At 48.5% G+C, this 71039-nt stretch overlaps 2 protein-coding genes across 3 annotated transcripts; one reads left to right on the forward strand and one right to left on the reverse strand.

Moving 5' to 3' along the window:
* Nucleotides 1–12500: 12500 nt before the first annotated feature.
* Nucleotides 12501–41232, reverse strand: SPOCD1 (SPOC domain containing 1). Of its 2 annotated transcripts, XM_027582704.2 has the most exons (16): nt 41146–41232; nt 38726–40088; nt 23022–23063; nt 22068–22244; nt 21598–21639; nt 21415–21475; nt 20977–21067; nt 19876–20035; nt 19642–19758; nt 18010–18135; nt 16039–16123; nt 15615–15765; nt 15169–15304; nt 14512–14601; nt 14039–14225; nt 12501–13279 (listed from the first exon to the last, which is right to left on the reverse strand). In XM_027582704.2, the coding sequence occupies exons 1-16, from the start codon at nt 41196–41198 to the stop codon at nt 12615–12617; spliced, it is 3546 nt and encodes a 1181-aa protein (XP_027438505.2). In that variant the 5' UTR covers nt 41199–41232; the 3' UTR covers nt 12501–12614. The 2 variants fall into 2 exon arrangements, with proteins under 2 accessions (XP_027438505.2, XP_027438513.1); XM_027582712.2 differs by lacking the exons at nt 23022–23063; nt 38726–40088; nt 41146–41232 and adding an exon at nt 28667–28752.
* Nucleotides 25485–25964, forward strand: LOC113916428 (U1 small nuclear ribonucleoprotein C-like). The gene has a single exon (XM_035726983.1). It carries the CDS (start codon nt 25485–25487, stop codon nt 25962–25964), a length of 480 nt encoding a protein of 159 aa, XP_035582876.1.
* Nucleotides 41233–71039: the final 29807 nt, after the last annotated feature.

Consider the following 71039-nt stretch of genomic DNA (forward strand, 5'->3'; position numbering starts at 1 on the left):
AAGCAAATCAGATTCCTCATTTGCTTAAACCCTCAATGGCTCCCCAGGGCTCTCAGGGTAAGTTCAAGCACCCCACTTCACTATTCACTGCCTTTTACCATCTGGCCCCTGTGGACCTCCCAGCCTCCCTCCCTTTCTGCCCCCACAGCCGCCTGGTGTCCTGGGAACAAGACCCCCGTTTCCTGATTGTGCCAGCCTCTTTCCCACCTCCCAGCCTTTGACTCTGCTGTTCCCTCTGCCTGGATTACTGTCCCAACACCCCTTCTTTGTTACCAAATGCATCCTCCCAGGCCCCCCTCCTCTGCCTCCCAGATTCCTCCAGGAAGCACCAATTCTTCTCTCCTCCGGGCTCCCTTTGTCACCTTCTTCTGTGGCACTGTTCACTCTGCATTGAAGCTGTTGGTATCGGCATCTGCCTGTCGACCGGGCTCGGAGCTGCTCACAGGTAGGGCCTGGAGCTGATTTACTCTGTGTCTCCTTCATCCAGCACAGAAAACAAATGAACAGAGAAGACAAAGGGATGAGATAAAAAAAATTTTCCCCTGAGGATAGCGGGGAAACTGAGGCAGAGACCCACAGAAATATTCGTGAATCTGGTGGATGCTGCACTTAGAAAGGAAAGCTGAGGCAGCTTTCAGCCCCCTGTTCATTGGAACCAAGCCCTGATCACATCTCTCCAGGTTTTCTTCCTGAACACCCTCCCAAAGCTTGGAGTACCTCCCTTCAACCCACTCTTATCCAGCTGTTTTCACCTCTGCTTTCAACAAATCAGGTAAAGGAAACCCCTACTAAGCTAAGGATAACTCCCAAAATAAAGGCAGCTCTTATGAGCACAATGGCACAGTAAATTGAACTGCAACATGAAGGCCTAGGGGCAGACTCAAGGAGGAACCTACTGAGCATCAGCACTCAGCCCCTAAAGTGATCTCTAAAGGAATGAGCAGTGGGGAAGGGGCGGGGCAGGGGGGTGTCCTTTAAAGGAGACCCAGCAGAGGCCAGGGATGGAATGCAGACCTTCCTGGAGGCAGGGGGATGACCTAGCTGACTTTCCTGAGAAGCTTGGTTCTCACTTGGGGGGCTGCCACTCCATCTCAAGGCCCATCACTCACGTTAATTACCAAGAAAAAGCCGATTTCTCCTCATTTCCAGACTCTAAGTGACGGTATCATTAGGCTTGTAATGTGCAGAGAAATTGTGCGTGTCTGTCTTGGAACATGTCCTGAGCCAGAGTGGGTGAGGGCACCCCCAGCTAGGGTTTGTCTCAAGACGCTCCCTGTGGCAGAGGGCCAATCTCAGGAAGAGATGCTGTGCCACCAGGGCAAAGGTACTCTCCCTCTCTGTTTAGTGGACATCTGCCAGATGTAAACAAAGCCGGCAGTTCCCTTCTCAGAATTATATAAGGGCACAAACCCCCTTGTCTCAGTCCAACTTGAACTTAGGCCTGTCTGCTATCATGGCCCATCCCAGTCTTGCCCAGACCCTTCGCTCTGAGCTCCCTGCCCACCTCTGGACCACCAGGCATCTGGGTACCATCTCATCTCTGGGAGTGGGGAGTTGACTCTTCCTGAACATTCCTTCCTCCCTCAGCAAAGCCAACATCCATGAGCAGACCTCAAACAACAGCCACTGCTCACAACCCTTTACACACCTTTTCACACTCTTCGTTGTGCTTAATCCTCACTGAAACCCACTTCACGTATGAGGAAACTGAGACCCACCCACACAAGCAAAGTGATTCTCCTGAGTTCACATCTCAGAGCTAAGCTTGACCCCAGCTCTGCCCAATGTCAAAGCTCAGGCTGGAGACAGAGTCTTCGATTCAATCCATCTAGCATTCTGGCAATGCTTCCTCTGTCCCTGCTCCTGATACAGAGAATTGGACCCAAACAGGCTCTGCCCTCAAGAGCTGAAGTTGGTGAGAGAGAGGCAGGATGTAAAAATATAATTATAGCTCAGTGTGTTCTGTGCATGACACAAAAGAGAAAATACAAAAGATTTATCCTCACCAGTAATCAAAGACATGCAAATTAAAACAACAATACGATGCAGTTTTACCTCCTGAAATTAATACAGTTGTGTGTGCATGTGTGTGTTTTTAAAGACAGCACCAGTGTTGATGTGAATTGAAATCTGGGGCACTCTTACATTCTGCTGATGGAGGAGTAAATTAGAACAACTTTTCTTACATTTTTTTAAGTAGGCTCCATGCCCAATGTGGGGCTCAAACTCAAAACCCTGAGATCAAGAGTCACATGCTCTACCAAATGAACCAGCCAACCTCCCCCTAGAACAACTTTTCTGGAAGGCCATGCTGTCAAGAGTTTTAAAAACAGACCTCTTCGGGCACCTGGGTGGCTCAGTCGTTAAGCGTCTGTCTTCAGCTTGGGTCGTGATCCTACAGTCCTGGGATCGAGCCCCACATCAGGCTCTCTGTTCGGTGGGAAGCCTGCTTCTCCCTCTCCCACTCCCCCTGCTTGTATTCTCTCTCTAGCTGTCTCTCTCTCTGTCAAATAAATAAATAAAATCTTAAAAAAAAAAAAAGACATCTTGGTCCTGTTAATCAACTTTTAGGAACTCGATCCAAGAAATAACCAAATATTGAAAAAGAACCATGCATAGGGATACTTATTCCCATTATTTATAACTGTGAAAAATCACAACCAACATAAATGTCTAGCAGTAGAGGGTTGGTTAAATAAATTATGATATATCCACATATAAAAATATTATGCAACCATTAAAAGTCATGTTTTTGAAGAATTTTTAATAACACAGGAAAATGCTCACTATATAATGATAAGTTAAACAAAGATATACATATAGGATGCTCTTAATTTTATAAAAAATATTTAATTCATTTAAAGAAAGTCTGGAAGGAAATAAGTTAATCTGAGAGGATTGTGGGTAATTTTTTTGTTTCAATCAGTACTTTCTGTTTCTTCTAAATCTCCTCCAAATTTGTGGGGAGAAGTCAAAAATACATGCAACATGGGGGCAGGGGCGCAGGGGCGGGGAGGATATCATAGGAACATAGAGGCTCCTAACCCCAGGCAGGGAAGGCTTCCTGATGCCCAGGCTGACTCTCAGAATGACTTATCCAAAGGAAGGAGGACTGGTTCCAGTCTAGGAAACCACGAGCGAAGGCACAGAGCCAAGAGAGATCCTGATCTCCTCTGGAAACTCTTAGTCGCGTGTGTGGCTGGCTGAAGGGGCGCAGGTAAACCCAGGCAGTGAGCAGAGACCACTGGGGAAGGCCTAGAAGACCAGGCTGAGGAGCTGGTGCTTTGCCCTGAGAACAAAGCCAGTCGATGGTCCCAAGCAGGGGGATCATCGAATCCAAGTTGTGTTTTAGTGGCTGCCAAATGGAGGAGGGGAGACGGGCACCGGAGGGAGGGTGAGGCTCAACCTTGACCGGGAAGGTGGGGAGCGCTGAGAGGAGGCTGCTGAAGTGTCTGGGTGAGCGAGGGGGTTGGCCTGGGCTGTGTGTGGTGGCAGAGAGGAAGAGAGGAGGAGCAAGCTGGGGCAGTGATGATGAGGAGATCTAACAGGACTTGGTGATTAATTGGAGAGGGGAAGCCGGGAGGGGGAGGGCAGGCTTTGCCTCTGACAGTGACTAGGGCACACGCACACACATGCACACCCTCAGAAATTTAGATCACACAGTTTCAGGAGTGACTTTTCCCCCCAAAGCCCCCAAAGGGGCGGATTGGGGCCTTATTTGATCTTTAGCTGCTGACCCTGGAAGAGGCTGACCTTGGCCGGGTCACCACACCTGACCCCTGGCTCACCTGCGCGCCCCTGTGCTCCTGTACTCCCAGCCTGCACCCCTAGAGAGTGGGGGTGGGCAGGGTTAAGGGAAAGCCCACAGGGAGTCCGGGGGGGGGGGTGCGATGGGCAGGAGCAGACATAAAAGGCCACCGCTAGAATTTCCCTCAGGATCTAATCCATGCTGTCACACACATGGACCTGGATACACAGAGAGCACAGTCACCCCCGGGGACTCGGAGAGTCAAGTCACAGGCGGAGATGTACACAGAGACCGCCTGTCGCAGGCTGCTCTACACAGGCCTGTCACACACACAGTCACACGCCCACCATCAGACAGCCTCCGACACAGCCCCAGACAGGTCTCACCCTCAGGCCACTGGCGCCCCCAGGTCCTCCGGCTGCTCCTGCCCCCGCAGGAGGGTGGACAGAGGGCTGGCGGAGGGGCCAGCGGAGGGGACTGGCACAGGGACCAGCAGCCAAACGGGGCAGCCAGGAGGGAGGCCTCTGAGAAGGGGTTGCCAAGGCAACAGGCTCCTGCAGAACCAACCAGGAGCTTAGATTCTTGACTCTTATTTTTAGAAGTTGGGCCTGGGCTGGTTGGGCCAGCCAGCCAGCGGGCCCGGCTCCCTTGGGCGGTGCCTGAAGACGTAGACACCAGCCTCAGCCCCGCTGGGGGTTCCAGTGGGCACTACCCACGCCAGGTTTCTCCCACACGCCCCCAGCCTCCTTCCATAGGTCATGCATGCCCTGAGTAGGATCTTCTACTCCCTTCTGTCTTCACAGAGACCTGGGGTCCTACCGGCAGTACCCTCTAACTTCCAGGCCCCAGGAATGGGGGACACAGCCTACCCTCCCACTGCAGACTGTTGATGTCTGTGGTTTAATTTACAGTGTTGGGGGAAAAGGGGGAGGGTCGACCTTGGCCAGATTTGTGCGGTGATATGTGTGAGGCTTGTGTCTGAATGAGTGTATATGTGTGTGCATCTTAGGGGTGACTCTCACATCAACTCTCCGTGCATGGTGTGCGCGTGTGTGTGCGTGTGTGAGAATTCTCCCTTCCACAGGGGGAAGACAGAGTTCTCCCTCTCCCCCAGCCCCACTCACCACCCTTACCCCTAGCCTCCACCCCTGCCTGGATCTCTTAAAAATGGAGGGAGGGCAGAGATCTCAAGCTGGAAGGTTGGGAGAGAGCCTGGGCCTTGCTGTCCGCCCTTGCCCAGACCCTCCCTGTGTCGGAGCAGACAGCTCCTGAGTGGGGCTGAAGAGTGGTGGCAAGGACAGGGAGGCCCAGACAGACCCGGTGGACGAGACTGGAAAAGGAGGGGGTTGGGGAAGCGTGCTCCAGTGAGCTGACTTTATGGTGACTCCTCCAGCTGCTGGGGATTTCTCTGTTAATCTGGGACTGCTCTGTTTGCATCTCATTTGCCTATATTTGCATAACAAGGGTCTGGCTGGCACCAGAGATCGAAACTCCTAGCCTGAGTAATTGTGTGAAAAAGCCTCAGGAGATGGAGCGGTAATTTGGGGGCCAGGGAAACAGAGGCAGGGAGCTGGATGCACTGATATTGCTGGTCCCCATTCAATCCCAGGAGCCTCCATTTCTTCCCTAATGCCAGTGCAGGAGGGGTGGGGATGTCAGTGGGAATGAGGATGGAGGGGCAATAAGATTGAGAGCCCTGGGCTCCCACATGGAGCCGGGCACAGAGCACTCCCCTTGGTGGAAATGGCCTGAATTTGGTAAGAGCGGGAGCGGGGAAGTAAAACTCGGCTAGTTCTGTGCCGCGCACCACCCCGCCGTCAGCCCCCTGGCATCCTCAGCCCCCACCATCTAGTTAAGAGCTGATCTATCCAGAGCTCCTGGGATGGTCTCCTGGATCTGCCACTTACCAGCCCCAATACTCCCAGACCTGGGCAACGGACACCCCCTGCCCTGGGCCCTCTACTTCAGGCGGCCCTCTTCCGCATGGAATGACGAATTTCAAGGTCTGCAGGCCCACAGGTCTGCATAAGAAGCCCCTCACACTGCTGCCTGGAGGCCCCCGGATGAAGAGGAGAGGGATGGGTGGAGGTCTAGGGTTCTCCTGTTGAATTCTTGCCCTAGGCTTTTTAAACATTTGGGTGGCTCTGATAAGCTGTTTGATCTTGGGCGAGTTACTTAACCTCCCTGTGCCCCCAAGGGGGGTTAATAATAGTACCTGCCTCATGCAGTTGTTAGGAGGAAGAACTGACTTAATTCTCGTAAAGCACTTAGTGCGGCGCCTGGCACAGAGTAAGTAAGGGCTTGTAAGCATTCGCTATTATTGTCTATATTATCCTGGGATTTGGCTTTTTCCCCTCCACCTGCAGAAGCACCTTTTCTTTCACTTTGAGAGATGAGGAAGAAGTAGGGAATGGGACATCCCTTCCACTCCTCCCCATCATCCCTCCGAGCCCAGCCTCCCCCCTAATTTCGCTCCCCAGCTCCACCCCCCCAGGCCAGGCTGCCAGAGGCCGGGACAGCCAGGTCACTGGACCGGATAGAATGGTTTGTTTAATGTCCTTACTGGTTGAATGAATGAGTGAACAAATGAATGAATGAAAAACAAAAATTGAATGACTAAAAGTCAAACAGAAGGCCTGATTCACTGACAGAAGGGCAGGCCTACAGCGGATGTTTTGGCTTTGGGGGCCCACAGATCTGTTTCCTGTTCGCTTTCATTAGATGGGAAGAGGCAGAGGGGGGTTAGGGGCCAGGCCAGGCTTTCTGCAAAGTCAGCGCTGGCTTTGGTGAATGGCTCATGCCTCGGGAGGGGCTGGCTGTACCCCCGCAGGGACTAGAGGGGGAGGGGGTGTCTGCCTGCCTCTGGGTCCTTTCGTGTCCTGTGGAAGCCCGAGTGTGTGGGGGTGGCTCTGTATGGATCCATGCATCTCTGTGTCTGTGTGTCCCCGCTCAATAGCTCCTCCCTGCTCAACAGTGAAAGGCCCTGGGGCAGGCCTCGTCCGGGTGTGGGGTGTGGGGTGTGGGGTGTCGAGGGTGTTGATGAGCTTCACTACCTCCTTATTTCCACCACTGCCCCCCTCTGGCAGAGCCAGGCCTCAGTGTGCCCGCCTGTCAGCTAGTGGGTTAGCCGTGACAGAGAGCTCTCCTGGGGCCTGGCAGCCTCCACCATCTGGCCAGGCTGGTGTTGGGGGGATCTGTCGCAGGACACCCCTCTGGGCCCTCAGGCTTGGAGCTGGGCTCATCTCAGAGAGTAACGGGTGTAGGGGCACATGGGAGTGCAGGTGTGTGTGAGCATCACCGCAACTGTGCCCATGGGTGTGTGATTTCGTGTGTGGCAAGACTGCGCGTGGGCTGCTGGGTCTGGGTGTGACCGTGAGTAGAATTTTATGTTTGTATTTGTGACTCTCTGTGTTTGCGCGTCCTCATGGCCAGATCCTTGTGGTCTGGGGTTTCAGTGTGTGACGACCTATGTCATAGACTGTGGGCGAGGTGCTTGGGTCTTGGCTCTGCAGGTTTTCCACGAGAAGCTCCCAGGCACAGGTGGGAGAAGGAAAGGAGCCCATTCTCAGCTTTCAGTCAGGAGAGATTAACCTCCAGGCCCATTTCTTTAGAGATAGTCTCATTTCTCTTCCTCTGCCTGGGTGAGGCCCAGGGGTGCCTTGTCCCCCTAGAGGGGCTGGAAGTCCCTGTGAAGGAAACCACATCGCCCCAGGAGCCCTAGAGCCCTGTTCTCTAGAGCCGGGCCCTGGTACCCCCAGGCTCCTGGGGAGCTCCTACGGGGACTCCCCTCACCTGCCACAACACAGACAGGACACAGGCAAAGCCACTCTGAGTAGTCACACAATTATCATGAGCACTGGCAGAGGATCACACGTGAACCAGAAACCCACATAGTTGTCACAGCTCCGCTGAACACGAGCACGTGGACACACACCCGTGCATACATCTTGCCCTACCAACATTCATGTGGGCACACAGACGGAAGGCGCGTGCCTATTTCCACACAAGCACATGCCCATGAGTTGTGAGGACACACATGCTTTGAGTTACATGCGTGCAGACATGCTTGCATGTGTGTGTTCTCACACATTCTGTCCCTTCCCACCCTGGTTCCAGTTCTCAGTCTGATGCCCTACTGCAGCTCTTTAGGGGTGACCCTTTGCACGGCGGGCATCAAAGAATGGCAAGTGCCACGTGCATATGGGCCCCCCTGAGGAGACAGCTGTGTCTGTCCATGTCCAAATTTGTACACGTGCCATTGTATGTCTCGTGGGTCTGTGTGGTTCTAGCTCTGTGTTAAACAAGGAAGCGTCTCTATGTGACACTGGATATTTTTCTGGATCTATGTGTATTTCTGGTAGGACTTATGTGTGTCTCTATGCACACATTTTTGTGAGTGTGGATGACAGTGGAGGATTTGTATATTGTGTGGCTGGATCTTGTGGACTGTCTGTCCACAAATGTATGTCTGTATATGTTGTGTGTTTGCACATATGTGTATTTCTTGTGTGTATATGGTTCTGGGGTCTGGAGTCCTCAGGCTGGCTGGGCTGGCTCCCCTCCCTGCAGAAGCTGTGGCCTGGGGTGGGGCTGGGCGGGACTGGACTGAATCCCTCAGCCACTGACAGTCGTATTTACAGAGCTCCGAGTAGGACGTAATTGCTTCTATTAATCTTTCTCTGGTTGTTAATTGCTCACTTATCGGGTTGTGTATTATGCCGACTGTTGCTCTTAATTCGCCTCCGTAGCTGCAGGTGTTTGCTGCCTTATTAACTGTTAATCGGCACGGCTAGGGATGGAGACTTAATTGGCCCCCAGAGTGGGACACAAGCGGGCCAGCCGGGCACTGCCAGGCTCTCAGCCTGTCCCTGGAACCCTTACCTGTGGAGCACAGGTGGCTACGAGGGAAGGAGTTGGCCCACTGCCATCCGCAGGCGGACAACAGTTTTGCATCCAGCGGTCAGAGTGACAACTGTAGGGTATAGGCCCCATGAGCTCCTTCCTCCTCCAGGAAGCCAACCAACCAATCAGAATCCAGCTCCTACCCTCCCTCTCCATCACCAACAAACTTCATCTACCCAGGAGAGGAGCCAACCTCATTTATCTTAATTATCTGAACCTAATTGAGAACGAAGGGACCAACACAGAGTGGAACTGATTCTCCTCCTTTAACACCTCCTCTGCTTCTCCCCTGACCCTAGCAGTCAAGGCTAAGGTTACGGAGACTCTGCGAAAAAGGAAGGCAAGAGCAGGAAGGGCTGAAGTCAGACCCAAGAAGGACTTTCCAGCTTTTGAAGAGGCTATACAGAACAACTGGAGTCCAAACAAAAGCGAGAAATTCCAAGAGGAGATCTGTTGCTCCCTCCCAGCCGTGCTCCAGTCCTGCTCAGCCTCTGCTTCCATAGCCCCAACAACAGGGAACTCACTACCTCTGTAGCACTCAGTGCAGCACTCCTGCAGCAGTGACACAGTTCTTCATCCTGAGCTGACCTCTGCTTTTTTTTTTTTTTTCCCCATGTCTCAGCAGAGGAGCCCCAGTTGTCCACAGTGGGGAGACTGAAGCCCAGAAAGGGTAAGGGAGTGGCCCTAGGGTCCCCCCTCCACCCCCGTCCTCTCTGGTAAAGGCTCAGATGTTTGGTTCTCTGAGCAAAGTTTCTGCCCTCAGCCTCTGGCCAGACCCTGCTCCATCCCAGACACCTCAGTCCTGGGGGGACTTTCTTGGTCGCCACCTCCCTAGCTCTGGTTTTTAAGCCTTTTAAGCTCAGCTGCCACTGCTGCAGAGGTCTTGGCTCCAGAGCCTTTGAGACAGAAATGCAAGGTTTCTGAAAACTGTCGGTCCCTTAGAGGGAAAGGTGTAAGGACGTGCATGAGTGTGTGGTGGTGTGATGGATGGGGGATGGGGGTCCATGCTTCACCAACCTGGCCTCCAGCCTCTAAGGACAAACAGGCAAACCAATAGTCCTCATCCTGTGCCTTGAATCCCGACATCTGGAAGTCCTTCCTGGTGTTTAGTTGTCAAGTCTTGAGCTGCAAAGGAAGTTAATTTGCTTTGGTTGGGTCCTGAGAGGAGCTGGATTCTAAGAAGGGAGGGTAGAAGCCATTGCTAAGGGCCTGCTATGTGCCAGAAGCAGCATAAGTGTATGTAAAAGTGACATCTCATCGAATCCTCACATCATCTGATGAATTAGGGATTAGTATCCCTATTTACAAAGAAGGAAACTGAGCCATAGAGAGGGGAACTAAACTTGCCGAAGGCCACCCAGACAGGAAACGGCAGAATTGGGATTCCAACCAGGCCTGGCATTGTGTGGGGGTGCTGGTCAAGGTCTTCGGTCAAGAGTACTTGGACGGATTCATGCTAATGGTTCAATAAGGCGACCGGGGGCCAGAATGGTAGGTCGCTATTACAGGTCACCCACCCACCCCAATTCTGGGAACATTAACAAGCAAAACGCTCACGCATGCGCGGCCCACGTGCCCCTCAGACGGGATGAGAGAGAAGCAAAGGGAACCGTCCAGGGAGAGTTGCCCAAACAAGTTCCGGCCCCGCCTCTATGTTAATGACATGCAGATATATGCAAATTTCAGCACGCTACTGCTCAAACCTTCGGGAGAAATGGGATGACACAGGAGCGGTTGCTATGGAAACCCAAATGCGACCCCCCCTCCCCCTCTACCGCTCCAGCAAGCGCAGAGACACGTGCACAAAGACCCAGGGTTCCTCGCTCCAGAGCCCAGAGGATCACAGAGTCTCGGAGGGTGTGAACCGGAAGGGCCCTCGGAAACTGCGTCCAGCCCGGGGGAAGCTGAGGCCCGGGGAAAGCCGCGGGAGAGCAGCTTCGTGGGGCGCCTTCCACTGAAGCCGAGGGGAGCTAGGTGGCCTCTCCGGTCCCTGGGGACTCCTACTCAGGCCTAGCAACGTGAGCCCCGCCCAGCGTTGCTTAGCAACGTCCCTCGAGCCCAGCAACCGCCGGTCACGCCCCCTAGTAACAGCTCGCCTAATCCTTGCTCTTGGCCTCCTCTGCCGCAAGAAAGGCGAGGAGACAGGCTTGTGGACTAGGGCCAAAACGTGGGTGGAGGTTGTATTGATCAGCCCCCAGCCTCAAAACACGCTGCAGGATTTCGCAGTCCACCTCTAGCCGTCTTTGCGGGGCGAGGTGCTAGAAGGCCGAGTCATCACCCCCATTTGCAAGGTCGGGGGGTGAACTGAACTCCGAAAGGAAGTCCCGGCCGAGAGTACAGAGCTTGTTCTTCCCCGAGTGCCCTGAGAAGGCAGCAAACGCTCTCCTGTCTCCCTAGGAGGAAGCCCGGGCCTGGCGAGAAGGGGTGCGCAACCGTCTTCCCCTTGACCTGCCCCAACAGCATTAGGAAAATGACCCAAGTTGCCGACTCAGATCAAGCGGCAGGTTGCATAGTAATTTGCGTCATTTACATACAGCACCGAGGCTGGGGCGCTCACCAGCCGGTCGGAGTCGGTCAAGTTACCGAAGGAGCCCCGCCCCCGCCCCTGCTTCACTCGTCCAGTCCCCTCAGTCCCTTCGCCGTGTCCCACTTCTGCCCCCGCACCACACCCCCGGCCCCGCTTCCGGTCCCTCCGGCTACAATTCCGTACCTCTCCCCGCCCCCTGCTCGTCCTCCGGTCGGCTAGCCCCGACCTCCATCCCTAGGCCGAGAGCCCCCTCTGCTGTCGGCCGCGGGTAGGGCAGCAGCAGAGCTCATGGGGCGGAGAAGAGGGGCTCCCCTAAACAACCAAGGCCCCATCCTTCCCAGTACAGCACTGTCCAGAGCGAGGCTAGTGCATGGGTAGACTTCCAGAAGGATGGACGGGGTGCCCCCCTTTAGGACCGGGGAGGGGGGTGAGGAGGAGGGAGGGGTCCCGCCAGAAGTTCTTTCCTCTAAGCCAGGCCCTGCCTCTTCCCACTGGGTTAGGCAGCCAGGGGGCAGCTAGTTTCCAGGTGGGTCCCCGGACTAAGTTCTCCCAAGGTCCATCCCACGCTGAAATATTTTACAATTGTAGACGCTGTTAGGAGCTCACTCCTGGCCCCAGGCAAAGCAGCACCATCCAGCCCTAACACCAGCTTCCAACCCTACCCTGAATGCCCACTCCCTCCCAGGCCAAGACCCTTGGCTTTCTCCTGTACCAGTCTCGGGGAGCTCACAAGAGGCGCAGAGAAGAGTCATCCTATACGGCTCTCCCAACTTACTCAACAGAGACCCACACACAGACATGCAATCAGACATCCATACATACAGATGCACACAGACACAGGGAATATGGTGGTACCCAACTAGCCAGATGAAAAAAAATCTTGGTAACTGAAAAAATTCTTTTTGGTAACTGAAAAATTTAAAAACCACTGCAACTTGCTCTCCTCTTTCTCCCTAACAATCTCTAGATGTCTGTGCCCCTGCAAAAGCCTCATTTCTGTCCCCCCCAACCTAGTTCTGCCCTCTCTACCATCGCTTCTTCCTCCTAGTTCCGAATACTTGCAGAATGCCTCCAGAACCCACCATGGCAACAGCCGTGCCCTGGGGCGCAGTGATGGTTCAGGAGCTCAAGACAAGCAACTGGCAAGGCTGCCCCCTCCATCCTCAGCACTTCAGCTCTGCCACATCTGTGCATAGAAACACACACCTACCCTGACCCACACCTGGCCCGCCCCAGCGTCTCTCCTGATCAGCCAGCAGATGCAATCTCATCTTTGCCAAACTCTTTATTGAACCAAAAATCAACACCAAGCAGACTGCAGAACAAGAATCTCAAAACAGCTGGCCCTCCCCTCTTCCTCTGCCCCTCCCTCTGGAACAGCTCAGGATTCCATCCCGGGGACGGAATCAATGTCTCTCTTCTGGTGGGTAATGAGAGTCAGGTCTCTCCAGGGAAGGTACACTCAGAGCCAGCTCCACCTGTAGGACCCAAAGAGTCAGAAGCCTGGCCAGGGGGCTCTGGAGCTATAGGGGGCTGGCAAAGTAGGCCAAGAATTCCAGGGGCCGCAGGGGGTGGGGCAGGGGTTGGGGGGAAGAGCCCCTGGCCTGGGGATCTCAGTGAGGCTTGGAGCTGGTGGCTCATGGACACCAGAGATTCCAGATGCTGGAGCAGGGCCTGGTGGGGACAGGAGGCCCTGTGGAGGTGCTGGCCGGGGCCAGATGATGCTGCTGAATAGGGTTGCCAGGACTGGCATTGGCGTGGTTTGGGGGGCCGCTGCCCTCGCCCAGGACTCTGCCAGGTCTCTGGCTCTCCCCACAGTCTCCCCCTGCCTCTGGGGGGCCTCTGCCAAGCACAGATTCCCCTTGGAGCCAAGCTGCTATCGCCCTGGCTCGGCTGCAGAGTGCCCCTTGGGGGAGGGGAGCCCTTTGGGGCCACGCTGGGACTCCTGTCCTCTGGCTGATAGCATCTTCTCTCTACTTTTCTGTTGAAGGAGACCATCTTTCGAACCTTCCCCCACAAAGGGCCGGACTCCGCTGTGTCTGGAAGCCCTGCCTTGGGGAGCAGCACGGCTAGGACCAGGCTTGAGTGGGCGGCTTCCAGGCCTGGGGAAAGAGAAAGTGGAGAGACCAAAGGCCGGGTAGGAGAGAACACACTGTCCCTAGAAGCTGCACTGTGGCTGCAGCAGGTCTATCGAGGCCCCAGGGAGAGCTCTCCAGCAGTGAGAGGGGGGCCCACGAGATGCTGGGAACAGTAAGGAGGAGGGTGAGCCTGTCTCGGGCACGGGATTGGACTCACCTGACAGAGGGTAGAGCAATGGATGGTCTGACCTCAAGACTATGGATTCAGAGTCTACCACATTGTCCCCAGGACAGGCAGCCCAGAAAGGCCAAGTGCTCTACTTGGAAATGGGCACAGTCCACCCCTTTACCCCCGCCCCCACTCCCACCCCAGGTGCTTTGCTGGAGCCACGCCCTGTGCACCAAGGCCAGCCTTGGCCTAGGACCGCTGTGGTGAAACATCCTCCTTCCTGTCGCTTGTTCGTGGGTCCTGCCTCTGTCCCGCTGTGTCTGCCTCCAGTGTGGCCGCCCCCTGAGTCTGCAGCCGTGCCGCCCAGCTGTGAGGCCTGGCCTGGCTCCTGACTGGCCGTGTGACTCCGGACAAGCCACCTGCTTTCCCCCTACCTCAGTTTCCTCATCTGGGAGAAACCGACAGCAGCATTCCAATGGGGTTATTCTGAGGACTCGAATTAATAGAAGTGAAGCTTTTGGAACACGGCCCCGCACCCAGTGAGCAATATAGAGCTACTCCTGTCAGCCCACATGCCCGCTCCGGCTGGCCCGGCCCGGCATTGGGGCACTCACCAGGGCCTCCCAGAGGGCGCAGTCTGGGGGGCAGGGGCTGGAAGGCCGGCAGGGGCAGCAGGACCACGCCCACGTGCTCCACGGCTGCCAGGCCATGGCGCTGCTTGTTGTTGAGATAGGAGTAGAGCAGCCGGCAGTTCTGGGTGTCCCGAGGCCCGTGTGGGCACAGTCTGGCCACGCAGATGTCCTGCAGTTGTAGGAAGGAGGGTGGCTTTTGGAGCAGCCATCCTTTCCTCCTGCGAACACCCCTGCCCTCATCTAAACCTCTGATGACCCTGTGAGGATGTGTGGCCTCACTTTCCAGAGGAGGAAAGAGAGGGCCTTGCCCAGGGTCACACAGTATCTACGGTTACAGTGGGAACTAGACCCAGACACCCTAAACCAGGCCTCTGCTCCAGAGGTGGAGGGGGGGGCACAGGGCTGGGGGGGTCCCCAGCTAGGAGGAGAGGGGGTGCCCAAGGATGGCAGTTTACCTTGGCCTCGGCCGGGCAGATGCTGGCCAAAAGTTCCCAGACAGTATTGGAGGGGATGCAGCCTGCTGAACGGATCACCTCAGGCAGGGTCTGGGGGCAGGCAGGATGCCCAGTCAGCTCCCTAGCTTCCCACCCACTTAGGGCACACTCAACACTGGCCGCCTCGAAGCCACAGCCTTTGGCGACGAGGATGGACGGGCGGTATACCAGAACCCCGGGAAGGTCAGTGGCTGCCCAGGAAGCCCTGACTGCCCCTGGAGGCCTACAGCCTATCTGGGCGAGTCTCCTGCAGCTCCTCAGAAGCCCCTTCCTCGTTCCTTGAACTTTCCACCCCCATCCCAGAGTTCAGCTGATCATTCAATCACTCGACAATCCCTCCTAACACCCTCCCCTGGACCAGGGAGGCACCACACTGCTCTCCTGGGGCCCTCTTGCATTATGCCTTGGGTCACAGGCAGTCCTTGACCCCTGTGCATCTCCGCAGGAGTAGGGCTGCTGTCTCATTTGCCCCATGCCCAGCGCAGGGCCAGGCACAGAGAGGGTACCAATGCCTTGTTCTAGAATGAGGGAGTAAAAGAATGAATGAATGAAAGCCGCGTGAGCAGCTGACCAGCCAGCATGTGAGGGACACAACCCTGGCGAGCAGGGCTGGAGTACCATGAGGAGCCGACAACTGTTTCCAGACACCAGCTGGGCCTTGGCCCTGAACCGCTTGATGGAGAACATGTCCAGAGCTCCCTCCCAGGGTGGCTGGCTGGGCAGGGCCTTTGTGGGCCCAGCATGCATCTGGAGCCTAGAAAGAGGGACAGAGAGACAGGGCCAGACAGAGCAGGTTATCAGGACATCCCTCAGCATCTCCCTACTTTTCAGAGAAAGTCCTGTGTTCCCAGTGTGGGTGCTGGAACACTAGTCTGAGCATGGCCTTGTGAGGCGGGGAACCAGCAGGCAGCGATGACTGGTTCCATTGCACAGATGAGGAAACTGAGACCCACAAAAGAGGCAGGATTTGCCCAAGGCCACAAAGAAAGAAGAGCCCATACTGCATCTGCTGCCCCCCCCAGGTGGCTGCCCCCACCGACCCTCTCCCAGCCCCAGCCCCACACCTGTCCTGGAGCTGTGTGGGACACTTCTCCCTAGTTTGGGGCACCTCTGGAGAGGACGCGAGGGTTGGCCTTGGGGTTCTCTGAAAGACACTGTCCCCTATCCTCCCAGTAGCTTTGAAGGAGCCTGGCAGCTCACCCGAGGGCTTCCAATCTACAAAGAACAGAAGCAGAGAATGGTGGACAGGCAGCTACATGAAGCCAGCCTAGGGCTTTAGAAGCCAGGCTTTAAACCAGGTTCTTTTCGAGGTGACCTGGGACACAGGTATGCCCACCCTGCCACCTTCTCCCCAGGCCATGAATCCCTGTTGCTGCTGAGCCCCCTGCTCAGCCCCAGCCTGCCCACCACCCCTGCACCCAGCCTGTGTCTCCCCCCAACCCGTGCAGATGCGGCAGCTGGGGTCCAGGAAGTGGTGCTTGTGCTGACCCGTGGTGGTCTCGTTCTGCTCCGGGGTGGCCTTCAGTGTGGCAGGCAGGGCCAGTGGGCTGCAGTCTATGGACACCATGGGTCCCTAGGAAGCACAGGAGAGAGCAGTGGGCTGGTAAGGTGCTAGGGAAGTCAGCAGCTCTCCATCACTAGGGAGCCTCAGGGATATGGTTCTATTTTTCCAAATAATACATTCTTTTACTATAGAGCTACCGTGAACATGTTAGAGAAAATTTGGAAAATACAGAAAATGTGAAAATTACCAAAAAATCACCCCTTGTCCCAGCACTCAGAGACACTTGTTGGCACCCTGGGTATCCTTGTAGCCATTTGCCCACACACAGGGTGTGGGGGTCCTTTGACTAAAATAGCTGGGATAAAATAGTCCACCTGTATTCTCATTGCATAACTGTGATCACTGTATTCTCACTGTGCAACTGAAGGAGGGGGGGGACCGTCGTGTATGCATCACCTCCACTGCTGGATGGTGGGGGTCGTTCCCAGATTTTCACCATCACAAACAGTACTGAGGACATCCTTATGCAGAGAGTATTTTCCTAAACTTTCAACTCTGTCCCTAGGACAAGTTCTCAGAAGCAGATGACAGAATCAGGGAGAGTGAGCATTTTTAAGCCTTGATGTTCACTGCCAAATCAGCTTTTCCCCTCACAATAGAAACAGCTTTAACCACAAAACAAACATGGCTTTAGGAAGATTTTTTTTAAAAGATTCGGAAACTCGACTCTGGCCTCATAAACCGCCTGCAGAGTAGCACGAAGGCACACGCTTCAAATCACAGCTCCCCCAGGACCAACTAAGTGACCTTGGGCAAAGGGCTTCTGGTTCCTCATGCAGGACACTGGCATCACCTCCCTCGTAGGTCACTGTGAGATCTGAATGAGGCACTGTTTGTCAAAGGGGCGCACAGCAGGTGCTCGATAAGGAGTAAAGATGTTGTCATGTGTTATCCCCCCTCCGCTACTCTGCCACTTCCCCCCTCCCCAGCCCCAGTGAGGACTTCTTTTTGGTCTTCTAGTTCCTCCCTCCACACTTATGTGCAATTTATTCAGGGAATACAGATTGGTTTCGGCTGGGGACTCCCTTCCATACAGGCAGCGGTTCTGGTGCGTGGCCTGGACCCCGGCTTGGAGCGGGGCGGGGAGGGAGCAGGGATTTTGGTCTGTCATGTTCACTGTCATTTATAGAGCACACATGGCTCAAGGGGTCCATCTGCGCTGTCCATCCCCGACACAAAGCTGATTAGAGGCGGGTGAGCTTCTGACCCACAGAACCCCCAAGCCAAGCCAGAACAGCCTCCCGGGAGTGACTGAAATAAGCCAAGGGGGAGTTCAGATTGTCGGCGGGAGGCTGAGCCGATGATGAGTTCATTGGTTTGAAGGCTGCGGAGCCGCCATGGCAGGACATGTGCAAGACGGAGGGGCGACAGGGAGGAAGGGGCAGGATGGACGTGAGGACAGAGCAGATCTCCGGCGATGAGAGGGGAGTGCAGCAATGCCCTGGGCTCCGGGTGGTTCTGTGCCCCCAGCACCCCTAAGTCCCACCACCAAAGAGAGGAGGTCTCTGTTCCTCACATCCCAAAACCGTCGCTGATTCAGTGTGGCCCTCCTGCTTCCCAGCCAGAGATCTGGCGGGAATGTCTGGAGCTGGGGAAAACTGCGGTGATAAGACTTATTCCCACTCCTGTGGGGTGCCATGGCGTTAGGCCCGAAGGAGGGGACCAGCACCAAGAAGGTGAGGACAGGCCAGTCCCAGGGGTTCAAGTCCTGCCCCATGTTCACCTGGACCCCTGTGGCAATGACCATCCCCTTGTGCACAGTGAAGACCTTGGCCCTCACAGCAATCCGGTGACTTGCTCAAGGCCACCCAGCTGCTGAGGTGAGGAGTGGGACCCTGGGCACAAGGCTTCCCCTCCCCCCACCCCCGGCGTCGTCAGGTCAGGCTGCCTCTTACCACCAGATCCTCCAAGGTCAGCGTCTGGTCCACGTCCCGCAGGATCTCGACCTCACCCTTGTGGGTCAGTTTGAAGGCTGGGAGGCTGCACGGCTCCTTCTGTTGCTGCTCAATGATCTCCAGGCCCTGGAGGGGCCAAGCAGCCCAAACTCAGCCAGGTCAGGGGCTCCCAGGCCACCACGAGCCCAAGCACTCCCTCTCTTCCCCGGAGGCCCCTCTCCCGCGGTCCCCCCTGTGCCAGCCCCCACCCCTCCCTTCACACTTCGGTTTCCATGTTCCTGCGCCTAACACGCCCTCCCCCCTCAGCTCTACTGCTCCATAGTCCACTCATTCGCCCTCCAAACTCAAGCCCTGCCTCCTCCAGCAAGCCCTCCTGAACTTCATCTTCTCCCACAAGTCAGTTCTGCCTCTGCCCGTACGCCAGCCCATTCTGGGAAGAATACAGTGTAGCCGAAAGAGTGTGCAGGCTCGGGAGCATCACCTGGGTCATGACTAGAGACCCCCAAGGTAGTGTGGCCTTAGACAAACACTTCACCGCTCTGAGCCTCGGTGTATTTGTTTTCTAGGAATCAAATTAAGGGCATTAAATTAAACAGCAAATGTAGAATGCCTGCCTGGAGCCTGGCTCACAGTAAATGCTACCTGTCATTCTTATTGTTGATCAACGTCATCCTATCTGAAACGTTTCCTGGAAGCCTGGAGGAGGTCCCATCCTCCCTGGAGGGCTGGCCTCATGGGTGTGGGCTCCTGCGGTTATACCCCGCATGGCCCTTCACAGGACCCCATGCTTCATGCTGTCGCCATCTTGAAATTCTTAAGAGTTGTTGAGCAAAAGGCCACACATTTTTGTCTGGCACCGCCCCCCACAAGTTATATAACTGGTCCTGCTCCTGGTGCCTCACAGGTACCTGGACAGCAGCTCAGCCTACAGTGGACAGAGTCACCTAGTGGATTCTAGGTCAGTCTAATCAGCCCGGTGTCTTCCAGAACAGGGGCCGCAGAACCCCACCCTGTCCCACCGGCCTACTCCGAGATCAGCCCCCTCTCCTTCAGGGGCCACCAGCAAGCACTCCCCCAAGCCCGCTCAGTGCCTGCACCTTCCCTGTCCCTGAGCCGTCCCCAGGAAGGCAGAGACCCATGGACACAGGGTGTATGGGGACGTGACTGTGAAGCATGAGGGCTGTGGGGTCCCTCCCCCAGTCTGGGGCACCAGGAAGACTTTTCTGGGCCTTCTGAGACTGACATGGGAAGAGGGGCCCCCCAGGGTGGATGACATCACTGGTGGATGACAATCCTGGACTCCAGACCCTAGACCATCACACCCAGTACCCCAGCCCCCGCCCGCAGCCTAGCTCCACAGAAAAGCAAGTGGAAGGTGATACTTCTCGAGGGTCACCTCTCTACCAAGTTCTCCATCCCCAGTCCCTTTCATTTTTGCCTCTTTTCCATTTTTTTGTGGAGAGAGTCTCTCTCTCTCCCTGTCTTCCTGCTCTTTCTTTCCATTTCCTCCTTTCTCTGTCTTGTGCTCCCCGAATTTCACTGTCCCCCGCCTCACTCTGCCCTGTCCCTCCTTCTGCACACCCGGGCCCTCCCCTCCCCCATCACCCACCCTGACTTGACCCAACAGCTCACCCTTTTTTCCTCCTGGTCCCGCCAGCGGGCCAGCTCTTGGGGGGCCAGCTGGGTGGAGCTCATCCGCACCAGGTCGTGGGGGGTGACATCTCCCCGAACCACTTTGAGAAACAGGTCCTGCAGGGGCAGGCATGGAGGCTGCACCACACTGCTCCAGAAGCCCCCAAGCCAACATCCTGCCAGGGCTCCGAGCCTCCAAGGGAGGGTCTGGCCTAGCCCCCAAGCCCCGCTCACCGGATTCCGGGGGTCGCGCAGGTTGAACAGCAGGCTGCGGTACTTGGTCTTGTAGCGACAGCTGGTGGCTTGTGTCAGGTCGAAGAGGGCTATCTCAATACCAGCAGCAATGCCCTCCACCGCCTCCTCACTCAGCACCAGATTTGGGAGCTCCTGGAGGCTGCGGGGCAGTCACAGGTCTGAGCCCGCAAGGTGACCTAGGCACCGGCTGGACAGGCAAAGTACGGGGAAGAGTCCGGAGCAACTGCGCTTCTATTCTGGGCATCTTCCTATGTATACATATTCATTCTCTCTCTCTTTTTTTAAGATTTTATTTATTTATTTGACAGAGAGAGAATGAGAGAGAGAGAGCACGAGAGGGAAGAGGGTCAGAGGGAGAAGCAGACTCCCCGCTGAGCAGGGAGCCCGATGTGGGACTTGATCCCGGGACTCCAGGATCATGACCCTGAGCCGAAGGCAGTCGCTTAACCAACTGACCCCAACTCTGTGAGGAAGCAGTATTCTCATTCTCCATTTGTGGATAGGGTGAGCGAGGCTCAGAGAACATAAGGGGCTTGCCCAAGGCCGCATGATGGGTGGCAAAGCAAGATCTGACTGCTCAGCCCATGCTTTGTCCTTGGCCAGTGGAACTGGGATGGAGGAAGCCTGGGGGGGAAGGGGAAGGCATCAGGCAGGCAGGGGACAGAGCCCTGGCCCTGAATGTAACACGGACTCTGCCACCGGCCTGCTGTGTGGCCTTTGCCAAGTCCTACCCTCTCTGGGCCTTGGTCTCACCATTGTAAACGAGAGCTCCGGGCTCAGAGCTCTCAGATGCTCCCAGGAGAGTCTCACTGTGTCTGAAAGCATCTGCTGTGGGTGACGACCATGAGCACATGAGCAGCAGCAGTGGCTTAATGGGAGGGCATGACCCTGAAGCCAGGGAGACCCAGGTTCAAATGTCAGCTCTCCACCAGCTCACTGTGCAGGCAGATGACCTCACAGCTACAAAATGGGGTTAGTCATACATGCAGAAGCCCTGAGGACATGGCAGCATGGGCCTGGGAGGTGAGGACAGCTCTCGGGATGTCACAGATGTCAGAGAAGTGGGAAGCGAGGACTTACCGACTCCACAGCACCTCCTGCATGGCATGGACCACCGTACCCCGTACCCCAATATCCAGGGATAGCTTTTCCTGGTGGGGCTGAAGCTGAGCTGTAGGGAGAGAGAGAGAGAGAGAGAGAGAGAGAGAGAGAGAGTCACAAACTCCCATGGGATGCCGAGGAGCAAGGGGTGAGAGAGACTCAATGCTGATGGGTTTAGGCAGGCAAGGGGTGGGTCCAACCTCAGGGACCGGAGATATCTAGGATCCAATCCCAGGTAGCCAGCAGCCTCCTCCCTCTGGGGAAGGACTGAGGCCAGTAGGAGGAGGGGGATCAGAGGTAAGAGAGGAGACTCCTAGCAGGGACTGGGGCCAGCAGCTGGGCATGAGGCCCTGCTAGTCCCCAGCAGCCCCTGGAAGACAAGCAGCTACTGAGGGGGCACCCTCCCTGGCCCCTCACCTGAGTCTTCTCCCCCGTCTTGTGCACCAGCCTCCTCCTCTTCAGCCTCCCCTGGGCCGCACTGCAGGGAAGGGGAGAGGAAATGAGGCCATGACTCTGGGAGCAGACTCCCGGCCCCAGGGGGCACTGTTCCCCCCCATGAGCTCCCCACGCTCCAGCGGGCAGGGGGGAGGAGGCACTCACCCCGGGACACTCAGCACAGGCCTCACGAAGAGGAGCCCCCTCCTGCAAGACAAAGAGGACATGGAGAGGGTGGGTTTCGCTGAGGGGAAAGGAATGACTCCTCGGAAGGCAGAAGAAGTCAGAGGCCACCAGGGGCCCATGCTGTCCCTCCTGAGGACCTTAGGACGGCAGGACATGCTGGTCAGCCAGGAACAAAGGTCAGCGACTGCTCCCTCTCCAAATGCACCAGAGGCTCAGCCCCTCCCTTGCTCCGGTCGAGCTCCTGAATTCAGGAGTGCTGGCACAAAGAGCATACAGACCCCGCGAGGCGGACAAGCGGGGGACTAACCCCATCTCTGGCTATTACGTTCGGTGTGACCATGAGCAAGTCCCAGCTGTGTGGTGGCAGTGACAGCTCTGGGAGGCAGGTGTGAAAGCGTCTCTCTGCAGGGATGATGTCACACTGTCCATGTAAAGAACCTGTTCAGTACCTGGCACCCGGTGGGGCCCTGGGCCCTGGGCCTTTCCTTCCTTCTGGGCCTCTGGACAGGCGATGCTAAGCTGACCTCCATCATGTCCTCCAGAACCTCTAGCTTTGGAGGCTGCAGCTCCCCTGCCTGGCCATGGCGGATGGCCCCCAGGAGGTGGAGCACTGCCCCGGAACCAAGCTGCAGGGGAAGAAAAGCGCTTCAGAACCGAGCGGCCAAGGCCCTTCGGAGCAGCTCTCAGTTCATCTGTATTCATTCAATGTCTCTCTCCCCCACTGCACTGTAAGCAACACGCGGACAGAGAGCGTGGATGCCTCGGTCCCTCTCTACTTCCAATGCCTAGAACAGGCCTGACGCAAAGTAGCATTCAAGACATGTTTGCGGACTGCAAGGCCTCTGTGCCAGGAGAGGAACCGGTCTTCATTCTCATCCTCTCACCTCCAGGCTTTTATAAGCATTTCAAGGTGCAGAGTGGTTTCTGGTTTTTTTCTGAGCTATAGAATCTATCCTGCTGCCCTTTCTCCTCTGGCTGCGGGAAGCTCAGCATTAGCTCGGAGTCCGACAGTTGTACCTTTCCAGGACTGGCAGAGGGTGAGAGCTTGTCACGCCAAGATTTCCCCTTCTCTTCCCCCTTTCCTCTTCCTTTAGGCTTTTATCCCATTTCAAGTATGTTTTTATTCTTTGAGTTTATTGCAAACCACGGGGAACTACTGTGAAAGTAGATGGGTCTGAAATCTAATTTTTGAATGAATTCTCATGAATGGTCAGGCTCCAAAGTTTGGGGAAAACTGGAAGCCTGAGGTTCAGCATCACAGGGGGTGGGGGAGTACTACCGTGCTCTGGAGGAGAGCAGGCCAGGGGGCGGCCGGGATCGCCTCTCCTATGGAGGCCCCCCCCCATCCCGCCAGACCTGAGGAGAGGGAGGAAGAAGAGCAGTAAGAAAAAGCAAAAACCTACGTAACACACGTGCTTCACCCCATGGGGCATTTCCACTTCCTCCTTGGGGAGAAAGGATGCGGAAGTTAGGATCCAGAGGACCAGTGACCCCACTGGAGGGAGTTCACAAGAAGACACACAAAGGTGAATGATGTTCAGTGGTCACAGGACTGGCGGAAAAAACCCACAAAAAATAAATGTGTACCCTCCAATGACCATCAAAGGGGGAATGGTTAATAAACCATCATATATCATACTGTGGATTCTAACTGGCCACTAAACAGAGTGAGTCATAATAAAAACTATCATTCATCCGAGGCTTACAAAGTAGCTGCCCCTGAAGGAAACACATCACGTATGATCTTATTATGGTCTCAGATCAACACCATGAGGTATGGGCTATTTCTACGCCCATTTTACAGATGAGGAAAACTGAGGGTCAGAGAGGATCTGAAAAGTCCCACAGCTAATAAGCAGCAGAGCTAGGACTAGAGCCTACTGTACCTGACTCAAGCCCAGGCGCCGAACTGCGGGCTATGTGGGCAACACTGACAGATGTGGAAAATTCACGGAAAGATGTCAGGGTGTATTATTTGGAGGAAAAAAAAATAGGTTACAGAGCAGTATCTGTTGCATAAGCCCATTTATGTAAATATATATTTATAGACACATAATGAAGGTTATCTCTGGGGAATGAAATTCCAGAGGGACTTTCAGTTTCTGCTTGTAGACACTTGGGTATTTATGTTAGTCAAAATGAGCATGTATTTCTTTTATAATCAGAAACATATTTTTTAAATTAAAAAACAAGTTTAGAACAATGTGTGTAGTGTGCTACCATTTGCGCTAAAAGAGAAAGAATTTTTAAATTTGTATTCGCTAGAATCTGCATAAAATATCTCTGGAAGTATCCATAAACCTAAAAACAGAGGCTGCCAGGAGGAAAGGGAGCTGGAAAGGAGGCTTTTCACTTTTTTTTAAACCATGGGGATGAATCAGCCTTTCAAAAAAGTAAATTGAGGAAAAGATGGCGGGGGGGGAGAAAAATGGGATGACTGGGAAGTAAAGCAGGAAAGATATTAAGAATAGCCCTCTGTGGCTTAAAACTTTCTGACTGGCCCCTGTCTCGGGATCTGTCCATCAGCGTTATGAGGCTCCAAGACAACAGGCAGCCAAATCTGACCAGCAAAGACTTTATTTATTTATTTATCTTTAAAGATTTTATTTATTTATTCGACAGAGAGAGAGACAGAGAGCACGAGCAGGGGGAGCAGCAGAGGAAGAGGGAGAAGCAGGCTCTCTGCTGACCAGGGAGCCCAACGTGGGGCCTGAGCCCAAGACAGATGCTCAACCACTAAGCCATACAGGTGCCCCCAGCAAAGACTTTACATGCTGTATTTATCAGACTAGAATACAAAATATGTGTACTATGTTTAACAAAACAAAAGAAGGAGTCGAACACATGAGTGCAGGGCAAAACAATATTAAACAATAACCGAGCAGATTTGGTTGGAAACCAAACACAACTTCTGGAAATAAAAATATGATAATCATGAAAATGTAAGACTCCATGTCTAGGTTACTGGTAGCCAATTAGACACAGCGGAATAAGTTGGAGAACTAGAAGACACTTTAAATGATCCAGAGTATTCACAACACAGAGGCTGTGAAACAGTGAACGAGACAAAAGGACAGAGTAAAAAGGACTAACTGATTAATCTGACCGAAGTTCCAGAGGAGGGAGGAGAGCCAGACAGAGGCAGTGTTTGAAGATATATGGCTAAGACTTTTCCTGAATTGATAAAAGACAACAATTTACAGATTCGAAAAGCTCAGTGAATCTCAAACAGGATAAGTAAAAGTAAATCCACACCTTGGCACAACGTAGTGAAATTGCCCAACACCAGTGAGGAGGAGATCCTAAGAGCATAAAGAGAAAAAAGAACAGCTAACACTTTAATAGCACTGAAAATGTGCCACCACTCCTGTGAATGTTTTCCATTAGCTCATTTAATCCTCACCAAAACCCCATAGGCTAGGTGCTGCTACTATTATTGTCCCCATTTTACAGAAGAGGAAACTGAGGCACACAGGTTAATCAGCTTGTCCAGTGTCTCACAGCTACCAGACCAAAGAGCTGGGATTTAAATCCAGGCAGTCTGATTCTAGAGGCCACACCTTTAACCATAGGCATAAATGCTTCTCTCCAAGACATTTTTAGCTACAAAGGAACAGCAATTAGACTAACAGCTAACTTCTCAATAGTCACAATGGAAGGCAAAACAGAGTAGAATAATATTTTCCATGTGCTTAAAGCAAATAACTATCAACTGGGGACCCATACAAAATATTTTTTGAGAATGAGGATCAAACAAAGGTATCCTAGAGAAAACCAAGAGAATTATTGTTATCCTTGATAATTTTCTTTTTCTCAAGAAGCAAAATGGTTTTGGGGACGGAGTGGCCAACGGCCTGCAGAGCAACATGCCTAAGTTTTATTGTGACTACTGTGACACGTACCTCACCCATGACTCTCCATCTGTGAGAAAGACACACTGCAGTGGTAGGAAACACAAAGAGAATGTGAAAGACTACTATCAGAAATGGATGGAAGAGCAGGCTCAGAGCCTGATCGACAAAACAACTGCTGCATTTCAACAAGGAAAGATACCTCCTACTCCATTCTCTGCTCCTCCTCCTGCAGAGGCAATGATCTCACCTGCCCCCAGTCTCCCGGGTCCTCCTCGCCCTGGTATGATGCCAGCGCCCCATATGGGGGGCCCTCCCATGATGCCAATGATGGGCCCTCCTCCTCCTGGGATGATGCCAGTGGGACCTGCTCCTGGAATGAGGCCACCTATGGGAGGCCACATGCCAATGATGCCTGGGCCCCCAATGTTGAGACCTCCTGCCCGTCCCATGATGGTGCCCACTCGGCCAGGAATGACTCGACCAGACAGATAAGAAGAGATAGGAACCTCTTTATGTTCATTTTATATTACTTGTGTACTTCACCAGGAGATCATGGTGCTGTGACTCTGGGTGTTTTCTCACAGCAGGACAAGGAAGACTTGCTCCCCCTTCCTATCAAAGAGAGAATAGTTTTGGCCGGGGAGTAGTGGGACAAAAAAAAAAAAAGCAATTTTCATTTGTATTGTGAAATGTGAAAATAAAATTGTCAACTGTTTTAGTTAAAAACGTGTTCCCTTTTTTCTCCCCTCTGTATTCCTTGTGTATTATAAAAGAGATAAAGTATTAAAAAAAAAAGAAGCAAAATGGTTTTTTTTTTTTAATTTATTTATTTGAGTGAGAGAGAGCACGGAGGTGGGGAGGGGCAGAGGGGGAGGGACAAGCAGACTCCCCGCTGAGCAGGGAGCCTGACCTGGGGCTCCATCCAGGCGGCCCTGGGATCATGACCTGAGCCAAAGGCAGACACTTAACTGACTGGGCCACCCAGGCGCCCCACAAGAAACGAAATGTTAAAGGATGAACTTGAGGCAGAAGAAAGGAAATAATACCCGAGAGAAAAGCTGAGATGCAAGGAGGAATTTTGAGCAAAGAAAATAACAAATATGTTGTTAAATCTAAACGAACATTGATCATATGAAACTGTAACAGTGTGTAACTGGGGGATTAAAAAATAAGATAGGACCAATTTACTGGATAATAGCACATATATTGGGAAGGTGCATTTAAAGCAATTAAATGTAATTAACTGCATTTAATTAAAGCATTCCAGGATCCTTATATCATTTCAGAGGCAAATAACAGTAGTAACTACTTTTAAACTTTGACAAGTTAGGTATTCATTTTAAAATTTCCAAAATTGGGACCCCTGAGTGGCTCAGTTGGTTAGGCGGCTGCCTTTGGCTCAGGTCATGATCCCAGAGTCCTGGGATCGAGTCCTGCATCGGGCTCCTTGCTCAGCGGGGAGCCTGCTTCTCCCTCTGCCTCCGTCTGCTGCCCCTCCCCGCTTGTGCTCTCTCTCCCTCTCTCTCTCTGACAAATAAATAAAATCTTTAAAAAAATAAAATAAAATTTCCAAAATCACCACCAAAAGAACATAAACAGGGCATAGAAAATTCCAAACTACTAGAGGGGCAAAAAGGAATAAGAAAAAAAAAATAAATCTAAAGGGAGGCAATAAATGGGGGGAAAGTATAGAAAAGGCAGGATATATATGCAAAGCACAAAATAAGACAGTAGGAATAGACTCAAATAAATTAGTAGATACAACAAATGAAAATGGACTAATCCTTGAGATAAATACAAAAAAATCAGACCTTTAAAAAAAGAAAACCTAATTAAAGGATATTTATAAGATCCACCTCTAAAATACCAAAATGCAAAAAAGAGTATGAGAAAAAAATACAATAATATGTGAACAGGCAAATACCAAGTGAAATAAAGCTTTGTAGCTATATTAATATCTGACAAGACAGACTTCAAGGTAAAAAGCTAGGAGCAAAGACCTCACTACATAAAGACAAGCAGTTTCACCAGGAACCTATCACAACTCTAAATGTATAAGCATCTAATAACATAATCTCAAGAAATATAAAGCAAAAAGTGACAAAACTGCAAGAAAAAAAAAAAATAAATCCACCATTATAGCAAGAAATGTTCATGTATCTCCCTAACTGTTGATCAATGTGGCTGACAAAATAGTAAAGATTAAAAAAAGATTTGATAAAAACTATTTATTTTTTAAAAATTTTTTTAAAGATTTTATTTATTTGGGGCACCTGGGTGGCTCAGTCAGTTAAGTGTCTGCCTTCAGCTCAGGTCATGATCCCAGGGTCCTGGGATCAAGCCCCGCATCGGGCTCCCTGCTCAGCGGAGAGCCTGCTTCTCCCTCTCCCTCTGCCTGCCGCTCCCCCTGTTTGTGCTCTCTCTCTCCCTCTTTCTCTCAAATAAATAAATAAAATCTTTTTATTATTTATGTGCAAGAGAGCACAAGCAGGGGGAGCGGCACAGTGAGAGGGAGAAACAAACTCCCTGCTGAGCAGGGAGCCCGATGCAGGGCTTGAACCCAGGACCCTGAGATCATGACCTGAGCTGAAGGCAGACACTTAACTGACTGAGCCACCCAGGTGCCCCTGATGAAAATAGTTTAAAAAACCTCATCTGTGTACATATATAGAACACTTTTCCTAACAAATAGAAAATACATATTCTTTTCAAGGATATATGTGACAGATAAAATTAAGCCTGGACCATAAAGCAGATCTCAACAAATTTCAAAAGATTAGTACTTTTTACACCAACACTGCCCAACAGAAGTATAAACATGAGCCATGTGTGTACTTCCAAGTTTTCTGGTAGCCACATGAAAAAAAAAAAGTAAAAAGAAACAAGTTAAATTAATTTTAAGGATACCTGGGTAGCTCAGTCAGTTGAGGGTCCAACTCTTGATTTCAGCTCAGGTCATGATCTCAGGGTCAAGAGATCAAGCCCTTTGTCGGACTCCACCCTCGGTGTGAAGCCTGCTTAAGATTCTCTCTCTCTCTCTTCCTCTGCCCCTCCCCCTCAAAAAATTAATTTTATATTGTATTTAACTCAACATATGCAAAATATTACAACTTCAATATGTAATCAGAAATTTATTAGATTTTTACATTTTTTTGGTACTAAGTTTTTGAATTCAACATGTACTTTACACTTACTCAGTTTTGACCAGCCAAATTTCAAATGCTCAGCAGATACAAGGGGCTGGTGGCCGCCATATCAGACAACTCAGATAAAAACTGCATTCTCACACCACACTCTGATTAAGCTAGAAAGCAATAACAAAGAGAATCAGAGAAAGAAAAAAAGAAGCCCAGAAGAATGGGAGTTAAGAAAAAACACTTCTGAATAACACATAAGTCAAAGACAAATTGTAATAAATATTATGAAATATTAGTAATTGAATAATGAGAAGAAAGACTATGTATTAAAGTCTCTGCATGCAGCTAAGGTGATAATTACAGGTTCCTTTGTAGCTTCAAATGACTTTATTAGAAAGGAAAAAAAAGACAGAAAATTAATAAATTCAACATAACTCTTAAGATTTTTTTTTAAATAAGAAAATAAATTGAAAGAAAGATAACACTGAAAACAAACACACAATGGAAAGGATCAACAAAACCAAAAATCAGTTCTTTGAACAGACTCAAAACACAGACAATTCTCTGGCAAGATTAAGGAAAAGACGGATGATACAACTAGACCGTATCTGGAATGAGTAATCATGAATGCACCGATATTAGAAAGATAAGATGCTCTCATGAAATACGTTATGCCAATTTGCCAGTAAATTTGAAAACTCAGATTAAATGGACACATTTCTAGAAAAATACAACTCGCCAAAATTGACCCAAAGAAAAAAACTGAATAAACCTATAACCATAGAATGAATTGAATTAGCAGGGAAGGAGACATCTTCCCTAAAGAAAACACCAGTCCAACCTCTTCGTCACCAGTGACTCTATCAAAATGTTCAAAGAATAATTCCAATCTTATACAAATTCTTACAGCGAGCAGAAAAGGAGAAAACACTCTGCAAAAAATGCAGAAATCATATTTGGTCAAACGTACTGTCCATTCAGAATAATGCACAAACCAGCAATAGAAGGGAACTTACTTAACTTGATAAAGGGCATGTATATAAAAATAGAGCAAACAGGGGCGCCTAGGTGGCTCAGTTGGTTAAGTGTCTAACTTCGGCTCAGGTCATGATCTCAGGGTCCGGGGATCGAGCCCCACTTTCAGTGGGGAGTCTGCTTCTCCCTCTTCCTCTGCCCCTCCCCCCACTCGTGCACAGGCTCACTCTCTCTGTCAGATAAATAAAAATCTTAAAACAAAACAAAACATAGCAAACATACTCTGGTGAAATGATGACCATGTTCCCTGTAAAGTCCAGAATAACACAAGGGTCTCCGTTATCATCCCTTCTGTTTGACATTATACTAAAGGTCTTAACTAGCACAGTAAGGGAAGAGGGCAGAGAATATGCAAAAATTGGGAAGGAAAGAAGAAAACTGTCATTATTTGCAGATGACATGATTGTCTACATAGAAAACAAAATTTTAATAGGTAAATTATATGAATAATTAAAAGAATCCAGCAAGATTTCTGCAAAATCATTTGCATTTTTATACACCGACAACAGTTAGAAACTGCAATTTTTATTTTTTATTTTTTAAGATTTTATTTATTTATTTGACAGAGACAGAGACAGTGAGAGAAGGAACACAAGCAGGGGGAGTGGGAGAGGGAGAAGCAGGCTTCCCACTGAGCAGGGAGCCCGACGTGGGACTCAATCCCAGGACTCTGGGATCATGACCTGAGCCGAAGGCAGCCGCTAACGACTGAGCCACCCAGGCGCCCCTAGAAACTGCAATTTTTAAAAGTTACCATTTTATGATAGCATCAAAACATATAAAGTAGTACAATCAGACATGATGTGATTTTGGATCGAAAGACCACACTACCACCTATAAAATAGTCAGGCCAAAAACTGAATCCAAACCTAATCAAAGTTCCAGATTCAACCACCAGTTCACAGGAAATACAGAAGACAGAGAAACAAGTGTCACTAAATGATGGGGATGCAGTAAGCTACAGGACAAACAATCTAGTTTCTTCAAAAATAGATTGCAGGAGGGGTGCCTGGGTGGCTCAGTCAGTTAAGCATCTGCCTTTTGGCTCAGGTCATGATCCCAGGTCCTAGGATGGAGCCTCAGTCAGGCTTCCTGCTCAGCAGGGAGTCTGCTTCTCCCTCTCCCTCTCTGCCCTCCCTCCCCCATTCATGCTCTCTCTCTAATAAATAAATAAAATCTTTTTTAAAAATAGGTTACAGGAAGAACAAGATATGGAGAGAGAGCCTAAAGGCTAGAAGAAATGCATATCAACCAATTGCAATGTATGCATTTTATTTAGGTCTTGACTCTAAAAGACAGAGTATAAAAATAATCATCTTTATGAGACTATTGGAAATTTGGATACTGAGTGAATATTAGGTGATATTATTGGAACTACTGTCAACTTTCAGACAAAATAACAGATGGTTGGTAGAGTTGGGTGACGAGTACAAAAAATTTCACGCTGGGGCCAGCAATTTTCTTCTCTAAAGAACCAGAGAGAAAATATTTTAGGGTTGCTGGTTATATGGTCTCTATTGCAACCCCTCAACTCTGCCTTTGGGGCATGAAATTAGCCATAGATAATATGTGAACAAATGGTTGTGCCTGTGTTCCAGTTTATTTACAACACCAGGTGAGGTGGCCAACCCCTTCTTACAATTCAGTCTATTTTTACAATTATTTGAAGTTTTCCATAAGAAGTTGTAGACAAACAGAGTATTTAGGAATAAATATGAAGAAGATACGCAAGATATTTTATGGAGAAAATACAAAACTTTATCAAAAGACAATAAAGATGATCAAAATAGATGGAGGAATATACCATGTTCATGGATTGAACATATTATACAATACTTCACATCTTTACAATATTGTAAAGATGTTGTAAAGATGTTAGTGCTCCTCAAAATGATTTATAGATTCAATATCTTTCCAGTCAAAATTCCAACAGGTTTGTGTGTGTGTGGAAATTGACAAGGTGATTGTAATATTTATATGAAAGAGCAAAGGAATGTAAGAGTAAAGATCCTCCTGAAAACAACAAAGATGGGAGACTTGTCTTGCCAGATATCAAGAGTTATTAACAACAAGCTACTATAAGTAATATTCTATAATATTAGCAAAGGGAAAAATTTTTGAAAAAGATGATTACAGGGAGACCAAAAACTAATCCCACATACATTGAGACTTGACTTGTGAGAGATCTGGCACTGCGTATAAGTGGGGAAGGACAGAATTTTCAGCAAATGGTGTTGGAACAATTGAGTATCTATATAAAAAACATATAGCTCACATCATTCACAACAATTAATTCTAGGCACATTATAGACCTTAGTGTGAAAGGAAAAACAACACAAGGTACAAGAACATCTTCATGACCTTGAGATAGGAAAGGAATTTCTTTAAAAGATTTTTATTTTTTTAAAATATTTCTTTAAAAAGATTTTATTTATTTATTTTGACAGAGAGAGAGAGAGACAACAAGAGAGGGAACACAAGCAGGGGGAGTGGCAGAGGCTTAATGACTGAGCCACCTAGGTGCCCTTAAAAGATTTTATTTTTAAGTAATCTCTACACCCAACATGGGGCTCAAACTCACAATCCTGAGATCAAGAGTCACATGCTCCACTGACTCAGCCAGCTAGGTGCCTTAAAGATTTTTTAAAATACATAACATAAGTGAAATAATGGATAAATTAGGATACATTAACATTAGGAATTTCTCCAGCAATTCTACCTCTTTTAAATTACACTTTGATTCAATTGCCACTTCTGGGCATAGTAGACACAAAAGAATTGAAAGCACAGACTTGAACAGATATTGGTACGCCAATGTTCATAGCAGCATTATTCACAATGGCTATAAGGCAGAAACAAACCAAACGTCCACTGACAGATTAAACAGATAAACAAAATGTACTACACGCATACAATGGAATACCATTTGGTCTTAAAAAGGAATGGAATTCTGACACATGCTACAACATGAACCCTGAAGACATTATGCTAAGTAAAATAAGCCAGTCACAAATGGACGCATATTGTACAATTCCAGTTATATGAGGTACCAAGAATAGTGAAATTCATAGAGACAGAAAGAAGAACAGTGGTTATCAGGGGCTGGGGGAAGAAGGGAATGGGGAGTTACTGTCTAATGGATACAGGATTTCAGTTTGGGAAGATGAAAAGATTCTGGATGGTGGTGTTGGCTGCATAACTGTGAATGTACTTCATGCCACTGAACTGTAACTTAAACAATGTTAAAATGGTAAATTTTATGTTATGCATATTTTACTACAATGAAAATTTTTCTTAAATAATTTCTGCTCATCAACAGACACTATAAGGCAAGCAAAATATGAGCAACACTTTGGGAGAATATATTTGCAAAACATATAACTGACAAAGGAATAGTATCTAAAATATATAAAGAACTCCTACAGGGGCGCCTGGGTGGCTCAGTCAGTTAAGCATCTGCCTTCGGCTCAGGTCATGATCTCGGTGTCCTGGGATCGAGCCCTGTGTTGGGCTCCCCGCTCAGCAGGGAGCCTGCTTCTCCCTCCCCCTGCTCTTACACACTCTCTCTCTCTCTCTCCCTCTCAAATAAAAAAATCTTTAAAGAAAATAAAAAATGAAATTAAAAAACATCTGGCATTGTTTAAGTAAAGCTGAAGATGTGTATACCCTGTAACCTAGCAATTCCACCCCCAGGAATATTCCATGGAGAGACACTTGCTCATATGTACCCAGAAACATATACAAAACTGTTCATCATAGGGGCCCCTGGGTGGCTCAGTCGTTAAGCATCGGCCTTCGGCTCAGGTCATGATCCCAGGGTCCTGGGACCCAGCCCCGCATCGGGCTCCCTGCTCCGCGGGAGGCCTGCTTCTCCCTCTCCCACTCCCCCTGCTTGTGTTCCCTCTCTCGCTGTCTTTCTCTGTCAAATAAATAAATAAAATCTTAAAAAAAAAAAAAACTGTTCATCATAGCAGCACCAGATGTAATTGCAAAAAAAATGCAAACCACCCAAATGTCCATATGGAGTCAATAAATAAATAAATTGTAGCATATTCATGCAATGGGACACTTGCCGCCAACATTTAGGATCTGTATAATCTTGGGAAAATTAATCTCTCTGTGCCTTAGTTTTTATTTTATTTTTATTTTTTATTTATTTTTAAAGATTTTATTTATTTAATTGACAGAGAGAGAGAGAGAGAGCATGAGAGGGAACACAAGCAGGGGGAGTGGGAGAGGGAGAAGCAGGCTTCCCGCTGAGCAGGGAGCCTGATGCGGGGCTCGATCCCAGGACCCCGGGATCATGACCTGAGCCGAAGGCAGTTGCTTAACCAACTGAGCCACCCAGGCGCCCCTCTGTGCCTTAGTTTTTATATCAGTAAAATGGGCATAATACCAGTCTCTACCTCATAGTGTTGATGCAAGGACCATCGTTATTCAAGCTTCTTAGAACGGTGCCTAGAACACAGCACATTCTCTCTGTGAACACTGATGTTAAGCTTCCTTGGCTCATGCCCTGAGAGATCCCCTCCTGATACCTGACCACACTTAAGTCTCTCCACTTGATTCGAGCAATGTTGTCCCTGCTGACCTCTCCCACCTGAGTCCTTCCCCTCCAGACCCCATCCCACCTACTGCTCCACCCCTGTAACACTCCAAGCCACCTCCTGCCTCTGTATCTTTGCCCATGCTCTGCTCCCCTCCTAGTATGTCCTTCCTATCTTCTCTGCCTGCCGAACACCTACTTCCTCTGCCCTGGCCCAACTCAGACAGCCCCCTCCTCTGCCCTACCCTACCTTAATCTCTCCCACCTACCCCTCCCCAGGGTAGACTCAATTGCCCTAAATTAAAATTTTAATTTAATTTAATTCTAAGGTCGGCTGGGCCTCAGTCCATACCTCTGGTTACTTGTTTACCTCCTCCCACTGAACCATGAGATCCCTGGAGGAGTCCCCCTGCTTGTTGAACAAATTATAATAAAGTCCCATAAAAATCCAAACCCCTTACCCAGGCCTTTGGCAGCCTGGCTCAGAGCACAGACTCTGGAAGCGTCCAGGCCTGGATTCAAATAGTGGCCCCAGGGGCACCTGGGTGGCTCAGTTACTTAAGTGTCTGACTCTTGATTTTCGGCTTAGGTCATGATCTCAGGGTTGTGAAACCGAGCCCTGTGTCAGGTTCTGCACTCAGCTAGGAATCTGCTTGAGATTCTCTCCCCCACCCTTTGCCCCTCCCACCGCCGCTCATGTACTCTAAATAAATAAATAAATAAATAAATAAATAAATAAATAAATAAATAAAATCTTCAACAACAGCCACAAAAATACCAGCTCCACCACTTTTACTTGCTGCGTGGCCTTGACGGAGTCACTTAACTTCTCTGAATCCCAAACAGGAGTACTAACACTAACTTTTAATGCTATTGTGAGGATTAAATATGAGATGGCGATATCATGTGAAGCTCCTGGTATACAGTAAGCACTCAATAAAAAGAGCTATTCTTAGGCTCCCCATCAGCTAGGAAGACACGCTCCTCTCTCGCACAACTCCTGACACTTTGTAGCTGCCGACAGCGCACCTAAGCCAGGGCACCTGGTTGGGGCCAGAGGAGCTCTGTGCCTCCCCGGTTGTGATGGGCAGAGCGGCGGTGCTGTGGCCAAGCTGCTCTCCCCACATCACCTGCTGTTCCGCCCACAAAGCGGCTCCAGACCTCACTGGCCACGGTGGGGCTCGGGGCAGAGAAAAAATGGCATTTCAACCCACCCTGCCTGTCCTCCAAAGGTCTGTATCTCAAACCAGAAGAACCCAACACAACCAGCCTCTCATACTGGATTGCCATTTCATAGAGGAGGCAACTACAATTCAGGGAAGAGAACTCTCTCATCTAAAGTTGCCCTGTGGCAAGAAGCAGAGACTAATCTTGAACCCAGCTGTCTGCCCCAGGCATGAACCAGGCTGCCTCCAGGAGAAGGTGCTAGCGCCCTGAAAGGGGCCCAGACCGGCTGGACACTACGGCCACGCTCGCCCACGCCCCACTCAGCCCTGGCCTTGACCACCTGTCCGTCCCTGTCACAGCCCCGGCTCCATTCTTCTCCTGCAGCTGGCACCAGTTGCCATAGCAACGGGCTGTTGGGAAGCTGCGCTGCTGAGCCAAGGATGGGGCCTGGAGGAGGGAGCAGCTGTGGGCTCCTTCAGTCAAGGCAGGTGGGCACCTGGTACCACCACCGAGCTCCAACAAGCCCCTCAAACCGCTGCAGGCCCCCAAATCCCAATTCTGGGCATCTGGCCCAAATAAATCATCAGAAATGGGGAGAAACCAGACGCACAGGGGTGTTCACTCCAGCATTACTTAGAAGAGCACCCAACTGCATATGTCAGTAACAGGTAACATTTTTGAGTGTTTATCTTGTACGAGGCACTGTGCTAAATACCAAACACGTGTCCCCTCATTTGCTCCACATGACCCCCGTCAGGTAAGCACCCTCCACACCCCCCAGTTGGCAGATGAGGAAATGATGCTCAGAAAGGCAAAGCCACTTGCCTAGGTCAGTCAGACAGAGGCAAAGCCAGGACTGAAGGCCAGTCTGCCAGCCTCCAGGTTTTGTACTCTTAACTACGCGACGGCGGTCAGAAAGGAGAGAAGGAAGTCCCCGCCCATCCTTTGGTCCTGGCAGCGCCTGTGGCCATGACAAATATGTCTGCAGCCTGCTGGGGTACAGGGCTCAGGAAAGGCACGGATTCGGCAGGGCAGTACGCACCTACTTGGAAAGATCTCCAAACACTATAATGCTTGAAAAATAAAGTACAAATCCCAGAACAATGAAGCGTAGTATGAGCTTATTTATATGGACAATACAGAGATCTAGATGTTCAGAACAAGGGGGCTGGAGGGACTCCAACCCTGAACACCGATTATCTCCAGACAAAGGGCAATGGGGCCTGGAAGCATTTAAAGGGACTTCCTCTTTCTGTGTTAACAAATTAATTGTGTTGGGCGCCTGGGTGGCTCAGTTGGTTAAGCGACTGCCTTCGGTTCAGGTCATGATCCTGGAGTCCTGGGATCGAGTCCCACATCGGGCTCCCTGCTCAGCAGGGAGTCTGCTTCTCCCTCTGACCCTCTTCCCTCTCGTGCTCTCTATCTCTCATTCTCTCTCTCTCAAATAAATAAATAAAATCTTAAAAAAAAAACAAATTAATTGTGAAAAAAATTGTTTTAAGTAAACTCCACACCCAACGTGGGGCTTGAACTCACGACCCCAAGATCAGGAGTCACATGCCCTGGGCGACTGGGTGGCTCAGTCGGTTAAGCGTCTGTCTGACCGTCTGACTCTTGATTTTGGCTCAGGCCATGAACTCAGGGTCATGAGATCGAAACCCACATCAGGCTCCATGCTGGGTGTGGAGCCTGCTTAGGATTCTCTCTCTCCCCCTCCCTCTGCCCCTCTCCCCAATGCTCACGTGCTCTCTCTCTCTCTCTACATACTGAGTCAGCCAGTTGTGAAAATTTTTAAAAATACCATAACCAAGTTATACATTTGACACACATGGTCCTATTTCTAGGTGAAGAAAAGATATGTATGCACAGGAAAGAGATGAGAGGAAGGATATACCAAAAAGTTGGCATTTGGAGTTTTAAAAATTCCTTATTTTCTATGATAAACACATACTAATTTTTTTTTATTAAAAATTGGTTTTGAATGATGTTTACAAAAGCAATGTAATAGCATTCTCATGCAATTGTAACACCGAATCGTGGTACGTCACAGAGCTGCTCATTTGTTCTGATCCCCGTTCTAGGAATTTGCTGTTTGGCCTTGAACTAGTCATTTCACCTCTCTGAGCCTCAGTGTCATCAGTAAAATGGGTAGATATCAACAGCCTCTACCTCATCAGGTTGTTAGGAAAACAAAGTGCTTAGTGTAGTGCCCAGCACACGGTAAGCAGGCTAGATGCTCTCATTATAGTGATGCCAACAGGGAAGTGACACAAGCAGGCAGTGCGGTGCGCTCTCAGGACAGACCGCCAGCCTTTATGTACTGGCTCCATCGCTTACCAGATGTGTGACCTTGAGCCAATCACCTTACCTCTCTGGGCTTCATGTGAATATTCAGTCAAAAGTGCCTAGCGCAGAATACGTATTCGATGAATGTGATAAAAATTCCACTATGTGAGAAGGTGCCACCTTCTGCCTTGTATATAAACATGACAGCTATCGGGGCGCCTCAGTGGCACAGTCCGTTAAGCATCTGACTTGGCTCCCACTCAGGTCATGATCTCAGGGTTTGGGGATCAAGCCCTGCATCGGGCTCCATGCTCAGCACGGAGTCTACTTGGGATTCTCTCTCTCCCTCTGCCTCTACCCCCGCTCGTGATCGTGCACTCTTTCTTTGTCTCCCTAAAAATAAGTAAAATAAAATCTTTTAAAACAACATGTTAACTATTATTAATAAAATAGCAATTTAATTAAAGAACAATGGAGAGAGAAGTAGTGAATACAGGAGACATGGCAGGGCATTGACTCTCTCGCTGGGTGAGCTTGGAGGAGTTTGTTAACTTCCCTGAGCCTCAGTTTCCCCATCTGGAAACATGGAGCTAATGCCCATCTTACAGGGCTATTAACACTAAAGGAAACACAAATTTAACATAAATTAAGTAATTTACTTCGTGCATTATGCAGTGCTAGGCACACTATTTTACACCATCATCTCACTTAATCCTTAAAACAACCCCCATTAAATTGGAATTATTATCCTCTTTTTACAAATGAGGAACTTAATTTAAAAAATATTCCAAAGTCACTCAGCTAGGAAGTGGACAGATTTGAGGGCCGCATACTTCCTGTTGTGGCAAGATTTGAACCCAGGATTCACCAACTCCAAAAGCTAATGAACCCTCATAAGATGGTCAGCAAATGAAGTTCATTTTCTCTTTCCTGACATGGTGGGTCTCAGTTTACTCACGTATAAAATGGGTGTGAAGGATAATGCCCACTAAGAGCCTCTCTAGCTTATTAAACTCTACTGCCAAGCCTGGTGTTAAGACCAGCCAAGTTCATCCTATTCCAACTTCTCAGGCTCAACTTACCAGTTTGGGGAAGCTTCCTGGGCGGGATTCCTCTGGCTGGTCCTGGCTGGAGTCGTCTGCACTCCTGTCTGCGCCCTGGTGCTGGGCACGGGGCACTGGGCCTCTCCTCGACCTCTTAGCATACTTGGATCTTCTCTGTCCCATGGATGGGCCTGAGCGAGGCTTGCTGGTTGCAGGCTCCAGGGAGCTGGAGGGGCCGTCAGTGGGAGCAGGGGGTCTTTGTCCCAGCCTCCCCCTGGACTCTGGCTGAGCCTTGACCTCCAGCTCCGCCTGACTGTGTGAGACAGCAGGGCCGTCATCACAGCCAGCCCCGACTTGGGGCTCAGCTTCTTGCCACTCTGTGGAGGCCGCTCCCAGGCACAGTGCAGAGCTCTGTGGAGGATCCCAGGCAGCTGGCCTGAGGGACTCTCCTCCATCAGGCAGTGGGACCCCAACAGGGTCACAGGGGCTGCCTGGCTGGGCCCCATTCCCCGCAGCAGGCAAATATTCGAACTTTTCAGTCCCTGAGACACATCCCACACAGGTTCCACTTGGATCTCCTGACCCAGACTCCTCTCCCTCCTTGGGAGAGAGAGGACCGCCAAGGTCTCCCAAGGACTCCAGGTCAGCACGTGGTGGGCGGCCTCCCTCACACGGAGGGTTGTCCTCACCAGGGCTCTGACCAGGCCACAAGAAGCCACCTGCCCCCTCCTCACCCTTTGAGCAGGCTGCATACTTCCTGTTGTTCTTTCTTGCCACCACAGGGGCTGGGCCTGGTGAGGATGGAAGGCTCCTTTTGGGGGGCTCCTCTTTGCTGAGGGGGGGGCCTCCTTCATCACTCCTACCTCCTCTGGCCTCTCCTGGCCCGGGGCAGCTTGTCGTCCCCACCCCGGCCAACCTCTCCCCGCCAACCAAAGCTCTCTCCGGGAGACCCAGAGGAACGCTACACGGGTTCCCGGACCAACTTTCAGCGAAGATGTCGTGCAGAGAAACCTGGAGCCTCTTGAAGGTCCGAGCCTTCCCCTGAGCAGGCACCATGGGCTGCTGGAAGTGGAGCTGGGGGCCAGGCACCAAATCCTGGCTTTGTCCCACGGCTTGCAGCTCCAGGGCCATAGAGTGGGCCTCAGCCTCCAGGCGGACCCCAGGCACACCCCCAGCCTGGGAGCAGGTACCTTGATGGGTCTCTTCCCTCAGGACCCTCTTCCTGCTGCCAGCCCGAACTCGGGCCCCAGGGCTCACCCCCGGCACGTGTGGTGTCAGGCCTGACACAGAGCTGGCTTCTTCCACATCCTCCTGGAAAAGCCCAACGCCGCCGCAGGGACTGAGGGCAGGGTCCTCTGTGCTGGAGCCCTCTGTGGCCCCCTCCTGAGACATGTCTGTCTGCCTACAGGGGCCAGAAGCAGGACACAGCCCCTGTGAGGAGACAGACAGGAGACTGCATCATGCCGCATCTGGCTGCCAGCCCATTCAGGACACCAGGCCAGAAAGCTGTCTCCCTGCCAGGGGGTAGGCCTGGAGGCCACAGGGAGACAGGACCCAGTCATGTAAGCACCCCAGCAGGGCCTGGGGCCCCAGGGGAGGCAGGGGAGGCCTGCCACCAAACAAGGTTGAGCTACAGCAACCCTTGAAGTCTTCTCGTCTGTGAGGGGCCCCACTTTTGTTTAAACGGGATGTAATAATAGCAGTTGCCATTTCTTAACTACCTACTATGTGCATTATTTCATTTCATGCCGGCAGCCACAGGTGAGGAAACTGAGCCACAGGGATGTTTAGTGAGTCACCAAAGGACACACAGGAGTGGAGGAGCCGGGATTCTCTCCCCCACCGAAAGCCCAGCTCCTAACCACTGGGCGGGGAGCAGGCAGCGAGTGGGGTAATTCCCCTCACACGGATCCCGCTCCCGTTGATACCCCCACCAGGTTCCCAGGCCTAACCGCGACAGTCCCCTACCGCCCAAGCCGTCCAGAAGTTCTCACCTGGGCTCCCAGGGCTCCCCCGCCCAGGCTTCCACCCCCGAGCTGGGAGGGAGCTGGGGTCACGTGAGGGGGGAAGCGGGGGAGGGGGTTGAGGGACGGGGGCGGGGCCTCGGAAGAGGCGAGGAGGACGGCACCCCAGGCGTGCTGGCGTCCTGGCACCGGCAGAGGGCGCGCGCTCTCTCCCGAGGGCTTCCCGGCGGAGGTGCCAATCCCTTGGGCTTCCGGGCAGGGGTAGGTGGGCGCCTGAACCAGAGGGCGGAAGCATTGAGGGGTCTTGAATCTGTCTGACAGTTTAAACTTGGTCCTAGGGCCATGGGAAGTTACTGAAAGTGCCAGAACTCCGAGGGGGATCAGAATCACACTTTTGCCTAGTTACTTATTATTTTCATTGTCTCAAATATAAAAATATAATTCATATGGAGGAAAATGCAAGTCCAACTGAAAGGTTAGAAATAAAAAGCTTACTTTTTACCTCTCACTTCCGGACTCTTGGGAGCAACCTTTCTTCCTTTCACCATGTTTGTTGTCGTTTTAGTTTTTTATTCATGCTGCTTTCATAACTGTAAATGATCTCATACTCTATTACTAAGTAATATATTAATAATAGTCTCATACTCTATTACTTGACTTATTCACAGGAATAGCCTCTATTGACTCCCTGCTCTGGTGATTGCGTTAACCACCTGTCCTCCTTTCTCTTCCCAGTTTTTCTCTTTCATATTTATATTGCTTTAAATGGACATTAAAATGTCCATTTCTTCCTTAGATTGCCTCTCTCCTTTGTGTGAAATGAACGGTTTCCCCTCCCCGCTGCTGCCCTTCCTCCAGCCACGCACCTTTTGGCTTTGTCAAGGTTTGTGGCACGCACATCCTGTCCTGTGAAGATAATTCAGTTTGCCATACTTTGCCTGTAGATTGATTCTTAACATTAAAACCAGATGACATTGATGACATTACGGCTATGTAAATATTTTCACTGCGGAACTAGGAATCTGATAGACATCACTGAGAAGGAAATGGAATTCGCTGGCAGTAAACCCGCACCACGTGAGGCCAGGAGCAGCTTTCAGGTTGTTGTAATAGTCCACGGCCGTCAGAGCCAAGGCACTAGATCTGTAGATCAACATGGCTGTATCTCAGAGACATAATGTTGAATTTAAAAATCAAGATAATGTCGGGGCGCCTGGGTGGTGCAGTCTGTGAAGCCTCTTTCTGACTCTTGCTTTCCCCTCAGGTTCTGATCTCAGGGTGGGGAGATGGAGCCTGGCATCCAACCCCGCCTTGGTCTCTGCACTCAACGGCGAGTCTGCTGGAGATTCTCTCTCTTCCTCTGCCTCTGCCCTTGCTTGCACATGCTCACTCTCTCTCTCTCAAATAAATAAGTAAATCTTTGAAAATCAAGATAATGTTAACAGTAAGGGAAACGGAGTGCCAGGTATATGGGAACTCTCTGTACTAATCTTCCATTTTTTTCTGTAAATCTAAAACTCATAAAAAATGAGGTTTGCTACAAAAAGAGAGAGAGAGAGAGAGAGAGAAGGTGTTGTGTGATCCATATCGTAAGCTGTCAGTCTCGATCTGGCTGTCAGAGTCACAAATGAGGTACAAGTTGAGACTGGATGCTACTAAACATCCAATACTGCTCTAAAGAAATGATTTTTTTAAGTGAAAAGACCTCCCACTATGGAATGTTCCAGTCGTGATGGCAGAGACTTGATCAGGTCTCCTGAGACCAGGGGAACTGTTATTCTGGTCCATTTCGATAATGGAAGTCTCCCACCATTAGCAAAGAAAGGGGAATGGTGGTGTTATTAGCACCACGGGGTACTGAGGATAAAAAGACAGTGATCGCTAATACGTGTAATGCTACTTTGAGCCAGAGACTGATCTACATGCTTTACCTATATTTATCTATGTTAATTTGCCCAAGTCTCTCAGCTTTTAAATCATATTTTTCAAATCCACAGTGATCTATAGTAACTTGAAACTGTAGAAATCAGTGTTCAGGGCAGACAACAGAAACCACCCCAGCGTCACCAGGGGTTGGGTGTTTACCAGGTCTCTGGAAGGGCCACAAGAGTGCAGGCCAGGCTGGGCTTGGGGACACCGCCCTGAGTGCTGTCTACAAATACAGCATGGTGGTAGCCAGCCAAGATCGGGACACAGCAGGGCCACTGCTGCCAGTGTCCCAACAGTCACAAAACTGGAGGCCAGACGCGGACACAGAGAACCCCAGCGCCTCTCCCACTGAGCCTGTAAGCGGGAACGGCCCAAGGAAAATGACAGTGGCCTCCGCCTCTCATCCGCCTTCCAAATCTCTCAGTGGCACCCAGGGCCGGAAACGAATCCGCATTTGGAACACTAGCTGTAAGGGACTCTGGGAAACCGTTTTCGGCTTTCCATCCGCTGCAAGATAAGAAGGCACGCTAGCACGTGGGAACAGATGTGGAGTGAATCAGTCTGCGTTAACCTCTATCATATTTTACATTATTTTTTATCTACTTGATCTATCCATTTCTAAGAGGTGTGTATTTTTCGTTTTTTTTAAAAGATTTTATTTTTATGTATTTATTTATTTGAGAGAGAAGGTGGGAGGGAGAGAGCACAGCAAGGGGAGCAGCAGAGGGAGAGGGAGAAGCAGAGTACCCCCCTGAGAAGGGAGCCCAATGTGGGGCTCGATCCCAGGACCCTGGGATCATGACCTGAGCCGAAGGCAGATGGTTAACTGACTGAGCCACCCGGGTGCCGCAAGAAGTGTGTTTTTTAAATCTCATGTTATTATTGTGGACTTGTCAACTATTCCTTTACTTCGCTGAGTTCTGCTTTATATATCTCAAACACCTTTTAAGGTGTATGCAAATTCATTTATTTTTACCTCTTTTTGGTAGATTATAACTTTCATCAGTGCCAAATGTTCTTCTTCCTTCCTATCAATGTTCTTTTAATTCATTTATTAGTTCATTCATTTATTATTAATAATAAATTATTTGTTATAATAATTAGTTATTCATTTATTATTTGCTTGAATTTATTAGTATCCTGCTTGCTTGTGGTCAGTGTTGACCTGGTATAATTTTTCTATCCTTTTATTTTTAACCTTTATGTGCAGTTCTACTTTTTACCACACCTCTTGTACATGACGTAGAGCTAGACTTTAGGATTTCAGTCAGAGCATCTTTGTCTTTCATCGATGTGTTTAACCTAGTCATATGCTTGGGACTACTGATGTACTTGGGTCTTATTTCTACCGTTGCTCTTTATGCTTTCTTGCTACAAATTGCCTGCTTCCTTTGTGTTCCTTCTTGCCTTCTTTCAGATTTATCAAATCACACCGCCTTTATTTTCCTCAAAAGATTGGAAATTAGATTTTCCTATTTCTTTTTTTTAAAGATTTTATTTATTTATTTGTCAGAGAGAGAAAGAGAGCACAAGCAAGGGGACCTGCAGGCAGAGGGAGAAGCAGGCTCCCCGCTGAGCAAGGAGCCCGAGGCAGGGCTTGATCGCAGGACCCCGGGACCATGACCTGAGCCGAAGGCATATGCTTAGCCGACGGAGCCACCCAGGCATCCCTAGATTTTCCTATTTCTAATCTTCAGTAGTTACCTTTAAACTTATAACGTGTGTACTTTAATTTCTCCCTGTCAAGTGGGCGAGGCCTCTGTCAGAGCCCTCCAGGGACACCCCTGGATGTGGCTGCCCCTCTAAGTCCTGGTTACAGCAGAAGCGACTAGATTTCCCATGCCCCTGAGCTCCCAGCAGCTTAGGCAATGGTCAGGTCCTCCAGGGCTCCTCATTCCCATCCCGCAGGGTCGTGGACAGCCAGCCGGGGATGAACCGGAGCTGGGGCTACTGCAGGTGGGTATGCTTGTGTTTATGAAAAGTGGACATTTTCCAAGGCTGCCAGGGCCTGATGGCACCCTGACCAAGGCTGCTGATGGACGCACATCACATTGCTAGGACTTATCCCTATTGATGTTGACCTTGATCACCTGGCTGGGGCCTGTTCGCCAGGTTTCTCCTCTAAAAAGCTTACTCTGCCCCCAACTGTACTCTTAGGGAGGAAGTCACTGCATGCGGCCCACACTTAAGCAGCTGGGAGCTATGTACCACCTCCTTGGAATATCTGCATAAATTATCTGGAATTCCACATGGGAGATTTGTCTCTTTTCAATCATTTATTTATATCATTTATCCAATCATTTATTTATATCAGTATGGACTCATGGATATTTGTTTCAGACTTTGGATTGTAACCCAACGCTGCCTCATTTATTTTGTTGCTCAAACTATTCCAGCTTTGGCCACTGGGAGCTCTTCTAGTTGGCTCCTGTGTCTCTTTACATTTTGATGTATCCCCAGTTTGCGGGAAGACGGGGAGGGGGTCAGTATATTTCCTACCACCTTGGAGACTTTTTTTTTTTAAAGATTTTACTTATTTATTTGACAGAGAGAGACACATCGAGAGAGGGAACACAAGCAGGGGGAGTGGGAGAGGGAGAAGCAGGCCTCCCGCGGAGCAGGGAGCCCGATGCGGGGCTCAATCCCAGAACCCTGGAATCATGACCTGAGCCGAAGGCAGACGCCTAACGACTGAGCCACCCAGGTGCCCCCCTCCTTGGAGACTCTTGACCCTGATGATATCAGATGTCAGATGCCTCTGGGACCCAGCCCGACCCCTCCTTCCCTCACCCCTGCCACTTGTTACTGGCCTCCGAACCCCAAGCCCTGGCTTCACCTCTGATCAGGGGAGACCCCAGAGCTGCTGGACACACCGAACTCGAGACCCTGCCCTCTCCTCCCTCCCCTAGCCGCCCCCCTGAAGAAACAATGCCCTCTCCCCTGGCTGAGTCTTTCTGCCGGTTGCAGGCCCCAAAAGCGCTTTGTAGCCTTAGTAACATAATTGCTATCCTCAGTGTGAGAATAAACTTATTTAAAGGACAAAACAAAAAAAAAACTTCGTCTCTGTTATCTTTGAAAACTTACCTTATCGTCTCCATTCCTGAGACTTCAGATAAATGTCCTCTCGCTGGAGACTGTTTATTGTTACACATGCTCGGATCTGGTCAGCAAGGCACCAAGGTCTCCGGAGATTCCCGTCTAGGGGCCCGGGTGGTCACTTGACCTCACAAAGCCTCTGTTTCCTTGTCTGTAAAGGGGGGGATCATGAAAAGCCCTCACAGAGCTGCCACTGATGGAGCATCTGCTACATATGTTAGGGGATCACTTATGAAAAGCGCCTAATAGGAGGCCAGCCACACACAGCAGGTGTTCTGCAAACGGAAGCTGTTACCACTGTTCTTAGTGGGAGTAGCCTTTAGTCTTGCCCTCCCCGGCCTCTTTCTCAAATGCCCCACCCTGCTCTGAAGCTCAGACATCACACTGCCACTCTACCACCCCCAGTCCTTCCAGGATCCAGAAGACCGCAACTCCCTGCCTGAAGGGCTTCCGGTATCTTGCCCTGCACCCTGCCCCTGGCCTCCTCTTCCCTCCCTGCCCAAGTCCTGCCAGACTATTCACGGCGCCCTGAACAGGCCTCACTTCATTGCCTTTGCCTGTGCCCTTCCTTCTGCCCCCAATGCTCTTCCAGCCTTTCTCCATCTGGGGACGCCCAGGCCTGGGTTTCTGTTCTCAGTGACAGAAACCAACCAATCAGCTGGGGCTTGTGGCTCCTGCCCGCCACGCAGCACCTCCCCGCTCCCCGGTGACTGCTACCCGGTGACTGCTACCCGGTGACTGCTACCCGGCTGCCCTGCTCCTGTCCCCCTCTCCCCCACCACGCTGCCCCAGGCTCAGGGGCCCTTTCCTTGGAGCAGTGAGCGAGTGAGCAGTAAGGAGGAAAGCGCATGGACTCAGGGTCCCACAAACCCGAATGTGACTTGCGTTTGGATCCTGGCTCTGCAGTTGATCAGCTGTGTGGTCTCAGGCAAGTGCCCTAATGTCTTTGAGCCTCATTTTCCTTATTTATAAAATGACAATAATAGTAGTTGTTTCATAAGAATGTTGTAAAGTGGCTAATCCATGTGAAGCACTTTGCATAATGCCCAGCACACAGAAAGCGCTTAATAAACGGTCCGGGTCTCTCTTCTCATTAATACCAGGCAGCCAGGAGTTGCCTGCTCTGCCAGACTCCGTTTTTTGATGGATTCAAGGCTAAAAATAGAGCTGCAGCTTTGGGGACTAGGTCCTTCCAGAGCCAGGAAGTGATGCCCTTGCTACTGTGGATGGGGAAGGAGTCTGCTTCCCCCTCCGGGGGCTCTCAGAGGAACACACATCTTGACACCTTTCTCTGTGGATTCCAGGGCAGGCATGCTGGGGCCAGACCAGCCCAGGCTGAGGAGCTCTCCTAGCAGGGGGTTCTGTGGTCCTACCAGGTGGGTTTCTAACTCCAGCCCTGCCATTCACTGGCTCTGTGAGCTTGAGCAAGCAACATTCCCTCTCTGAGGGTCATGATTACTCGCTAGCCCGGGGAATCAACAACGGTAATAACACAACTTATGACAACAAACAGCTTACATGCACTGAGGCCTGAGGCCAAGGATAAACTCTGGGACTCTGGGTCAGGACGTCCCCTTCCTGAGCCTCGGTTTTCCTATCTCTGAAATAGGCACAGTAGCCCTCACCTTGGAAGGCTGTTGTGAGGACCCAGAGAGGTCCTGGACAACAGTTGCTGACAGCAGCAACATCTGATGGGAACCTAACTTATCCGGGGGGCCCTGGTCTCCCTGTCAGAGCAAAGACAAATTAATCTTAACTGTTTGTAGCTATTGATCCACCAGCCTTGGAGAATGCAAAGAAAGGCATCCAACAGAAAAACACCTCTCACCCTGTGCTGCTAACAGGCTGGCCCTGTCAGTGGGGAAACCACTTCTGGGCAAACGACTGCCTGGCCGTCAGTTCAGTGCTCGTGGTGAGTTGTTTTGTCTCCCTGGACAAGACCTGATTCAATTAAAGCAGAGCCTGAATTGAGGGCAGGAGCCTCCATTTCCCTTTCTGTAGCTAGTCTTAACAGTGACATCAAAGGGCATAAATCTGGCTTCCAGGAACATTGAGCCAGACTTCTTCCCATAGACATGCAAGGCCTGGATGGCCCAGAATCCCAAGGCCACACACCCTGGATTGTTTCTCTCCTTCTTCCCTTCCTGGGACAGGTCCAAGTAGGCTCTAGCCCCTTGCTTCTTTCTGACCATAAGATGGATACATAATTGTATGACAATACCATTAATAAAAATATACAATCTGGGGTGCCTGGCTGGCTCAGTTGGTAGAGCATGCAACTCTTGATCTCGGGGTTATGAGTTCGAGCCCCATATTGGGTGTAGCGATTACCTAGAAATAAAATCTTTTAAAAAATGAAAAATAAATTAAAAAAAAATACACAATCCCATCCCAATATACATCACCTTGCAGTCCTCAAGGAGGAAGACAGAACGGTACTCCCTGCGAGAGATCAAGAGCCTTTGGTCAGAGCACCAGGTGCAAAGGCTCTCCTCCCAGCCACCTGCAATCCGTGCACCTGACAAGGGGGCGGGGGGGGGGGGAGGAGGGCAGGGAGACAGTCGTGTTCTTCTGCCCAGGCCGAGCATGGAAGAAGGAAGACTGGATAATCCTGTGAGGGTGCCAGCAAGCCCTATAGCACTGATCCCACCAGGTGGGGTGTCACTCCAGCAGCACCTAGGATGGGAGGTCAGGGTCTGGATTCTCCCTCCTGGGTTTGGATCCCAGCACTACCCCTGGGGAACCGTGGGCCAATCTCTTAGCCTCTCGACTACTTAGTTTCCTCAGTATGTATATTTATTTGTTTGCGTATTCTCAGTATTCTTGCTCGCAGACAACAGAATCCAATCCGGCCAGTTGAAGTAGAAAGGGAATTTACTTAGGGATGTTAGGCCCTTTGGATGATGGAGAAACAGGCTCTAGATGCAGCTTTCAGGAGCATCTCCAAGAAGCACACTACAAGATCAGGTTGACGGGGGAGCTGCTGCTGCTGTCCTTGACCCCAGAACCATACTGCCTTGGCCACCACCCAGCCCAGCCAAAGGTGTGCCCCACGTGCACCCGTTTCCTCACTGCGTTCACCTCCTGGTTGGTATCTCAGATGCGTGAGTGGAACTGGAGGAAAGGAGGTCACATGCCTGCACCCTAGCTTCAAGGGAGGCAGGCTTCTCTGCTTTGGGAAGAAGGAACTCAAGATGTAAGGAATAATCAAAATGTAGAAAGGAATTTTTAAGATTGTTGGGCAAGGGCAAACATTCAGTACATTTTCTCTCTTGTCTATTTCCCCCACCTTGAATATAAACTCCATGGGGCAGGTGTCTTGAGTGTCTTCTTTACCTCTGTGTCCCCAGCACCTAACATGGAGCCTGTGGGGAAATGAAAGAACCACCTGTACTTTGAGGCTATTGACCAACTTGCAGTCTCTCAGGGGGCTGGAGCTCCCTGCCAGGGTTGAGGGTGGGGACATCTGCTCCTCCTTAAATCAAACAATACATTTGACTCAGCAGACCACAATGGGATGCCCAATCCTCCACAGCCCCTCACCTGATGGTGAAATTGTCTTCATCCTTTATTTCTCAGTTCTGACTCACCTCCTCCTGGAGGCTTCCCTTGATTTGTAACTCCATCACTACCATCATTACCACCATCACCACCTTGCCCCGGGGAGCTGCTTTGGTGTGGTGGTTAAGAAGGCAAGCTCTAGGGGTACCTGGGTGGCTCAGTCGGTTAAGCATCTGCCATCAGCTCAGGTCATGATCCTGGAGCCCCGAGATCGAGCCCCGCGTCAGGCTCCCTGCTCAGCGGAGAGCCTGCTTCTCCCTCTGCCCCTCACCCTGCTTGTGCTCTGTCTCTCTCTCTCTTTCAAATAAATAAATAAAATCTTAAAATAAAAAAAGGCAAGCTCTACAGTCTAACTGGCTGACCTCGAATACTGGCTTCAGCTCTTACTAACTGTTGGAGCGTGGATAAGTCATGGTAGCATTCTGAGGATCATTCTCCCCCATCTGTAATGATTTTAAAGATCATTCTCCTCATCTAAGTCACAGAGCTGTTGTGAGGTTTAAATGAGATACTATGTGCAAGTTCTTCGAAAGGGGCTGGGTGCAGAGAGCTGGCTCAATTGGCCATTGCTGTAGCCGCCTTTGTAGTCCTCACAGTTCTAGCATGAACCGAGACAACACTGATTGTTTTCATGGCTGCATCCCCAACTTAACTGGAAATCAGGAACCGGGGTGTCCTTTACTCCCCCTCTCCATACCACTCTATGCACCTGTCATATGGATCGGGTGTTCACACAGTGTTTGTTGGATAACCAATGAACTAAGTCAAAGAAATCTACCAGTGCAAAGACTGATAGATAAAACACCAAAAGTTTGTATATTAGAAAAGTAACTAAAATGTAAGTGTCACCCAGGAGTGGGGAAAATGACAAGTGGTTAATGTCTATATTATGTAAGGATTTCATATACACCAATGAAAAATAGGTTGCTAAGAGATATCTGGACAAAGGTCATAAGCAAGCAATTCAAGTGAGGAAGTAGAAGTAGTAAGTAAACACGGAAGAATATTCAACCTTCAGTAGGAAATAAAAAGGAGATACCAAAGAAAGCAACAATACCATAGAATATATAACTCAATAGAAAATCGTTTGTAACACTACAGAGTGTCCAGTTGCAGAAGGATGGTTTCCCCAAATAACGACACCTTGATTCAATGGCTTGGTGTTCCACCATCAAATTATTACCAATATGTGGAAACAAATGCTTACAATATAGTAGGTTTACAAGCAGACTGCAAAATTGGATTCAAAGCATGATTGCAAGTGTGCAAAATACTCATCTTAACTTGATGAAAGCTTGGCAGAAAATACAAGAAAATGAAAGCCGTCGCCTTGATAATGAAGAGGAACTTCACAGAATGCCCACCATACGCCAGACGTTATGCCAAGGGCTTATTTGTACTAAACAAGAGTACAGAGAAGAGATAGAAGAGCTCACAGAAATAAAAGCAAAACCACCGAAGGAACTACAACAAGCTGTCAGGATTCAGGAAAATTATGATAGTGCAGACCTAAAAATCAGTGTGAAGGTAGCACCAGAGAGCACAGACTCTGCTGAAACGCCCCAAGGGACGGAGACGGTAGAAACGAGGATGTGAGAAAAATAGAATGAAAAGACTTTTTTTAAAGTTTAAATGATGAGAGAAAAGGACAGAGACCATACACATGTAACAGAAAAAGTAAACCAAAAATGGCATCAAACCAATATTCTAAGATATAATTCAAGAAAATGCTTTAGGAAAAAAAAGGAGACATTGACAAGGCAATGAGACCAGGAAAACTGATTCATAATGATCACTATCAACTCTGTCCTAATGAAGGTATTAGATCTCAAAGTCATAAAAGAAATAATAATCCTTTGGGCAACTCGACAAAAGGGAACTAGCCACTTACAAGGAGTGGGGGGGGGGGACACCAGGCTGGCCTCTGACTTCTTCAGGGCAGCATCCGGCATTAGAACTCAATAGAACACCACCTACAAAGTCAGCGAGCAAAGTGTGACTCAAGTATTTTATTTTGAGCCAAACTGCTGATCAAGTATAAAGGCAGAAGACAACGTTTTTGAACGTGTGTGGGAGTTTGGAGGCTGAAGCAAAAGCACAGTCTGGATTTGTTGGAAGAACAGGATTTTTTTTCCTTTTAGCGACCTAAAGTTTCAGTCCAGGGTTCATTTATGTGTTTATTCAACAGACACACACATAAAGACCCTAGTATGTGTTGGGACCTGTGCCCCCAGACTATAAACGAATCTTCTACCAAGTGCTAGGGAAGCTGGAAGGAAAGTTTCCTTGAAGAGGTGAATTGGCTTTTCCAAGATAATTGGGAGTAAGTACATGAAGGGAAGGGTATTCCAGACAAGGAGGAGAGCAGGCCGGCACTAAAGCATAGGATAGATACTCTGAGATAGAATTTAAGATCTCATCGAGGGTGTGTTCCGGAATGTCCAGACATCTGGAATGGGATGAGTGGGTCAATCCTAAAGACTCAGGATTGGGAAAGGGTAAGAGGCCTTGAATGTTAGGCTTTTAAAAGGCTTAAACTTCTTCACACAGAGACTGTGGAATCTTGGAATGGTTGAAGGATGAAAACCACTGTTTAGTTGCAAGAAGAAAAAGATCAGAGGTTCTCTGAGGATTCAGATTTCATTCTTCCCACAGCTGCTTAAACTAGCATTCATACTTGATGATGCACATTTGAACCATTCCCTTTAAAGTCAGGAACAAAGCAAGGTTGCCCACTAATACTGCTTTTGTTCTATGTTGCACTGGCAGTTCCAGCCAGCACAGAAGGACATGAAAAAGAAATTAAAACCTTAAGGATTACTATCACCATCTAAATATTGTTTGTTGCTGAGTTAAGAAGTGTGCTTGTATATTTCCTTCCTTCTGTGTTTTTATGTTTTTCCTGGGGGTGGTTTTTGTGTTTTGTTTAAGATTTTATTTATTTATCTGACAGAGAGAGACACAGTGAGAGAGGGAACACAAGCAGGGGGAGTGGGAGAGGGAGAAGCAGGCTTCCCACGGAGCCCCAGTGCGGGGCTCGATCCCAGGACTCTGGGATTATGACCTGAGCCAAAGGCAGATGCTTAACGAATGAGCCACCCAGGCGCCCCTGTTTTGTTTTGTTTTAAAGTAGGCTTCACACCCAGTGTGGAGCCCAACCTGGGGCCTGAACTCACGACCCTGAGATCAAGACCTGAGTTGAAATCAAAAGTCAGACGCTTAACCAACAGAGCCACCCACGCACCCCTTTCCTGGAGTTTTTAATTGTCTTTCCTTTGTTCTTGGACTATTTGCCTTTTTTATTGAGGGCAGAATCTTCCCAACAATTTGTAAGGTCAATTTTCTCATCCCCATTTTATAGATGGAGAAGGAGGCTGTGAGGGGTTGACAGAGACCACAGCCAATACACAGTGGAGCTGGAACGCTTATCAGTCTTGATGGGATGACCCCGTCAACCTTAGGCTGGCCCTATATGAGGAGATGAAGTGCATGTGGAGGAGACGGAGGTGTGTAGTGAGGGTATGTCTCAGTTATTTGAACTTCACCAAGTTCAGAAAGAGGAGTGTAGAAAATCCCAAAGGGCATCTAATTCATGAAAAGTCTATGAAATGATGCACGGAGGGCTAGCCAATTTGGCCAATGTTCAACTCCCCAAAGGAGCCAAGCAACCCGTCCCCAGCGTCAGGACTTTTGCACATTCCATCCAACATCCAAGCACATTCCAGGCACACTTCTTGTGCCTGGATGCTCCTCATTCTTCAGGTCACCACATTCTTTCCCCTCCTCAGAAAGCACCCCCCCAACACACACCAGTTACTCTTCATCTACTCTTCATCTCCACTTCCCTGGATTGCTCACAGTTTAGTTACCAAATCAGCCTCCTTCCTCCCTGAGTGAGGATACTTCTTGGAGGCTCCCGAAGGCCTGGGGTGTCCATCCCACCAGATCATCAGATTGACCCATTCCTATAGAGGTCACAGCCTAGGTGCTAATGGACACCATCCCCAGCACCTGTAGAATTAAGGGAAATAAAGCACTTGGAATAATCCAGGTTATTTTGCACCTGGAAGCAGGGGACTTCTTTTTGAGTTCAAGTGAGAACGCCTTAGGTGTTCCCTCATCTCCTCTCTAAGCCCCCACATCTAATCATCTATCTATTCAATAAATTTCTTGAGCACTTCTCATGTGCCAGGCCTGTGCCAAGCACTGGGTATACGCACCGGGGCAGGTCACTCACTACACAAGGGCACCCAGTTGAGAGACAAGTAGGAGCCAAGATCCAGCCGACAGACCAATCACCAGGCTGGGCTCACAAAGCTGTGTCTACTCAGAAGGGTGCCTTTTTCTAATTCCTTCATAAGCACTGTATGGGCTAGAAGTAGCCCTGCACATTAATGAATTAAACCCATTTGGTACCTGCCCATGTGGAGTTACAGGTCAGTAGGGGACAAATGATTAAACAACTGAATATGTAATTAGAATTCACTCTTATTTTGCTGGTGAGGACACTTGGTTTCTGAGAAGCAAAGTCAGTGGCCCAAGGCCACTCAGCTAGTGAATGACAGAGCCAGGCTTCAAACTCAGCTCCTGGCTCCAAAGCCACAATCTGCAGAATGAAAGAGGCTTTTGGGGGTACATCGGCATTCAAGGCGAGCATCAGTCCCAACCTTCATCATCTCAGTTTCTCCCTCATCCTGACCACACAGGTGAGAAACTTGGCTTTCTCTGATCCTGATGGTCCCTCCTCTTGACTTTGCCGGCCTCTGTGGCTCGGCTCGCTTGGATATACCTGCTGCCTATTGCAGAGGCTTTTAATGAAATGACATTTTTTACTTCCTGACTCATGTGTCTTTTGGACCCTGCCATTCATCCCAGGGGCTGGGCTGAGGACAGACCTGAGGGTCAGTGCCTATGCCATACCCATGATTCCGTTCACAGTGGCAACTAAAGTCATCATATATCTAGGAATAAGCTGATATGAACAAAATTATAAAAACTTTACTGAAGCACATAAAAAAGGATCTGAATAAATGGAGAGACACACCATGTTCCTGGATGGTAAAAGCTCAGTATTATAAAGATGTCAATTCTCCCCAAAGTAATCTATAAATTTAATGTCATTTCAATCAAAATATCAAAGGTACTTTTTATGGAATTTAACAATCCGATTCTCAAGTCTAACAGGAAGAAAAAAATAGACAAGAATAGAATAGCCAAAAACAAACGTTAAGAATTTTTTATTGGAGTAAAATATAGATAACATAAAATTTACCATTTTAACCATTTTTAAGTATACAGTTCAGCAGCATTAAGTACACTCACACTGCTGTGCAACCATCACCCCTGCCCGTCTCCAGAGAGCGTTCATCTTCCCAAACTGAAACTCTGTCCCCATTAAGCAATAATTCCCATTTCCCTCTTTCTACACAAGAAAAAATGAGTTTCATGAATAAAAACGAGGGGGAACTATGAAGCCAGAAATAAAAATACTTATAAAACAAGAGAATTTTTCTTTCTCTCTCTTTCTCTTTCTTCCTTTCCTTCTTTCCCTCCTTCCTTCCATCCATCATTTATCTATCATTTATCTATCTATCTATCTATCTATCTATCTATCATTTATCTATCGTCTGTCTTTTTTTTTTAAGGAGATGGGAGTTTATTGGGTACACTGCAAGAGAGCAGCAGACAGGATAGCAGAGGACAGACTGTCCGCCTCTTTATCTGTCTTAAGTGGAGCTTGTCAAATCCATGAGGAAAGTGTAGACTATTTAATCAATGGCATTAGGACAAATGGCTCTCCAATTTAAAAGCTAGAAAGTCTGAACTCTGCCTTACACCAGACACACATACAAAGTATTCAGAAATCAAGTATTCTTTGATTTAAAGAACTAAATGTAAAAAACAAAACCCCATAAAAGCTTTAGAAGAAAAGTAGGAAAGGTGGCTGGATTTGACTACATTTAACTTCAGAATGACAGAGACTACACGAGCCGAGTTAAAAGACAAGTAACGGACTGGGGAAAACAAACCTGCCACAGACATGCAGGAAGACAGCAAGTCCATATCCCAAAATAAAGTTTTGCTTTAGTTTTTCCACTTCACCTCCAGGAGAATTAGTGCTTTTATAGCAGGAATATAAAGGGAGAGAAACAGCCAACGTTCAGATGTCATTGTTTTTTAACTTCCCAGATCATCTGCTGAAGCCCGCATCAGAAACTACACTTTTGAAAGGCAGAGACTTTGATCTGCAAGAGGCTGCGTTTGCTGAAGGAAAATGCTCTTGAAAATCAAAAGGGTAGATCCTGAAGGAAGCTAGAGATAGAGTTTATGCGTTAACTATAGATTGAAAAGAGGACAGAGAAGACCCAGACCACGTGCCACCTGGAGAAATCAATGCGGACATTGGGCTGGGAGGGAAGAAGAGAGTGGCATCAGACATGACCTTGGAAGAGGTCAAGGACTGGGATGAGGGAACCAGACCTCAGGGGCCACAAGGAAGGGAAAGGAGTCAGTGCCCAGAGACTGCTAAGCCCTGCATCATCACACCAGAAAGCTTCCTGGGGGCTGGGTCTTCACCGGCAGATCCTCTGTGGCCACTTACATGGGTGCGTGAGGCCACTTTGGGCATTCAGCTCTTCACTCTCCAGCTGGGGCCTGCACTGACAGCTGTCTGGAGTGCTCAAAAGGAGTGATGCTTACCCCTGTCCTGAGATTTTGTGGAGGGCCTCCATCCACACTTACCCCTATCAATGCCACCCCTTTTTAAATGACTTAGGACTTCTGTCAGCCTCCTAAACCAAAAGGTGGGGTCTTTGACACCCATAGAGGAGGTGGTACTATGGAAGTGAAGACCCCTGGCAACCTGTACTTGGCTAGAACCAGATAATGAATGGTAAAATCTACTTTGGCTAAAGAAATCCACAATATATAAAGAACTCTTATAAATCAATAAAAATAGATGAATAATCCAATAGAAAAATAGGCAAAGGATATGAAAAGTGAAATTCACAGAAGAAATACAAACCTCTAATAAGTGTACAAAAAGATGCTCAGTGTGAGCTCCAATTAGCAAAATGCAAATTAAAACAATAGGATGCATTTTGCTTATCAAATTGGCAAAAGTTAGAAAGGCAGATAAGGGAAGAAAGCACTGTCATGTGCCATTGGTGGAAGTATTTATTGGTGAAGCCTTAGTAAAGGGCAAGTTGCCAAGGCCATAGAAATTCTAAATGTGCACCCCTTTAATCCCAGCAATTCCACTCCAACCAAAATGTCCCTCCAGGCGATGGTTGAGAAAATCAAAAATCATGGTTGAGAAAAATCCAGGTGTCTGCCCAACAGGAGTGCAGTAGAGTTGTTTCCCAACAATGTTGTTAGACTGAGAAATTGGGTACCAGACTGGGAGTGCAGTTGGGGGGTGCTGCCACGTAGGGAGGGTGGACATGATAGCCTTGACAGGCAGAGTGATCCTTCAGATGTGGGAGGTGAGAAGTGATACACGCAGACTTGGGAGAAGACATTCCAGGCAGTGGGAATGGCCAGTGTGAAGGCCCTGAGGCCGCAGCATCTTCAGGAAAGGGAAGCTGCCGTTGTGGCCGGAGCAGAGTGATGGGCAGGGGGAGACATGTCTAGAAGGAAGGCACACGGGGCACCCGTGGGAGGCGGGGTGGGTAGGCAGGTCACGTAGGGCCTTGTAAGCCACCGTAAAGGTGCTCTGATATTTGCTCTGAGATTGGAAACCAGTGGAAGGCTTTCTTATTAAAATTAAAAAGCAGAATATAAGATGAAAGTATAGGATGATATGTTTAGAAAGTTGTTTTAAAAAGACTGAAAGGAAGTAACTGAAATTGACCACAGCTGCTGAGTTAGAGTGACGGGATTATTCATTTTTTCCCCTCGATCCAACTTTTAATGCCTCTTTATAGCGTGTTTGTAATTAAAACCTTTTTATAAGAGTCGTTTTTTAAAACTGGCTCTTGAGGGGAAAACTAGGCTGGAGGAGGAGGAGGAGGAAGGGCGCCAAGAGTGATGGAGAGTTAGAGGCGGATCAGAGGCCAAGATGCAGGCAGACATGGAGGGAAGCGGCGCTGAGCGGGGAGAGAGACAGGACTGGGAAGGACAGATGGAGAGAGGAGAGATGGCCACCAGGATGGGCCAGAGACCAGGCGCAGCCCCATCGTGGCCTCACCAGGACTCAGGCAGCTGAGCCGCATGCCAGCATCTCAGGAGGCCCCACGGCTGCTGGGATGGTCCTAAGCAGGGAAGCGACATGAAGGAACCTGAGAGCTCACAGAGCCCCTATCTGTGAGCAGGAACCGGGGCAAGCACTCTGAGAAGCACCTGGTACTTCTGAGAGTGAGGCAGGGGCTGCACAGCGCTTTCACACCATGTGCACACACACACGCCGACAGCACGGCGAGCAAGGCAGGGGCTGCACAGCGCTTTCACACCACGCGCACACATGCACACACACACATACACGCACGCACGCACACACAGCACGGAGAGCGAGGCAGGGGCTGCACAGCGCTTTCACACCACGCTCACGCACACACGCACACATGCACACACAGCACGGAGGGCCCGCACTTCTGCTACAGCCTGCACGGAGAAACTCTGGTACCGGGTGAGATCCACGGTCTGAGCTGGAGGCAACTGTAGGGAGGGCAGCCGCAGCACCTGGAAGCAGGAGTTCTTTCTGGAGCCTCTGTGGGAAGGCGCCGAAATGCCTAGGATGCTGGCGGGGCCCCTCCCACATCCCTGGGGGCCCCTGCCTCGAGGCAGCTGGAGAGGCCCCTCTGCCGCCTCCCCACCTCTCACTGCCTGTGTTCTCGGCCTCGGGCTGTTTCACGGGGAAGGCCTCTCAGCCCTCCAGCTGGGAACAATTTAGAAACGCAGGAAGCTGATGCCCTTGGCCAACCGATAACAAAGGGGGCCTGGAATCTTGGATAAACACCTCAGCTTTCATTCAGGCCTCAAGTGGGACAATTCTGAGGCTCTTCCTAGTCCTCAGAGGGGCCCCAGCCAAACTGAGCCCAGTTGCTCTCAGTGGTAACCAACTCCGAGAACATCCTTGTTAAAGAAATCATTTGTCCTGTAGAATGTCCCCCCATTCTGGATTTGTCTACCTGCTTCTGTGCGGTATTATTTACCTTGTTCCTCCATCCCCCGTATTTCCTATAAATAGAAGCCAGCACCAAATTCAACCCTTCCCGCAGGGCACCACAGTGGGTGGTGTGGGCGCTTCACCTAATCCTCGGGGCCAACCCTGGCAGCCACTTACAGACATGCCTGACCAATGCCCTTGCGGGCCGTGCACCCCGAGGGCAGTTTCCGGTCTGGAGAGGAGCAGGGGAGGGAAGGTCTGAGGAGCAGCCTTGGACCAGTGCAAGGTGGGAGCCCTGGTGGCTCAAGACCCCGGCCTCCTGGCCTCTTCGAGGAGGTTCCTGACACTTTTGCAGTCCTTCAGAGGATCCCCAGAGAAACTGGAACCCAGTTGTCTGAGTGGTGGCCACTCTTTATTTCACTTTTTATTGATTTTCTTCTTCCCCTGCCTCATTTCTCCACTCTCTTAAAGGTACTCTCTGGGATCATCTCTCAAGTAAACCATTTGCACCCAAATCTTTTTCCTAGGGTGTGCTTTTGCGGAAATCCAAACTAAGGCAGGAACTTCACAGGTAGGGCTGTGCATATCATATGACATCACGTCAGGGGACACATGTGGTGGCGCTAAGATGGGTCAGCAGGCCCAAGCAGTGACGGCCCGACGCCCTCCATTATAAAATTCCCTATCGGCCTTTCATACAATAATTTCATCCATCGTGATTTTTGCCTAAATCCATTATTTTATTAGTGGTTGTAAAAAAAAAATAAAGATGATTTTTAATCCTATCAATCCTTCTACATTTATTAGTTGGGATTTTTAAATAAGGAACTACTGCTCATAAACGACAGCTTTAGGTTGAGATGAAATAGTACAAGAATGACAGGATAAAGGCCTAATTCTCTCCTTGTTCCTGCTAATTCTCAGGATGAGGATTGTGGCCTGGTTACTGCCAACAGTGCTTAATAATATTTGGTTGATTTGAATGTCTATCTCTTTCTCTGAATGTCAATATGGACAAATGAGTGCTTATATATTCAGTGTGATCCCATTACTCTGTGACAATGTCCTTGCTTCCTGGCTCAACAAGATGTCCCAGGCTTGTGTGGTCTATTTCCTGCCCCAGATCTGGAATCCGCTGCTTCTCCGAGGAGTCCTGATTCTGGGTGGTTGGAGAACACAATATGGGCACTAGGTGTGTTCATTGATAGCGGGTTATCACAGCTTCCAAATTTTTCAGTAGACAGAGCTGGAAAATTCATAACTTTTGAGGGGCACCTGCGTGACTCAGTCATTGGGCGTCTGCCTTCGGCTCAGGTCATAATCCCGGGGTCCTGGGATCAAGCCCCCGCATCGGGCTCCCTGCTCGGCGGGAAGCCTGCTTCTCCCTCTCCCATTCCCCCTGCTTGTGTTCCCTCTCTCGCTGTGTCTCTCTCTGTCAAATAAATAAATAAAATCTTTAAAAAATGATAATAATACATAACTTTTGAACAGAAAAATGAAAGAATTATGAGTTTCTGCTAATATTTCCAACTCAAATGTCACATTTCAAGGTTTTTACTTAACTTCTTTGGTTTTATCCTGTTTTCTTTTCTGTCTCTTTTCTTTTACACTGAAGATCTTGGATTCTAGTATTAACATAATTACTTATTTGCATTATGCTATGATTTATATAAAAGAGTTTCAAAAAACACCAATATTTGTACTAACAGTGAAACTTCTAAATACAATTTTAAAATTTCTTTGCAGCTCATTTTGTCCTTGGAAAATATTTTTTTGGGCGCCTGGATGGCTCAGTCAGTTGGGCATCTGCTTTCAGCTCAGGTCATGATTCCAGGGTCCTGGGAAAGAGTCCCACATCGGGCTCCCTGTTCAGCGGGGAGCCTGCTTCTCCCTCTGCCTCTATCTGCCGCTCACCCTGCTTGTACTCTCTCTCTCTGTCAAATAAAGAAAGAAAATCTTTAAAAACAAAATATTTTTTTAAGCACCTACCACCAATATATTGTGTTGTGGAGCAACTTCAGGTAATTATTTCCACTGAGTGGTTATATCACCGATATGATACACATTTAAGATCCTTCATTTCAGATTGTTTTCAAATTTTAGACATCATTTTTTTCTCCTTTCCTTTAGATTTAATATTTTTTCCTTTTTTAAAAAGATTTTATTTATTCATTTTATTTGAGAGAGAGAGCAGGAGGAAGGGCAGAGGGAGATGGAGAGAATCCCAAGCAGACTCTGTGCTGAGCATGAAGCCCGATGCTGGGCTCCATCCCATGACCCCGAGATCATGACCTGAGCCAAAACCAAGAGTCAGACGCTCCCAGCTGAGCCACGCAGGCGCCCCTTGACTTAATATTATTTTTTGAATGTGTGCAATATTTATCTGATTCCACAACCAAAACCACATAGCAATATGCATTTAGAAAATTTCACTTCCATTGCTGTCCCTTCGCCATGTTCTTTCCTCCATAAGTAATCATTTTTATTGTCACTGGGTGGTTTTAAGGTTTTTTCGGTTTATTCTTCCAGTGTTTCTTTTTGCAAATATAAACAGTTTGTATACATATTTATACCCCTTCCCACCCCCATTGTTGCACAAAAGACAGCATGCTGGGTATTCAGTCCCACACCTTGTGTTTTTCACCTAGCAGTATATCCTGGGGATTGTCCCATTGCAATGCGTCTTCCACAATCCTTGTTAGAGCTGGATGGTATTATTTGGTTCCTTGGTGTGAATGTATCACAGCTTTACTCAGCCAGTCTCCCTAACGATAGACATTTGGATTGTTTCCAATCTTTTGTTATCTCAAATTATGCCACAATTAATAACCTTGTGCATAAATCATTTTAACATTTTCCCCAGTGTATCATTAGGCTAGAATACCGGAAGTGGGATCATTGGGCCAAAGGGTAAATGCGTAAGTCATCAAGGAATTTTTTTTTTTTTTAGGTATTGCCAAGGTCACCTCCCAAACAGTTGTACTATTTCACATTCTCCCTAATAACTATTTTTCAGTCATTCATTCAATAAGCACATATCAAAACAGTGACAAAGATCAACACGGTCCCTGAGCTCAGGAGCTTGCAGTCTGGTAAGGAAGCCAGAAGGAACAGGTAATCACACAAAGAATCGTCCACAATGTGTATCAGAAGGAGAAGAATTAATTCTATAAGAGTTTACAACCAGAAGTCCTAACTTGATGGGGGAGGGGTGGTCAGACAGCCTTCTCTGAGGAATAACGTCTAAGCTGAAATCTGATGAACAGGTAGGAATTCATCAGGAAAAGTGGGTAGAAGAAAGTACCTGAGTAAAGAGGAACAAAAACAGAAATCACAGTAATCAAATTAAGGGAAATTTATATCAAAATCTATGGAGCACAGTGATCTTCATTCAGAAGATAATTTATCATTTGCAATTTCTTTGTTGTTAAAATATGCTGAAAACGACCAACTCAATATGCAGCTTAAGACCTGGAAAAAGAACAAGATAAAGAAAAGCAGAAGGGGGCGCCTGGGTGGCTCAGTCGTTAAGCATCTGCCTTCGGCTCAGGTCACAATCCCAGGGGCCTGGGATCGAGCCCCGCGTCGGGCTCCCTGCTCCGCGGGAAGCCTGCTTCTCCCTCTCCCGCTCCCCCTGCTTGTGTTCCCTCTCTCGCCGTGTCTCTCTTTGTCCAATAAATAAATAAATAAAATCTTTAAAAAAAAACCATTAGTTATTTAAAAAAGAAAAGAAGAACAAAATTCATAAAAATAAGATAAATTAATGAAGTAGAAGAGAAAGAAATAAAAAGCAGTGGAAAGGATAAAGAAAAACTGCTTCTCTGAAAATATTCTACCACATCAAAAACTAATGATGTATTGTATGGTGACTAACATAACAAATAAAATTAAAAAAAAATATTCTGTAAAGTACAGAACTGCTAGCAAGCCTAATTAAGAACAGAAGGTATAGCACTTTTCCAAACAGATACAGATCATGGGAAAGGAGGGCCGACAGGGCTAAGGGGATTTAAAGAACATCATGGCAACACATCTGAAGGCAGATGACACTCTATCAAAATATAAATTACCAAAATTGACTCAAGAAGTAGAAAAGCTGAACAGACAAACAAAGAAAAGGTCTTTCTCCCTCCCTAACTTTCTCTCTCCCACCCTTTCAACTCTCTACCCTTATTCCGACGTTGGCTCCACACCCTCGTGCTACACAGTCTCTTTGTGACCAGTGAGAGAGCCACTGGCAACCTCAGAAGCCACCTCCCGGACAGCCTGCACCTCATCCCCTTGTGAAACAAGAAAGAGCACCAGCTGTCCTGTTAATTATTATCGTAATAATAACAACCCTAATAAAACCTCCTGTCTGATTGCCCAGCTTGAGTCACAGCGCGGATCAGTCACAGGACCGGCCTAGGCTGGGTCATGCTCCCCGACTCCATGGCTGTGGTGTTGGGACACCATGACCATGACCAACAGCTCCACCCAGCTCGCACAGGAACAGTTACCCAAGAGACCCTGAGCCAGTACAACAGTCCACTGCAGCCGGCTAGCACTTTCAGACAATGAAACAGGGAGGAGCCAAGGAGAGCAGGTAATAAACTGGAGAACGGTGTAATGAATCATGACCTCGAGCCAGACCAAGCGTGTGATGTAGCTAAAATTGAACTAGATATTATCCCAGATATTATTCACTCACCATTTAACAAATATCTATGGGGCACAACCTGGCTCCAGGCTCTGCTCTGAATCAGTAAACAAAAGAGACCGAGTATCTAAGAACACCTGTCCTCGTTTCCATGTGGGTGGGAGGGATCAGGGAGGGGAAGGGGGAGAGGAAGAAGCTGACTTCCTGCTGAGCGAAGAGCCCCGCAGGAGGCTCAATGCCAGGACCCCAGGATCATGACCTGAGCCTAACCAACTGAGCCACCCAGGTACCCCAAAACATGGCAGAATTTAAGTTCCCATCCAGTTCAAAGGTCTTTACTGTAAAATGGAAAACCATGTTTACATATTTTAAGAGATAAAGAAATGCAAAATCCATCCCCGACCTGGGTGGGAGTGCAGCCTTCTTTGAAGAAACAGATTTAGATAATCTGAGTACCTGAAATCCAAAGAGTAGTTCCCATGAAGGTTCCCATGTTTTAAGCTACAAAGAGGCAGTCTAGAGTAGAGATTAAGCACATGGATTCTCGGTTCAAATCCCAGCTCCACCACTGATTGGCCAAGTGACAACCTTAAGATTTAGGATGGCAAGTTGAAATCTTACTAAAGTAATGCACAATATTGGAACATCTAAGTGAGTCTGGGCTCACCATATTTATTAGTTTAATTTCCTAGATTGATAAGAATTATTTTGTACCTAGAAAGATTGTTTGTTAAGTGAGAAAATTTAAATACTTAAAAAGAAATCAGGGGCACCTGGGTGGCTCAGTCGTTAAGCGTCTGCCTTCGGCTCAGGTCATGATCCCAGCATCCTGGGATCGAGCCCCGCATCGGGCTCCGTGCTCGGCAGGGAGTCTGCCTCTCCCTCTCCTACTCCCCCTGCTTGTGTTCCCTCTCTAGCTCTCTCTCTCTGTCAAATAAATAAATAAAATCTTAAAAAAAGAAAGAAATCAAATACATTAAATTTATCAGCACGGTTTTACAATGTGAGGGTGTTTGAGTTTGTAAATGGGACCAAACATTTAAAGTGTCCTTAAAAATTATTCTGAAGATGAATTAGGCTTATAAATAGAATAATAATAAGATTTGTGAGTTGAACATAAAAATCTGAGAAGAACTAAGGTTTTTGGACTTGTAATTTTAATAAATTGACTCCATTTTTAAAACCAAAAATAAACCTTCTTAATAGTCTTCTCTACAGACAAAAATCATGCTCAAGGGCACCAAAGAACAGCATCAACAATTTCCAGAGACAGCTGCTTCTTATGGGAGAGGCAATCAGAGCCCAAAACAAGCTACCTTGCTGGGGAGGCTCATGTTGGGGAAGGGCAGTAGGGGGTAGGAGGGACTGGACAGAGGGGATCTGGTCCCCCAGCTTGGGTGGGAATTGAGAGTGAAGGGCTGGATCTTCAAGGCAACTGGGAGGTGTGGGTGAGACACGTGAGAGGAGAAGGAGGCAGCTTCAGATAGGAGAGCTCTTCGCTGAACTCCCTTTTACTCTGTTCAGGACATGCCACGGAAACTGAATTGCTTTTCATTTTGGTCACTGAACAGTCTTCCTTCCAACACAATTCTAGGCCAGAGGGACAATGTGGGGTCTTGGTTTAGGAGAATCCAAGGTGTCCAGGCAACTAACTGACTGTTGAGAAGGTCCCTGCAGCTCTGTCCTGGCAAGAGGTGTGAAACCTGGAAGGCACGTGGAGTGGGGGTGCTAGGAAGGGGGTGCTGCTCTAGGCAGAGATAATTTCTGAGGCTTTTCCTCAGCTTGGAAGGAGCCACCCTCAGGACCACCCTTCCCCTTTGACCTGAATCCTGGTTTACCAAGTAGCCTTTGGGTTTTGTTTTGTTCTGTTCTGTTTTTCAACTCCTATTTAGTGTCTGCTGTGTGCCAGGCATCGTTCTCTCTTCCATACACAATCATCTTGTTAAATTCTCCTAAGAACTCTGGGTGGGGGTGGGTGCCCAGGGTCACTTAGCTGGTTAGTCTAACCCTAGAGCCCAAACTCAACCACGATTCTACACTGCCTTTCATTGACAGAGTTTGCTTCCCAGAGACCTTGATACCAGATTTAACAAGGGCGGTCCTAGCAGATCTCAGTCTCCTCAGGTATAATATGGGAAAAATGCAGCCTACACATTGGGCAGTTACATCAAGCAACAGGGACAACTGTTGGATAAAGAAGGAAATATTTCCGGTTTTCTTTAGGAAGACCCTGTGCCCCAAACTCAAGGATAGTGCAGAAACGGAAAAGAATAGAGACCAGCCTTGCTCATTCATATTGATGCAAAACTCCTGAATAAAATCGTGGCAGAATAAGAAACGCAATATTTCTTGTACAACTGAGTTTATAGTCTGAGTTCATACTCTTTAAAAAAATATTAGCAAAGAGAACCTAATAGTGTATTAGGAGAGAAATATGCCACGAACAAGTGGTATTTATTATAGGAATGTTAAAATAGTTCAATATTAATAAATCTATTAATATAATTTATTGTAGAAAATAGACAATAATAATCATTTAAAAGAAAAATATTTAATAATATTTAATATTTAAAAGTAATAATAAATAGTAGTGATATTTTCTTATGATTATTGCTTTCAAAGGTCTCTAACTTTAAGCATCATGCTTCACAAAGAAACCCTAGAAATAGTTTCATTAGGTAAAGAATAATCAAGGATTGGGCGCCTGGGTGGCTCAGTTGGTTAAGCCACTGCCTTCGGCTCAGGTCATGATCCTGGAGTCCTGGGATCGGTCCTGCATCGGGCTCCCTGCTCAGCGGGGAGTCTGCTTCTCCCTCTGACCCTCCCCTCTCTTGTGCTCTATCTCATTCTCTCTCTCAAATAAATAAAATCTTTAAAAAAAAAAAGAGTAATCAAGGATCCTTACCACCATGCATAATTAACAGTTCTGAACGTTCTAGCTGATTTAATTAGGGAAATACATAAAAAGGTATAAATATTAGAAAGAATCATTAGTTAAAGGTAATATGATTATATATCTGGAAACCCCCCCCAAAATCCATTAACAATATTGAGTCCAAGAATGTGGCCAATTACAAAATCAATACACAAAAATCAATAGCATTCCCATCAAACAATAAAAAGCAGAGGGATCTTGTTTGGATGTTGTGCTTGCGTAGAAAATATGTGGGGTTTTTGGCTTTTTTTTTTTTTAAGTAGGCTCCACACCCCACATGGAGCCCTATGCAGGGCTTGAACTCATGACCCTAAAATCAAAACCTGAGCTGAGATCAAGAGTTGGACACTTAATGGACTGAGCCACTCAGGTGCCCTAAAAATATGTGTTTTTGCTTAACCGGCTTGGAGGAGCTGATGGATATTACAGAGAAGTGTTTCAGTTGGGAACTGATTCAAGCAAGAGGTAAGACAGCTAACCAAGGCTTAACTGAGTCAGGGTATTTTCTTTTGGCTCCAGTGCCCTTATGGTGGCTTCTCATGTCTCCCGCTCTGCCATTCTGCTACTCCAATACCACTAAGTCACAATAAGGAAGAAGAGAGAATGCATATAGAAAACGCACCACCAGAGTCTTCCACATGGGGGATAAAGTCACCAAGCCACACTTTGGCACCACCACTATGGAGCCTTGATTAAAAAGGGAGAAAAAAGTCCTAAGAGCTTTGAAAGTCAGCTGATTAGAGGAGAAGCAGAGGGAAGTTTTGGAGAAGCCCTATACCTTCAAGGTTCCACTCCATGTGTGCATCTACTGGGTGGGCAGCCCTTAACTTCATCCTTGGCTCCCAGACAGTATATGATATTGCAGCCTTGCAGGGACATTGGCCTTCTCAGGATGGGCGGTGGCAGTGGGCAGCATTCTCCAAGAGCCCTCACAGTGGGACCTCAGCAGGAGAGAAGTTAATGCCATCTGGAAACAGTAGTTTACTTATTAGTTTGGGGACCCTTGTACTGGTAAGCTGGCTCTAATTTTTTTTTTTAATTTAAAAAACCATTCTGATCTGTAGCATTCACTGATTTCCATGGTATAAATACTCCCAGTGTGGCCAATTTCCAGCTACCATGGTATAACAACCAGCTCACAGAATTCCTCAATATTTAACAATCAGCTCTTAGGAGCCTGCACATGCTACCTCTAGCCTGCCACTCCTAGGATCCCTTCTTTGGGGACTCCCAGAAATAACTGGAGGGTCCCTTTGAGGAGAGACGGAGGATTTGCCATCATGTGGATGGGGTGTTAAGTTGTTATAAGTTGAGAATGAAAAGGCAACCAGGCAATTAAACCCAACTTTGTAGTAAAAAGCTGATGAAGTTAGATATCTGGGCTATATTTGCATTAAAATCTTTTAATGCTCATCTCATTGTAAAATTGACAATGATGCAGATCCATCCATTCAGCAGGTATTTATGGAGAACCTCCTCTGTGCCAGGGATGGTTTGAGACACTAGGGATGAATAAAGTGAATAAAATAAAGTTCCCGTCCTCATGGAGTTTATACTCCAGTACATATGAAATGATGTCAGGTAGTTAACAGTTGCTATGAAGAACACTAAAGCAGAGAGGGGAGTAGAGCGATAGGACTTTATTTTAGAAAAGGCATTGGGGTAAGCCCTTGCTGATTAATTAACGTTTGAGCAGAGGTGGGAGTGAAGTGAGGGAGGGAGTCAGGCTCGGTCTAGGGGGTGAACTCCAGCAGAAGCGAGAGGAAAGGCCCTGAGATGGAGCAGCAGGATCCCAGTGCAGCTTCCGGAGCTCAGTGAACAGGGGCAGCATGGTGTGGAATGAAGTTAGAGACATAGGTAGCAGCCACAGCAAGTACACTATGTATGGAGTTTGCATTTTACTCTAAATGTGATGGGCAGACATTGGAGGGTTCTGAGCAGGGAAATAACAATATCTCCTTTGCATTTTAAAAGGATATTGTGTCAACGTCATGTGGGTGGTAAGAGAGGAAGCAGAGGGCCCAATTAGGAAGCTATTGCTACACTTGGGGGTGGGGGGAGACGATGGTGGTTTGAGCTAAATTAGTAGAAGTGCAGGAAGTAAGAAGTGGTTAGATTGAAGTTCATAAGACTTAACAAAGAACCGGATATGAGATGAAGGAAAAAGAAGATGAATCTCAGATAACTCTAATATTTTGGTGCTCCCTGTCCAAATTTGGGGATTGCTAGGGAACAGCAGGTCTGGGGTAGGAAGAACTAAGAGTTCAGTGGATGATGATAGGTCTTTATTTTGTCTTCATTCTTGAAGGATATTTTTGATGGATGAGTTCTGAATTGACAATTTTTTTCATCATATTAGACATGCAGAAGAAAAACAATCATAAAGTGACATTTCCAGACAGAGGAAAAACTAAAACAGTGTGCCACGAGCAGATCTAAACACTCTAAAGACACTCTAAGTATTTTATCTCAGCCAGATAGAAAATGATCTTGAGCAGAAAGCCTAAATGAATATTGAATGTAAATAGTAATAACAGTAATAATGTTAATAATATTAATAGTACCTTGAAGTTTCAAAACTAAATATCTCAGTCAAAAGGCAAAGACTGCCAGATTGGACAATAAAAGTCCAATTATAGGGGCACCTGGGTGGCTCAGTCGGTTAAGCGGCTGCCTTCGGCTCGGGTCATGATCCCAGGGTCCTGGGATCGAGCCCTACATTGGGCTCCCTGCTCGGCGGAGAGCCTGCTTCTCCCTCTCCCTCTGCCTGCCGCTCTGCCTACTTGTGCTCTCTCTCTATCTGTCAAATAAATAAATAAAATCTTTAAAAAAAAGTCCAATTATATATTTATTGTCTACAGGAGATACATTTAAACTATAAATACACACACAAAAAAGATTGAAAGCGAGAAGGTAGAAAAAGCATGTTATGCAAATACTAAACAAAAGAAAGCTGACATAGCTAGGCTAGTTACAGAAAAAAATACACTTTAAAGCCAAAAACACTTCACAATGGGGCATGGGAGTTATTTAATAATGATAAAAATTTCATTTAAGAATATATAACAATTCTAAATTCATATGTACCTAATAACATGCTTTTAAAAGGTAAAAAATGGTAGAAGGAAAAACAGACACATCAACCATCATAGCAGGAGATTTCAACATATCCCTTTCAGTGATCGCTAGGACAAGCAGACAAAAAACAGTAAGAACAGCGAAGATTTAATGATTAACAAGCCTGACCTGGGCGCCTGGGTGGCTCAGTTGGTTAAGCGACTGCCCTCGGCTCAGGTCATGATCCTGGAGTCCCGGGATCGAGTCCTGCATCAGGCTCCCTGCTCGGCAGGGAGTCTGCTTCTCCCTCTGACCCTCTTCCCTCTCGTGCTATCTCTCATTCTCTCTCTCTCAAATAAATAAATAAAGTCTTTAAAAAAAAAAAAAAACAAGCCTGACCTAGCAGACATCTGTAGAACACGGTATCCAACAAACTGTAGAATTCATGTTCTTTTTCAGGACACATGGAACATTTATAGAAATTAACTATATCCTGGGCCATTAAGCAAGTCTGAACAAGTGTCATAGTATTGAAATGATATAGAAAATGTTTTCAGGCCACAGTGAATTTATGTTAGAAATTAATAAAGAAAAGGTAACCAGAAAACCCCTATGTATTTGGAAATTAAGAATTATGCTTCTAAATAATTCATGTTATTCATCGACTTACATAAAACCATAATGAAAATGTCTTCTGGGGGTTGGAAAGAAAAATAAGATTGTGAAATATATATGCAACAATGGCATACAAGTTGGAGGCTAGTTATTGGAGTTAAGGTGTTTTAAGGTTGTTACAAAGTTCAGGGGGAGAAAAGACATTGATTAATTTTAGACTTTGGTAAGTCAGATAGCAAGGTGAAATTACGAGGGTAACTACTAAAAGAATAGGAACAGGAAGTATTTCTTTTTTTTAAAGATCTTATTTATTTATTTATTTGAGAGAGAGAGTGAGAGAGGGATGAGGGACAGAGGGAGAAGCAGACTCCCCCACACACACACTGAATAAGGAGCCCGATGCGGGGCTCGATCCCAGGACTCTGGGATCACGACCTGAGCCGGAGGCAGCAGCTTAACTGACTGAGCCACCCAGGCGCCCCGGAACAGAAAGCATTTCTTCCAAACTGATGGAAGGGAGAAAAAAAGAACAAGACAAAACAATAGACCTCTCCTAATTGATAGAAGAAGTGAACAAATTATTAATAATGATACATAAGATTTGAATACATGTGGACTTCCTCCTGGATGGTGAAAATGCTGTCTCCAGCTGTATCTGGGGACTGGGTGGGAAGGTGATGTGGTGTGGGAAGATTTAGTTCCCCGCAGAAGCCTGGTCCTGGGAATATCGGTATCAGGATGTAGCAGACACTGCTGATTCTCCCACCCTCACCTCTCAGTCTGATCCCCTCAGTCTGCTCCAGCGAACTTCTACTTTCTGCCTCTCATTACCTGAAGGCTTTTCCCAAAGCTGCAAAAGACCTCTCTGCCCTAAGAGTGACTGACAGGGGAGGTATATAAATACCCCAGCTCCCTCACCCCTCTGGTGAGATCACCCTATGACATTCTCCAGAGTTTTCCCACGGACTTTAGCTCCGGTTGCCAAGAGTAGTAGCCGGTGATAACATACCCTTCATTGGCAGCCTTCCCTTCCCTGGGTCATTTCCCCACCCCCCCCGCTGGGGTTTCCTGCACTTCCTGAAAAACTGTGTACACTTTAATCCATATCTCAGGGTCTGCTCCTGGGGGAAGCAGGTCCCACGTTAGAGAGAGGCTACTGGACCCAAGTGGCTATTGGACACAAGAGCCGTCCCTTAGTGGATGCTGTTCCCAAGGAAGCCATGGACCTGGACCCATGGGAGGATCCTCTCCGTTTGACAGGGAAAGGCAAGACTTAGGGTTGGGCTGGACAGCCTGGAGGCCTCAGCTGGTGAGAAAACCCAGAGCGCCCAGGGTGCTTCTCTTGGGGCAGAGAGGACAACAGGCAAATCTGCTTCTCAGGAGGACAAGGCTTTAGGCAGTCCTGGGCCTGCTCGCTGACAGTGGTGGCCCAGATCCAAGACTTTCTGGAC

This window comes from Zalophus californianus, chromosome 4, assembly GCF_009762305.2.
Source record: "Zalophus californianus isolate mZalCal1 chromosome 4, mZalCal1.pri.v2, whole genome shotgun sequence".
NCBI lineage: Eukaryota > Metazoa > Chordata > Mammalia > Carnivora > Otariidae > Zalophus > Zalophus californianus.

What these genes read in the sequence shown, in the direction of transcription:
- LOC113916428 (XM_035726983.1), top strand. Translation starts at nt 25,485, where the DNA reads ATGCCTAAGTTTTATTGTGACTACTGTGACACGTACCTCACCCATGAC.
- SPOCD1 (XM_027582704.2), bottom strand. Translation starts at nt 41,198, where the DNA reads ATGGTGAAAGGAAGAAAGGTTGCTCCCAAGAGTCCGGAAGTGAGAGGT. An exon ending in TGCGCGACCCCCGGAATCCG is followed by an intron (nt 19,759 to 19,875) that starts GTGAGCGGGGCT and finishes CTGCCCCTGCAG; the next exon opens with GACCTGTTTCTCAAAGTGGT. An exon ending in CCCACACAGCTCCAGGACAG is followed by an intron (nt 15,305 to 15,614) that starts GTGTGGGGCTGG and finishes CCCTCTTTCTAG; the next exon opens with GCTCCAGATGCATGCTGGGC.